The sequence below is a fragment of the Lathyrus oleraceus genome, chromosome 5 (genome assembly GCF_024323335.1).
Source record: "Lathyrus oleraceus cultivar Zhongwan6 chromosome 5, CAAS_Psat_ZW6_1.0, whole genome shotgun sequence".
NCBI classification, from domain to species: Eukaryota; Viridiplantae; Streptophyta; class Magnoliopsida; order Fabales; family Fabaceae; genus Lathyrus; species Lathyrus oleraceus.
Genome location: NC_066583.1, coordinates 466815933 through 466888021, shown reverse-complemented (window position 1 = coordinate 466888021; position 72089 = coordinate 466815933). Strand labels below are relative to the sequence as shown.

Sequence of the window (72089 nt, the reverse complement as noted above, 5' to 3'; positions counted from 1 at the left end):
TGTCAATAATAGCTACAAGAGGAAAGCCATTAATATAACACGTACCTCGGATCAAACGATCATCTGCAGAAGTCTCAGAACCCGATAAAGCAAAGACCTTGCCTCCCGACTGGTTCTCTCTCTTCGGCTTAGGACACTGTGGACTGATATGACCCACCTCTCCACAGTTGAAACAAGTCACAGTCTTCAACCGGCACTCTGCAGCCAAGTGACCACCTTTTCCATACTTGAAACACTTCTTCTCAGTACTGGTACACTCATGGATATGATGTCCAGCCTGACCACATCTGTAACACTTAGCAGGTGCACTGGAGTCTCCCCCACTAGGTCTCCTCATCCCACTCTGTCTCTGGAAACCCTTGCCAGCTGCATACGGTTTTCCACGATCATTCTGATTCTTGCCTTTCCTATCAACCCTCTGCTGATAGCTCTCCGCTCTGGCCTTGGTATCCTGTTCAAAAATCCTGCAACAGTCAACCAAGTCAGAAAACACTCTAATCCGCTGATACCCAATAGCCTGCTTGATCTCGGGACGTAACCCGTTCTCAAACTTCACACATTTTGAAAATTCCCCAGTAGCCTCATTCAAAGCTCTGTGAACTTAGCAGCATACTCAGTAACAGACCGGTTGCCCTGCTTCAATTCTAAGAACTCTATCTCTTTCTTTCCTCTCACATCCTCTGGAAAGTACTTCCTCAGGAATCTCTCTCTGAACACTGCCCAAGTGATCTCAGCACTTCCAGCAGCTTCCAACTCAGTGCGGGTAGCAACCCACCAATCATCTGCTTCCTCTGACAGCATATGCGTACCGAACCTGACCTTCTGGTTATCGGCACACTCAGTCATTCGGAAGATCCTCTCAATCTCCTTCAACCACTTCTGAGCACCATCTGGATCGTATGCTCCCTTGAACATTGGAGGATTATTCTTCTGGAATTCACTCAGTTGACGAGCAGCTCCCAATCCCACAACATTCGGATTCCCTCCAAGTACTCCAGCTAGCATACCCAGAGCCTCAGCAATCGCAGCATCGTCTCTACCTCTTCCAGCCATTCTATTCTGAAAGTCCAACAAGCTAAAACAATAAGTACTGATAGGGTTACACAACACTTATCCCGTACAGGGGAACAGAATAGTTACGACTCGACTCGACCGACTATGCTCTGATACCACTAATGTAACACCCTTCTAAAATACCCCAATATAAATTAAAACATCAAAACATAAATCAGAGTAGATATGCAATTTAAGGGTGTCACACTTGACACTTCACACCGTTTTCCAAAATATCCTGTCATGCTCATTTATTTAATCAAAATAAAACATTTGCATAATTCGCAGCGGATAAAGTCTAACAACAATGCAAAACATGTAACACATTACATGTAAACTTGTTCAACAATCATCAATGAAAAACAAGTAAAACATCCCGTCCCGATGTTACATCTACTAGAGCATGACCCACTAAGGAACTACACTAGACTCCAAGGACTAGCTTCTACTCAATCACTGCTCGTTACCTGAAACATAGTTGTAAGGGTGAGTTCCTCAATCGATATAATAAGCATTATAAATTATCATGTAATGTTAAGTAAGTTAACACATTCAATCACCCTAATCAGATCACACAATCAGTAACGGCAATATCAACTCCAAAATCATACTCAACACAATCACCAAAACAACACGTATAATATTGGAATACATCCATTCATATTATACGCCATACATACATACATTATGCAATGAGACTCCATGCATGCGGTACCGACTATTCGTGAACATATAGTTCAACCTCACCGATCAAATCCAGATACGGCTACCAAGCTCACTAGTCCCACTCATTTGAGACCTAGTGACTCACTCACTAATTCCTCACCATGGGAATTAGCTACCACCCCAAGGGCTATGATATGCACGCTAACCACCTAGCATGCAGACATCAACAACAATCCACAATAACTCACTCACTAATTCCTCACCATGGGAATTAGCTACCACCATAAAGGCCATAATATGCACGCTAAATCAACTAGCATGCAAACATCAACAATCCACAATGGGCATATGCTCACACTCTAAGCCATAAACAGTCCATTCACAATTGCATACATAATAGATACATTCACAACATTATGCATACCATCATACATCATCAACATATTTATCACATAATCATATCATGTCATGCCACATAATCAATCACAGTACTAGCACACTCTACTAATACCTATACTGCTCAAAACAACGGGAAATGATCCCTACTATATCATTCATCAGCTAAATTACATCACCCAGCTGCAACGACCAAAACTGCACAACAACAACTCAGAAAAATCACAATTCTGCCCATATGCGTATTGCCTAGTCCCATACGCGTATGGCCCATTTCTCAGCCAATCCCATACGCGTATCACCTGTCTCATACGCGTATGCTACGCGTACCACTTCCCCATACGCGTACCAACAGAGACCCAACCACGTTCAAAACATCATCTTCCTCATCCATACGCGTATTGCCTAGTGCCATACGCGTACCAGACCATCTCATACGCGTATTGCCTAGTGCCATACGCGTATGACCAGAAACCAGAATTCCAAATCTGCTATGGGTTTTCTCTGCTACGAGATTCCTCAGATCCAACCTTCTATAGTCCAATTTTACACGGTATTCGTTTATATCATCTAACACAATTCATACCCTATTCAATTTCACAAATTCTAACATTATTACATCTAATTCCTACGAATTTCCTTCAATTATAATCCAAATTTCGTTAATCCAATATTTCACAAATTTCAGCATACATCCTTTTAATCAGAGTCAAATCAATGGTTTATCACTATCCATTACATGTTATCCCATAATACTCATTAAACGACGATAAACCCCCCTTACCTGAGTTAATCCGGCAAATCTCTGAGCTTTAAGCTTTTCCTTTCTTCAACCCTTGTTCTCTGGCTCTTTGCCCTTTTTCCACTTTAGAGTCGTTTTCTGTATTCACGTGAAAGCTCTCTTTTACCAACTGGGACCTTTTCTAATTCCAACTTTTATTCCAATAATAATAATAATAATCCAATAATAATAATCCAATTATTTAATTAAATTAATAAATATACTATTAATTTAAATTAAATAATTATCCTTATTTCATCGGGGTGTTACAACTTACCTTCAAAATCTAAAGCGAAAAGCCACTTATAAGATTGAACCTGAGAAAAAAATGATTCAAGAAACAATAATGCTAGAAGAAACACGAATAACGATCTAAATAACGAGAAGAAAAACATGAGATGATGATAACTTCACAAGATATATGGGTGAAAGTGAACACTGATGCTAGCCTCGTTGAAGACGGTGTCTCGGGGCTTGGAATGATTACAAAAGATTCATAAGGAGGATTCATCATTGAGGAATCAACGAAAAGGCAATAAAAATGGGGATGCTTTAAAGGCAGAAGCTATGGTCTTTGTGTCAGACAACCTTACGTTGGTGAAGATTGATGAACAAAATCAAGGACCTCCCTCATACCTGTGTTGGCATGACATGCAGAGCCATGAGAAACATGATGGTGGGGTTTGAAGATGTGAGGTTCAGTCACACTCAAAGAGAACAAAAGGCAAAGGGTTCTCGTTTATAACATTGCAAAACCATGCAGTCCGGGTCTCAAGCCCCAAATATAATTTTTCTTATTATGGAATAAGAAGGTTTAGATTTCAAAAAAAAAGATAAGGGGCTAAACCCCACACAAAGAATTTTTATTTTTACTTAAAAATGTGTTATACTTTCTTATTTAGCCCTCGTAAAAAAGTTATTGCCTATATGAAGTAGCTTATTAAGAGATGAATGTAGAAAAACTAGTAATAAAGAATTCTAATAAAAAAAATAGTAATTATTATTTTAATTTTTATCAATTCTCAAACATATGTTATAATCTAAAATATACTATATTAAAAAAAGAAAAACCTTCCTACATTTTTAAAACTATTTTAAAAGAGTTTTTTTTTTGTAAAATTTTGAATTTTATAAAATTCACAATATTATTTTCATGAATATATAAATATTATTAATTTTTTGTTAAACAATCTAGTAGTTGAAACTCACATTTTAAAGATGAACGAGTAGAATGTCGCAGATTCGAGGTTTTTTTACCGAGATAACCCAGTTTTTCGAAAAAATTCCCAAAATACCCCACGTTTCAAAAAAAATCCCAAACTACCCCACTTTTAGGAGGTGTCGCCAATTGGATTGGCGACTCCTCTTAAAACTTAAAGGGAGGCGCCAATTGGATTGGCTAGGGCAGGTCCCTAGCCAATCCAATTGGCGCCTATGTGTAATTTTTAAGAGGAGGCGCCAATTCAATTGGCGACTCCTTTAACAAAGCCTCAAATGGCAAAACCTCCAACATAGAAATTGTAGATATTTACAAGACAATGAATTTGGACATAAATTTTTCATCATTTGGATTTTTTATGAGAAAGTTATGGATAGTTGAAGTTGGACTACTGAGTTTTTCAACTATTATCTGACCTATAATGTTTTGCATTATCCCATATGTTTCTTTTAGAATTATGAAATTTTGTCCAACATAATATTTTAAGTAGACATCTCAAATTTTGCAATGCAGTTGGTCCCACCTCAAAATAATTAAAAATGAGTGAGTTAGGTCCTTGCGAACTTGACCCAAAATTAGGGTTTCTGTCAAAACATGTGTATGTGAATTTTGCCAAAAGGGACCAACTTCAAGCCCTTCTGTTTGAATGATAAAACCCTCAAATGACAAAACCTTCAACATAAAAGTTGTACATCTTTTCAAGACAATGAATTTGGAATAAAATTTTGCATCATTTGCATTTTTTTTGAGAAAGGTATGAGCACCTGAACTTGGACTCTTTGACATTTCAATTGTTATGTGGCCTATAATGTTTTGTATTATGACATGTGTTTATTTTTGAATTATGAAATTTTGTCCAACATAACAATTTAAGTAGACATCTCAAACTTTCCAATGTACTTTGTCCCACCTCAAAATCATAAAAAATGAGTGGGTTAGGTTCTTGGGTAGTTGACCCAAAATTAGGGTTTCAGTCAAAACATGTGTATGTGAATTTTGCCAAAATGGAGTTTAGACAAAGAAACCTAATGTTTGGAGTTTACACAAAGATAAATTTGATATAATACAACTTGATATTAATAAAATTTGGAGTTTACAGAAAGAATCCTAATGGTGATGACCGGGATCACCTAACCGACCTCCGGTCCCACATCCCCTAGCTACCCTAACCCTTGGCCCTAACCCACGTTGACGATTCTGCACCGATGTTTGTTCATCTGAGGGGCCAGGAGCGTCATTACCTCCTACAGGAGAAGATCCGTTGAGGTATTCAGCCAAGTCAGCATAGTCTTCAGTATTCAATGATGGTGTAGTGGCGTAACTGAGCTCATGACCCATGCCAGAGAAGTTGGGATGTGGTTGACTCATGGATGGGCGACCGAGACGGTTGAAGGGAGACATGGGTGTGAATGATGCGTCTAGGAAAGGTTGGAAAGGTTGTTGGGGGTGTTTGGAAGAGATATGGTTGTGGGATGTTTTGGTTTTGTGATGTTTGGGCTTCTTGGCTACGGTAGGAGGAGGGGCGGTTAGTGTTTTGGCTAAGGCGACTTTGGTAGGGTGATGGTGTGGGGGCGAAGCGATGTTTGGTCTGAGGTTGATGGTCCATTTGTTGGTGGTGGTATGGGGTATGTTCTTGGTATTGGGGTTGGGTGAATGGCATGTTTTGGTTGTATGTTTGTGTGTTTGTGGAACGGAAAGTTTGACGGATAGGTGGTTGTGAGAAACCGGGCTGAGAATGTTGTTGGGGGTTAGATGTTGATCCTTCTTGTGTGTAACTTGTTTGGCGTGGGTCGTAGAGGTACATATCATCGGCGATGAATTGAAAACCAACCGATCTGTACCAAGCCATATAAGTACGACTTGGTTTTACCTCATTTGGCATGACTGCGTCAGTTAAGACATGGTCATGACGGTGCTTCCACTTGCGACACTCTGATCTTGCGAAGGTTTGCCAAGGGTTGAAGTTCCATTGGTCGTTCACTTTACGCATATGCCATTCTCCTAGACTAGCTGGGGGATCTGGGATATTCTGGACCATACCGAACTGCAGCTTCACACGATCGGTGTTGTGCATCTCCACAGTTGTGAACCGTATTATCGGTGTGCATGCTGTCCATACGGCTGCGTCTTCTGCGTTGACCTCATGCTCATGATCCAGATTAAGGTATGGACGCCAAATGAACTGAAATGTTAAAGAAGATAGGATTATAATGAATGTAGAAAAAGCTAACATAATATGACGAAATAATGAAGTTATTTTGCTTACGTCTGTCGGTCGAAGGTGATCCAACAGGTTGCGATACTGAGTAATACAGTGTCTCGGACATCTGCTGTAACTCATACCACGTGCCGACCATCTACACCAAAAAGTTAAACAAAATTAGTTTGAGGTAATAAACTTTAAGGAAGTAAGTAAAGATATAGCAATTTAAACAACTTACTTTTTTGCATATGGAAAAGTGAAAGGGTTGTTATTGACCGGTGCTAGAGACGGTAGTCTTGACCAACCCCATGCTTGTAGTAACACAGCACATCCAGAAAATGTAGATGTGTCTTTGTGGGAATTTTTACACAACGAACTATAGAGATAGGCTAGACAAGCAGATCCCCAACTGTAACTACCTATTCTATCTACATGTCTAAGTAGAGGTAAGTACATAATATGAATGCTAGAATCACTACCTTCGGGAAATAAAAAGGATCCTAATAACAGCATAATGTAACACCTAGTTTTTATTATTCGAGCATCTTCGGTGGAATGCTCATCTAAATATAAACTATTATAATATGACTTTAGGCGTGAGAGTAGTATACCTTGACCTCTAGCATTATCATCTAACAAATCAGTTTCTAAAAGCTCCATGCAAATTGAATTTGCATAGTTGGTCTTACCATTAACAGCATTGCCTTCAATTCGTAGTCCTAAAAGCATGTAGACGTCTTCCAACGTCACGGTACACTCACCGGTTGGAAACCAAAATGTGTGTGTCTCTGGCCTCCATCTTTCGCATAAGGCTAGAATAAACTTGTTATCTATAGACCAAGACATAATCTTGCTAATATGACCAAAACCGGCGAGTTCAACATAAGGTTGAATCATCGGGTCCATTGGGACAAATTCGTGGACTCGAGTTCGAAACCTTGATACATCCTATAATAGAAATAATATAACACTTGACTAAGTTGGTATTTCAAAATAAAATGGGGTTGGTGAAGATGAAAGATAAAAAGTTAACAAAAGAAAAAACTTACATATGTTGCAATGTTTGCAACCGTTCCTCTGTGTGCTTCGCCCATTGTGAGTAAAGACATATTGTTGGGGACTTGGTGTAGATGAAATTGGAAGATGTTGTTGAAGATGAAATTGTAAAAGAAGTATTGTAGAGGAAGTAGTGAGAATGTTGGTGTGGAAGAATTGTTGAAGGAGTGGATGTATTTATAGGCAAATGGAAGAGAGCATAAAAATTTGTGTTTGCATGGTGTCTCCATCTCCTTTGGCGACCATGTACAATCCTAAAGAGGGGTCGCCATTCAAATTGGCGACACCATAGGGCCATGCATGCAAGGCTAGTTCTGAATGCTTGGTTTCGAGGTCTGACTGCATGGGGTCGCCACTTGAATTGGCGACCATGTACAAGCATTAAGTGGAGGCGCCAAACCATTTGGCGACACCATCTGCATGTCTGACACGTGGCATTCTTGTCTCCTGCATGCTGAACAACTCACTTGTGGATGGCTTGCATGATTGACACATCATCTCTGACTATGTTACATGTCTAACACGTAGCTGTCTTGTCTCCTGCATGCTGCTGACTAGCTTCTTGATAGCTTGCATGGTTGACACATCATCTCAGACTGTCTTGCATGACTGACACATCATCTAAGAGCTAGCTTACATGTCAGACACGTGGCTGTCCTGTCTCCTGCATGCTGAAGAGTCACTTGTTGATAGCTTGCATGGTTGACACATCAACTCACACTGTCTTGCATGACAGACACATCATCTCATGACTAGCTAGCATGCTTGACACATCAACTCACACTGTCTTGCATGACAGACACATCATCTCAGAACTGGCTTGCATGCTTGACACATTATCTCAGAGTAGCTTCAATGTCCGACACATCATCTCAGAACTAGCTAGCATGTGAGACACTGATACCATCTATTTAAGTGTCTTACTATCAACATCCAAGACACTTCACTCACATTCATCTGCACTTGCAAAATAGTTTTCATCTCCAAAATGTCATCTTCATCATTATACAGTGTCAACGTTCACTGCAACGGTGAAACTTTTGAGTCTGAGCTTCATGGTTTTTATTTTCGAAACACTGATACCATTAGAATCACGGTCAAGAGAAATGTAACCTTTTTGCATTTGAAAAAAAGAATACAATCCTTTATAGGATCAGGTATTGTGTCAAAGATCACATATCAAAATCCAATATTTTTTTAGAATGGTCAATGCAAGTTTTTCCCCCTTAAGGTACGAGACGATGAAGATGTTGAAAACATGTTTCTTAGTCATGAACATTCAGGAATGGATTGTATCGAGTTGTACATTACTCTACAACTATGTATACCGTCTCAACAGTCTCAACTAACCGATAAGGATGCAGCTGGTGAAGATGCTGCAGATGATGCACAATGGTCAGATGAACTCAACCCAGAAGCAGAAGTAGAAGTCGACGTTGTTGATGAAGAAGAAGAGGAGACCGAGATACAGGTTGATCACATGCTGAACAACGACGATGAAGATGATGCTCAACCACCACCAATACCTCCTAGTCATGCCTACAATCCTCATCGACATATGACAAATATGGATCTTCACGACGATGAAACATCCGACAGTGTCTTCTATAATCCGTATCCGAGACCAGTAGGCGAATTAAAGGTGGGAGACATGTTTCGTACCAAAGAAGAATATGTCTTGGCAATCAAAAAATTCCACATGAACAACTTTGCTGACTTTACAGTGAAACGCACTGATTCTAGAAGGCATGTTATCGAATTTCGTAACATGCTTTGTAAGTTTCGTTTGGCTGCATCTTACAAGAAGAAAAATGACTCTTGGGAGATCGCTTCAATAGACCCACCGCACAGTTGCGTTGCAACTAACGTTGAACAAGATCACCGTAAATTGAGCACAACTTTGATATGTCAAGACATTCTGCCATTGGTAAATAAAGACCCATCAGTGAAGGTGAGTATAATTATATCCCATATCCGAACAACATATAATTATACTCCATCTTACAAGAAAACATGGATTGCGAGGACAAAGGCTGTTGAACAGGTTTTCGGCAACTGGGAGGATTCATTCAAGGAATTACCACGGTTTTTATGGGCACTAAAAACTTATGTCCCAGGAACTGTGGCAATTATGGAGACAGTGCCAGCAATGATGCCAGACGGAACCTGTGCTACAGGTAATAGAATATTTCACCGTCTCTTTTGGGCATTTGACTCGTGCATCAAAGGTTTTGCTTTCTGCAAACCTCTCTTGCAAATTGATGGCACTTGGTTATACGGAAAATACAAGGGTACTTTGCTCATGGTGGTTGCACAAGACGATAACAACAATCTATTTCCCATTGCCTTTGCTCTTGTTGAAGGTGAAACGGCTGGTGGATGGGGTTTCTTTCTTCGACATCTCAGAACGCATGTCGCTCCACAAGCCAATCTATGTTTGATTTCTGATAGACATGCTGCCATTGAGAGTGCCTACAACAACCATGACAACGGATGACATGATCCTCCTTCTACACATGTCTACTATATCAGACACATTGCACAAAACTTCATGCGTTCTATACAAGATAAGAATCTTCGTAAGAAGGTGGTGAATACTGGGTATGCTTTAACTCAACCGTCATTTCAATATTATCGTGATGAAATTCGACTGTCTAATAAAGACGCGGGGAGATGGATAAATAACATACCAGTAGAGCAGTGGACAAGAGCATTTGACGGTGGTTGTAGATGGGGCCACATGACAACAAACATTGTGGAATGCATGAACGGGGTTTTCAAAGGAATTCGAAATCTGCCGATAACCGCCTTGGTAAGATCAACCTATTATAGGTTGGCTTCTATGTTCGCAACCAGAGGTGAAAGATTGAGTGCAGTGTTAATGTCCGGACAAGTATTCAGTGAGTGTTGCATGAAGGTCATGAAAGAGGAGAGCATCAAAGCTACGACACACGCTGTAACAGTGTTTGACCGTCATAGACAAAATTTCAGCGTCCAGGAAACAATGGGCAACAACAAGGGGAGACCAAATTTATTCTACGCTGTTAGACTACACAGAAGTTGGTGCGATTGTGGAAAATTTCAGGCCTTCCGCATACCTTGCTCCCATGTCATTGCAGCATGCGCTTATACTCGTCAAGACGCTTACACCTATTTATCTGACGTGTACAATGCCAACACCATCATGAATGTATATAGTCAAAGCTTTTCAGTACTACCAATGGAGGACTACTGGCCTCCATATGAAGGAGATATTGTTTGGCACAATGAAGAGATGCATAGAAAGAAGAAAGGAAGGCCAAACAGCACACATATCAGAACAGAGATGGATTCCACAGATAAAATGATAAGATTATGTAGTATCCGTCGTCAACCAGGACACAACAAAAACAACTGTCCCAATCTAGGAGCATCATCTAGATCTTAAGCTTTTTGTAACATTGTATCTAGATCTTAAGCTTTTTGTAACATTGTATTTCTGTAACAATCAATCATTATATATCATTAAGTTCTTGTTACAACGAGTTTCATAACAAACATCAGTACAAAACATCTGAAAACATAAATAATTCTAACTGATTACAACAATCAAATTAATGTCGTCTCGACCGAACATCATTTCCCTAGCATCCTTATCAGTTTTCATTCGCACCCAACCAAAGATACTGTCAAGTCTCTCAATACTTCTGATTTTTTCCCCTTCTGGTATTTTCCCGTCTAACCATCGAACCAGCTCCCTCTTCAGTTGATCTAACGTGGTGATGTTCCAAAACAGCATCAGCAATTGAGGTTTATCTCTCGCATAAATCACCTTACCGTATCGGCGACGAAGACCAAACATGATAGCCAAATGATTATATGAGTTGTAGAACAATTGGTCACACAACGCATCTATTTATAAGACAAAAAAGACATTTTATGAGGGAGTCGTCAATTGAGTTGGCGCCTCCTCTTAAAACCTACACATAGGCGCAAATTGGATTGGCTAGGGCACCTGCCCTAGCCAATCCAATTGGCGCCTCCATTCAAGTTTTAACAACAGTCGCCATATGAACAACTTTCATGTTCATCAAAAATCCATTTGAAACTTGGAAGCTCATCATTCATTTCAAAACATTATAGGTCATTTTGACAGAAACCCTAATTTTGGGTCAAGTTCGCAGGGACCTAACTCACTCATTTTTAATTATTTTGAGGTGGGACCAAGTGCATTGCAAAATTTGAGATGTCTACTTCAAATGTTATGTTGGAAAAAATTTCATATTCCTAAAAGAAACACATGCGATAATGCAAGACGTTATAGGTCAGATAACAATTGAAAAACTCAGAAGTCCAACTTCAACTGCCCATAACTTTCTAATAAAATATCTAAATGATACAAATTTTATGTCCAAATTCATTGTCTTGAAAAGATATACAACTTTCATGTTGGAGGTTTTTCCATTTGAGGCTTTTTTAAGGGTGTCGCCAATTGAATTGGCGACTCCTCTTAAAAATTACACATAGGCGCCAATTGGATTGGCTAGGGCACCTGCCCTAGCCAATCCAATTGGCGCCTCCTTGCAATTTTTAAGAGGAGTCGCCAATTCAATTGGTGCCTTCTCCTAAAAGTGGGGTAGATTGGGAATTTTGCTGAAAACAGAGGTATTTTGGGAATTTTTTCGAAAAACAGGGTTATCTCGGTAAAAAAACCCAGATTCGAACTCGCACTCTTGCATCTGATGTTTCTACACAACTTAAATTCAAATAAATTATTAATTTAACTCTACTACCCAAAAAAAAATTAAATATGTCAAAGGTCCTATATTATATACTGTTTTAATCCATTATGCATTTAAAAATATATACCTACTTTTTAATATGAAAAAAAAAATATAAAAGAATTTATAAATATATCTTTAATTGATATTGAAAAGAGAAATTTATTTAATTGTTATTTTACACGAGTCTTTAATATATTGTTTATTTATCACACTAAATCGTTTTTTAAATTCTATTTTAAATAATAATTTTCTTATTTATGCATAAAATATATTTTAAATAAAAGTTAATATTATTGATATATTTATTAATAAAATAATATTATGCACTAGGAATTCACTACTAAAATTGTCATCTGATTCATCGACGTCATCTACATTTGTGTGATTAATTTCATTAATGGATTATGGTAGATGAGAAGAAGATCCAATAAATCTTAAATGATTCATTAAAAATAAAATTTTATTATTTGCTTCGAAATCACTTATTCACTTTTTCTCAATTGCATTATCTAATAATTGTATGGCTATCAGCAAAAACATGGGTACTATCCAATCAAAGATTGTAAAATTTGAAAGGTTCCCAAGCTCTGTTGCAAAATACAATACTTTTCATCATTTTTGAAGATTTCCATCTGTTTCAAAATTGAAATATGGAGAAATTTAAATTCTAAAGTTCATAATTTGACACAAGTTTTCTCACGGTCAAACTTCAAGCCATGCATAAACATTTGAATTAGTTGAATACCATTTTAGTTAGTGAGAATGCCTTGAGAAATAGTATCCATTTTACTCAAACCATGGTATCCATTTCCAGCAGTTCCACATAACATTGTGCTGCTGGAAATTTGGAACTTGAAGAAATAGATGAATTCATCACAACAGAATAATGCATGAGATAAAGAGTAATCATCATTTGAATAATCAATCTCTACAAAGGTATCATATCAATGTGATAAGAACAGAGATTAAGAACATAAGCAGTATAACAGATAGGGTTCAACCTTGCTCTCAACTGATTCAAAATTTACTTTAACCATTCTGCTATTAACAGATTGGAGTTCTGATCCCTCCTAATCTCTTACTCTACCTAACCTATACCATTTTTTTATTAAACGGATTGCTGATAAAGCAAGATTACAGAAATTCCAACACAAGATGCATGCTTTTGATTCTTTAAAACTTAAGAATCACAAACCTCGAACGCAAGTTATCTACGGATGCAGCTGAGAATGTAGGTACTAAATCACAGTCAGTGGCGGAGCCAGATAAAAAAATTTGGGATAACCGCTAACGTAAAATAAAGATTATAAATAAAATGTAAATAATATTTTAAATAAAACATTAAAGTTAAAATAAATACAAACTTAATTACTAAAAAATTAAATTACATGACTTAAAACTATCTTAAAGTAATGCTTTACGCGTTCCGAGTGACTTGAAATCGTCTATAATTGACTCCGAACTAATGCTTGCACTAATCTCCCTTTCAATATATACTGTCATGATATCTCCAAGAAACCCATCATCCATCTTGTTTCTCAACTTAGTCTTAATAATTTTCATTGCTGAAAAAGACCTCTCAGTTGAGGCCGTAGAAACGGGAAGAGTCATGATAAGACGAAGTAGTCTATCAATCAAGAAGTAAGTTTCAGCCTGTCCAGATGCAACCAAACATGAACATAGTTCTTGAATAGTTGATAAATTATTCAAGTTTGATGCTTGACGAGCAACAAATAGAAAATGTTGGAGTTGAAATTGCAAATTATTCTTCTCTTGATCACTAAAATCCATAGGATAATATTATTCTTCTCTTGATCACTAAATTGTAAATTATTAAACAAGTTGCTTCATACATGTTTATCAAGCTAGAAATTGAATCGGAATGTGATCCCCAACGAGTATCTCCAGCTCGTTTCAATGTACCAACTTGATTTGCACCTTTACTAGTTACAATCTTATCAATCTCTAACAAATAAGCAATTTCTTCTATTTGGGCAACTTGTAACTCATCATGACGCTTTGTAGAAGAACAAACAACATTCACAATAAAGATCAGCTTCTCAAAAAATTTATGAACAGGTTTGACTTATCTTGATGATGTAACTAATGCAAGTTGCAATCGATGAGCAAAACAATGAACATAGTATGCATAAGGACAATCCTTCATAAAGAGGGCTTGTAAACCATTCCATTCTCCTCTCATATTGCTAGCACCATCATACCCTTGGCCACGAATGTTAGAAACATCAAGGTTATGTCGAGAAAGTATATCACATATTGCTTCATTAAGAGTTAAAGATGTGGTGTCTTTAAAATGTGCCACATCAAAAAATCTCTCTTATATTAAACCAACTTTATCAATAAATCTTAATACAAGAGCCATTTGTTCCTTTTTTGACTCATCACGAGCTTCATCAACAACGATACAAAACTTGGAATCACCAATTTCCTCACGAATACTCTTTTTCACCCTACTAGAAAGAATTTACAAGAGCTCTTTTTGAATTTGATGTGAAGTATACTTGCAATTTTGTGGAGCATTTTCCAACACAACTTTTGCAACTTCATCATTGTAGGATGCTAAAAGTTTCAATAACTCAAGAAAGTTACATTGATTTCTTGATTTGCTACTTTCGTCGTGACCCCTAAAAGCACAGACTTGTAGTGTTAACCAACGAACAATGTCAATTGAAGTCTTGGGTCGTAATCAATTATTCATTCTTTGACTTGAACTTTGCACTTGAATAACATTTTTAATATGACCATCTTGATTCAACAAGTCTTGACAAGCTTTCATTGCATTGTTATGTGGTGAGCAAGGATCCTTCCCTATGTGTTTAAGAAAGGAACAATGTTTTCCATTCATAACTTTCTTCCAATTTCTAAAACCCATAGAAATAAAGACAAGTGATCTGGGACGTCCACTTAGTTTTTTGCTAAAAAGGTAACATGGTAAGCAATATGCGGCATCTTCAGATGGTGAATATTCTAACCATGATGGAAATATGTTAAACCAAGTATGTTGAAACCTTCTCGGATGATCCTCGTTACCGGACAAAGGATAGTTTTCTAAATGAATTTGATATGGACCCCATTTTAGATAAGATCTTCGTATTGCATCCACTTGATTTGATGGATATTGCCAAATCGGAAGACACTTTCCAGGATCGCGTTCCAAAGAATTTCCAAAACCATGATGCTCTTCAATCGTTGGATTCTCAAGAACTGTTTCAGATTCGGATGTCGGGATTATAATTTCTTCATCTCTCTCTTCTCTTTCAATTTCACATGCTTTCCTTTTGAAAAAAGAATCAATTTTTCTATTATTCATCTTTACTCTTCCTATAATATCATATCAGATCCAAAAATCAATTTAGAGAACATAAAAGTTAAAAGAGAAAAAAACTAATAAACTTAATTAATCAACTTTAATCCGTTTTCAAATACCGGTAACTTCACTATTAGAAATTAACAACAACAATGATTAAATAAACCTTATTACAGTGTATAACTATATTTGTAAATTACAGTGTTATGAATTGGCTTAATAAACTTCATATAGATTATTTTAACACATCAAGAAAGAAGAACCCTAAAAATCTCAAAAACACAAATCAAGCAATCACTTTAATTTGTTACTTTTTATAAAAGAAGAATGAATAAAGTTTTTTACCTATTAGATGCCGATCACTTTAATCTGTTCTGATTCCGGTGCCGGTAGCAAACCCATATGAGAAAGAAAGGAAAGGTAAGAGCTTTTTACCTTACTTGTATTTTAACCTAACTTTGAATGAAAAAGAAAAAATAAAAATTAATTTTACTTTAAAATAAGGATGTTTTAGTAATTTAATATATATGAATTAAAAAAAAATAAAAAATTGAGGGGTGGTCGTGGCCTTCCCACGTCCCCCCTCAGCCTCGAGTGGATCTCAATCAATGCATCAAGACCATGAATCTTCCAAGCCCATGGACCATCAAAACGAATCAGATGAAACTTCAACCCTAACTGTGTACCCCACTGATGATGACACCATAGTCAGAACTTAGGGTTCCCACCCCCTCAAAGTAAACTCCATGATTCACGACTTTCCCAGATCATGACTAGGGCTTTGGTGAGTCCCAAATCCAAAAGTCAATCCAGCAAATGATTTGAACAACAACCATCCCTGATAAGGGTTTTAAACCAAGCATAAGGCTCCATCAACAATATCTCATTGTGGGCCTACGACTAGGATTTAGAAGCCCAATTCATGTACGAAGGTCAACCAACGAGATCCCTCAAGATCCAGCATTAGGGTTGCAACCCACACGATGTACAATACCAAAGTCTGCAGTCCAAACATGCTTCGTTAACCAAAAACCATGAATATATGATGTTTGTTATAAAATGTTAATCATGAATGAATGATGAATACGAGTGAGACATGAATGAGGTTAGAATCGCGGGTTAGGTAAAAGAGCAAAAATTGGGGGATAAATTTTGGGGTATGACACACCCCTACATGCCTGGTGTTTGGATATTGTGTACCAGTATGTCTATAATAGTATAAGCCCACTTAGCATGAATCAACCTCACCCCTCTAAACATAAATCACATTAACATTTTGAAGAGTACTCAAAAAGGGATGGGAAATCTCATTCCCTCTAAACATAGATCTCGAGTAGGACCAACACATCTAACCTTTATGAAAAAGGGGATAGATTGTGCAACCATGAGGTTAGCTTGACCCTGAGCCAAGAGATGAGATCATTCTCATTGACTCGGTCATGACTCATGTAATGGTTCCAATTAAATATTTTATAAGTTTAAGCTAACCCGTTCATTGAAATAATGATATGACAACCACATTCAAATAAAAAGACATGACCATTAATGGTCATAAACAGCCAAAGTCATTATCCATGATTCATGAGACTTAAGGAGAAAAGAAACTAATTTATAATATTGACTAAGTGACTTTAAACACAATAAGGGGTGAATTGTATTATATTGTTTTTGAAACTTTTTTACAAAAAGATTAATTTTAATTTGGTCAATATTTAGTAGAGAGATGAATTAGGAATTTAAGGGCATAAGATAAATGACAATAAAGTAAAAGAGAAGAAATAGAAAAGTCAACACTAAGATTTATAATTGTGTCACCTACTCCAATCCCCAATAATTTTTTCTTCATATTTCACAACCAACTTAAGTTTTTATCACAGAATCAGTCCACAACATTCTTAAGCCAAACTTTTACTCAGATTCAAATTGCATCATTTTTAAAAATTATAATATTACAAGAAAATGAGAATATTGATTTAAAATTATAACACAATCTAATTCAAACAACAATGACATAAATCTTATTATTTAAGTCTTTTTCTCCCTTAATAATAAAATAATATAAAGTGTATAAAGTTGTTTCTAAAAAGTGTGAGTGAGAGATAAGAGTATAATATCATATTTCTTAGGTTGAAAAGTGAACAAAAGTTCTCCTTATATAAGAGAAACAATTTGGCAAAAAAAAAATGAAATAAAAATGGGTTGAATAGGTTCTCTAATAAATTAGGCTATGGATAATCAACTATACCCAGCTATTTTGAAAAGCAAACAACCAAATTTGGAGTCTAATATCAATTAAAAGGGTTCCTAATAGATTAGGTGCTCTCATTAATCGCTTAATATATGTTCAGATGAATTTTTTATTGATACTTTGAGAGCTACGCACACTTATTATACTATATTGATCATAAATAGATAAAAATAAGCTAAGCAACATTATCAAACAAGATTTTTAAAACTTCAATTATTTAATGTTGATTTTAAAACTTGACTTTCATGCATATTATTAATAGTTGGAATAAGACATGTTTTCTCTTAACATTTTCTTACCTATATGCAATTTGAAAGATGCTAAATAAGTTTAAGGTGCTTCTAGCAATAGTGTTACACTTCAATGACATGATGAAATAAGTCGATCATATTTGACTAAACAATCTATTTACACCGACATCTATCCCTAGCGTATTCTTGCAATTATCAACGTACATAGTAGCTATTATGAGTAAAATAAGTTTAAGGTGCTTCTAGAAATTTGATTGTGAAATATGAAAGATGCTAAATAAGTTTACTAATGATGACATCTATCCCTATAACAAACTTTTACTCGGACTCAAATTGCGTCATTTTTAAAAATTATAATATTACAAGAAAATGAGAATATTAATTTAAAATTATAACACAATCTAATTCAAACAACAATGACATCAATATTATTTTAAGTCTTTTTCTCTCTTAAAAATAAAAGAATGTAAAGTGTATAAAGTTGTTTCTAAAAAGTGTCAGTGAAGAGTATAATATCATATTTCTTAGGTTGAAAAGTGAACAAAAAGTTCTCGAAACAATTTGGCCAAAAAATGAAATAAAAATGGGTTGAATAGGCTCTTTAATAAATTAGGCTATGGATAATCAACTATACCTAGCTATTTTGAAAAGCAAACAACCAAATTTGGAGTCTAACCAATTAAAAAGGTTTCTAATAGATTAGGTGACGAGATATCTCCTTAATCGCTTAGACACATGTTCATATGAATTTTCTATTAATACTTTAAAAACTATTCACACTTATTATACTCTATTCATCCTAAACAAATAAATACTCTATTCATCCTAAACAAATAAAAATAAGCTAAAGAATATTATCAAACAAGATTTTAAAAACTTCAATTTATTTAATGTTGAGCTTAAACTTTGACTTTTTTTTTGGCAAATATTGAAACCTTCGCTTTTTTTTTTTACTTCAATATTTTTAAAATTTAAAAATGGCACGTAATTATTTCATTCCAATTTCATGCATATTATTAATAGTTGGAATAAGACATGTTTTCTCTTAACATTTTCTTACCTATATGCGATTTGAAAGATGCTAAATAAGTTAAAGGTGCTTCTAGCAATAGTGTTACACTTCAATGACATGAAATAAGTCAATCATATTTGACTAAACAATCTATTTACACCGACATCTATCCCTAGCGTATTCTTGCAATTATCATCTACGTACATAGTAACTATTATTCTCCTTTTACAAAGAACATCAAATTTCTTCATATGTTCATCATTAGTAAAAACAATGACATAATAATTAACATGAGTGTAACCTTTTATTTGGACGTCCTTGTCCTCTTATGCCTTTTAAGCTTTGGCCTTGAGAAAAATGAAATTTTTGGAGTGAATTAGATGGGATTTTTTAGTTTTTGGAGGTGATTAATATTGGTAAAGATGGAGGTGTATTGTGATGATGAAGTTTTTCCACTCTTATTAGGCCCATTTTCTTCCTTTCCTTTACATTTTTCATTCTTCAAATGATTTCTCGCTCTCCCGAACAATGACACTAAATTGCATGCTAAGATGTGAGTTAGGTTATTTTGGGAGTACATTGGTAGTTCTAGTGATAGAATCGTTACCTCTTGTGGCGATTGAAACCTTTGATGCAGATCTAAGGAGTGATCATGAACGTTGAATGGTCATAACGCCTCTACTCAGTCCACACGAACGGATTCCTTCAATCTCAGTGCTAGCTGCTACAAATGAAGACTTTGAGTGAGTGTATATATGTGTGTGTGTGTGTGTGTGTGAGAGAGAGAGAGAGAGAGAGAAATAAAATTTCAACTAAACAAATGCTTCTGCGCAAGGGTTCTATTTATAGAACCACTTGTGTGGCCTGCAAGCTAAAAAACCCACTTAAGTTTATGTGGCCCATATCTTATGATATACCAAAATCACTTAAGCGCGTGGTACCTTACCATATTTCGTATTCTACTTAAGTACACCGTACCTTACGATGTTCTACAATTCACTTAAGTGCACCGTATCTTACAATGTTCCTTATTTACTCTATCTCTCATCAATCCGTCATTTTGTGTGTGACCCTGTAGGTTTTTGCGATATTGGCAATTATATTAAATCACGTATTTAGCATAATAAACAATGAGCGGTATCTAGAAACACATCACTACTACCCAAGACACGAAAATGTCATGTGATATGACAAATCCTTTTGTGATAATACTTATGTTTACAATTACCCTTTTGCCCTTATGTTTATATTGAACACAAGGCATAGACCGTGTCATCCTTGTCCAGTTCAATATTGGGCCCTTAGACATTTATCCTGTTACGCAGGATGGGAAAATTCCATATAGGTCACTCATGTCCCTCAGCATGCTTCACGGAGTACCCATCAACTGTCTTTATGGTCATCCAGTTACGGACAATGTTTGATCAGCAATAAGGCACTCGACTCTACATCTAGGGTCCATAGTGGTTTCAGGTCGAAGGGTGGTATACACCACTGTCACCATGAGAATAACTTATGACACTTTGCATAACATTCTATATAGTATTCTCATAGCGGGTCAATCCAGTATAAATATTACTCTTAATATTCATACATATGTTTAAGACTTGATAACTCCTTATCCATGATCCATGAGATGCGATCGTCAGTCTATATACATAATGGTCTTAATGCTTTAATGTTATCCCACTTTACAACAAAACTCGACTACAGATACTTTAAGAATAACGTCCTTATGTTTAATGGGATCTCATGATTAAGTCACACTTGATACATTAAACGAACTAGCTATTCTAGGGACTTTATTAAATAAATATAATAAAGAAAAAGCCTTTTATTATTAATAAATAATTCAATACGAATACCAAAAGTATTGGCCTCTAGGGCTTACACCAACAATACATAAGTGAAACAAGGAACACCGTAAGGTACAATGTACTTAAGTAAAATATGGAACATCATAAGATACTATGCACTTAAGTGAAATACAATACACGATAAGGTATATTCTACTTAGTAGACTTGTTTAGCTTGCAACCCATACAAGTGGTTCTATAAATAGAATCTTTGTGCTAAAGTATATGTTGCTTGAACAAATTTAGTTTCTGAAACCCTAGTCACACCTCTCTCTCTCAATGTCTTCATTCATAGCATCTATCACCAAGACTGAAGGAATTATGTCCGTATGGACTAAGTATAAGTGTTGTTATTCGTTCAAGGATCATGATCATTCTAGATTCTTCATCAACTGTTAATCGCCACAAGAGGAAACCTTCATATCATTGTTCATGCTCATAAATAAAGATCAGCTAAAGGGAATTTTTTTCGATGCATATTTTAATCGCGATTTCCCTTCAATAACTACTCATTTGCAAGAATTGCCATATTTTTCCTCTTTGAAAACAATTGAAAAGTGTTGCCAAAACTTTGAATAACGTTGCCTAAATAAATAGGGGACGTTTTCCAGTCGTCCTCTGTGCGAGCGTTGCTTATTCTTTAAGGCGGCGTTTTTTATAGTTCTTTGGCCATACTTTTCTAAAACGTCTTCTAAACTATAGAAAATGAGACATACTTTCCGAGGCATCTTATGTGGCATTTAAAAAATATTGTTATCACTTGCAATGACTACAAAATATTCCCTAAAAGAGGTAAAGTGAGAAACCTATATGGCAACGATTTTCGCATGTTGTCATTTCTTACAACAATTATAAATTGTTCCATAAAAGTGAAACAATAAGAACACTTGGTAAATATATTTATATGTTACCAGGAATATTCTTTACCATATTATTCCTAAAACAAACAATTCAAATAATGATTTCATCAATCCTAAGTTGGAAATACCACAAAAGTTGTATTAATAAAAACTTCATGCATTAACTCATACACAGAGTAGACACAAAATATCTAACATTACGTAATACTATAAGTTTAATACTTAGTAATATAAATTTAGAAAAATGACAAAATATAGATTTTCTTTAAGTTTTATTTTTAATACAAGTCTAAAACAACATCATCTAACTCATTTAAGTTTATCGAACTCACTGTCAACTTTGTCACCCTCTTCATTACAGATATTGTCCTCTTAAAGTTCAACACATAATATTTCCCATCACTTGCATCACACTCTTTAAATCTCTCACTTACGCCACCATTCTCTTCATCATAATCATTGATACCTTGCTGCATAAGAACATGAAAATAAAATACAAGTAAACAAAATCGGTCAAGACAGTTCTTACAAAAATCCAAGACAAACAAAATTAACTATTACCATTTTTTTAACTGCAAATGTAATATTAACAAGATAATGTATAAAGAGGATATCAAATTAATACAAGAGAAAGCACCAGACTAAAGAAACATAAGATCAAAATAAAACCCAACAACTATGTGTTGTAACAATTTTCATATAGTATTGTTCACTGGTTGTCATTTGACAACGGTCATGGGTTTTTCTCTGATTTTAGAATTTTCACATTAATCTCTTATGTTGTTATTGTGTTCCTCTTTTTCTCTATGTTTTGTTTGTTTTTTTCCAACATACTTAAGAGTTTATTATAAAAAATTAAATAATAATGCCTAAGCAAGCCACAAATTGGATTTTTGAACAACTCAAAGACAATAATCTCTACCGTCTACATCATAACAAAATTAGTGATCCAACTTCTTAATAATATATGTGTGGTCGCCAGAAACTGGTAACCAATTGGCTTTGCTGCATATAAATTTAATATAAATGAAATATGTGGCAAGGTTTTGAATGATCAACTTTAACCAATAAAATAATGTTTTTGAGGCGTGAAATAATGCATTGAAATTATTGATGTAATTAGCTTTCTTTAAGCACTAATGATATTGAAGATTATCTTCACATCTCCATTTTCACCAACTATACCCTAACAATTAAAGATAACAAATTGTTAGTTGATAATTAACACTACATTCTAACTCTGCCCAGAAACATACACAATATATAGTGTTGAATGTGAGTAAGTACATGGTAGATGAACATAATGATAATGTATTATGATTCAAGAATGCATGACATGTATATATATGCATTTGTCATATAATCTCTTGTTTCATCCTCCTAAGCTTCCAACAAATAGTATATTAATTTACTTCTTGTTATATAAAAAATTGATTAATGTATCCATGTGGCTAAATGTTATTGCTAGTAAAGCTTAATTTTGAAAAGTTAAAAAATATGTTAAAAGATTAACAATATACCATAACAATAAAGAGAAAGTAAAAACATAAATAATAAACTTACACAAAAGAACATAGGAAGCTAAAACGACACAAGAATACTCAGTAACCAAGACAGGAATTCAAATTCAATTCATTGAGAAAAAAGAAACTAAAAGTTAATGTATGAAATTCAAACTCATTCAATATATTGATATTGAATTGCACCTGCAATGAGTTAATTTTTAGTTTTTCAAAAAAATTATATAATAAATATGTATGAGTTTAATAAGTAGTTTGTGTTTGCCTTGTCATTTATAAGTATATAATCTTAAAATTTTAAATTTCTTTGGTGAATGTTTTTATTTTAATAATTTTATCTTTTGGAGGAATGGTTAAATAAAATGTTGTGATATTTGGAGGAAAGCTGTCATATTTTTTTGTTATTTTAAATTTTTTATGCAACATTTGAAAATGTAATCTTTTATTAAAATAATACAATAATTTAAAATTGTTCCCATAAATATATAAGAGGACATTGATTACTTATTGCCCAAAAAAAGAATATATATGAACGGTTAAAAACCGTGCCCAAAAAGTATTTAAGGGGACATTGATTTGTTATTGTCAAAGATAAATTATAGGAATGATTAAAACTTGCGCCTAAAAGTATTTTAGAGAAATTTTATGTGGCGTTGCGAGAATTGTCTTGGCAACAGATCAAAATTGTTGCCTTATCTTTTTTTAGGAAACAATTTACACTTGTTGCGCAAAAAGTGTTGCAAGAAGAGATAAATGATGTAGTAAAATTCAATAAAATATATCTAGACTTTTATTTTCTCTATTTCCTCCGGTTATGTATTAGGATTCAAATTATAGATTTTAAAATTTCCCTACATCGTATGATTATATATTGTGATGCAAGAATGTATAATTACAAGACTAAAATAAGGATAATCCTAGATTAATCTTATTTCGCTAAATAATAACAAAATTTTACAAATAATTCATATAATATCTATTATCGGAGTACATACTACGAAATACTTGAACATGGTAACAACTATAACAATACATAGATTAAAAGACATGGATAAAGTAAATAATGCAAATAAATATATGTGAATAAAGGAAAGTTTACTATTAGGTTTTCTCACATAATTACTTAACTCTTACAAGTCTCGTGGTTGAGGGGCTCTGTATTTTCATATTTTTTTCACTTAAAACACTTCACCCCTACATGCCTCGCGTTTGGATATTGTGTACCAATATGTCTGTAATAGTATAAGCCCACTTAGCATGAATCAACCTCATCCCTCTAAACATAGATCACATTAACATTTTGAAGAGTACTCAAAAAGGGATGGGAAATCTCATGCCCTCTAAACATAGATCTCGAGTAGGACCAACACATCTAACCTTTATGAAAAAGGGGATAAATTGTGCAACCATGAGGTTAGCTTGACCCTGAGCCAAGAGATGAGATCAGTCTCATTGACTCGGTCATGACTCATGTAATGGTTCCAATTAAATATTTTACACGTTTAAGCTAACCCGTTCATTGAAATAATGATATGACAACCATAGCCAAATAAAAAGACATGACCATTAATGATCATAAACAACCAAAGTCATTATCCATGATTAAAGAGACTTAAGGAGAAAAGAAGCTAATTTATAATGTTGACTAAGTGACTTTAAACACAATAGGGGTGAATTGTATTATATTATTTTTGAAACTTTTTTACAAAAAGATTAATTTTAATTTGGTCAATATTTAGTAGAGAGATGAATTAGGAATTTAAGGGCTTAAGATAAGTGACAATAAAGTAAAAGAGAAGAAATAGAAAAGTGCACACTAAGATTTATAATTGTGCCACCTACTCCAATCCCCAATAATTTTCTCTTCATATTTCACAACCAACTTAAGTTTTTATCACAGGATCAGTCCACAACTTTCTTAAACCAAACTTTTACTCAGACTCAAATTACATAATTTTTAAAAATTATAATATTACAAGAAAATAAGAATATTAATTCAAAGATGCTAAATAAGTTTAAGGTGCTTCTAGCAATAGTGTTACACTTCTTCAATGACATGAAATAAGTCAATCATATTTGACTAAACAATCTATTTACACCGACATCTATCCCTAGCGTATTCTTGCAATTATCATCTACGTACATAGTAACTATTATTCTCCTTTTACAAAGAACATCAAATTTCTTCATATGTTCATCATTAGTAAAAACAATGACATAATAATTAACATGAGTGTAACCATTTATTTGGACGTCCTTGTCCTCTTATGTGCCTTTTAAGCTTTGGCCTTGAGAAAAATGAAATTCTTTAGTTTTTGGAGGTGATTAATATTGGTAAAGATGGAGGTGTATTGTGATGATGAAGTTTTTCCACTCTTATTAGGCCCATTTTCTTTCTTTTCTTTACACTTTTTATTCTTCAAATGATTTCTCGCTGTCCGAAACAGTGACACTAAATTGCATGTTAAGATGTGAGTTAGGTTATTTTGGGAGTACATTGGTAGTTCTAGTGATAGAATTCATTGGCATGTCCATTAAGTCTACCACAGAATCTACTAGCCAAAGAGTCTCATCCAATAATAGTTTAGGAGGTTGCATAAAATTCTTCAACATATTACTTTGGGTATGGTGGTTTAGAATTGGATTCTTGTAAAGAAAATTTAGGTGGTCACTCAACCATGTCTTAAAAGTATTTAAGTAACTAATTCACCCTTGAGGATTGTGAATGTAATTAACATGTTTAATGGTGAGGCCTTCTAATTTTTCACTAAAAAAATTAAATTTAATCGCATGGATTTTTTATAAACCGACAAGAAATGAAGCTCCAGTTTTGAGTTTGACTCACAGCTCCTACAATTTCGTATTTTATTAAGAATCAAAATGACGTTCTTATTTAATTTAATTTATTCAACTGAAAGAAAATGTTGCTCATTTTTTTACTTAATTACAATAGAACTCAGATTTAATATTGATGCTTGGTGTCAACCGAAATATAAATGTAGACATATGACTCCACATACAAGAGGGGGTGAGAGGTTGAATTGTGGATTTTAGAAAAGCTTGAGTTTGAAAAACTTTTTGGATCATTTTCAAAGTTTAAATTCATTTAAAAAGATTTTAGATATAAGCAGCGGACATTAAACATGCAGAAAGTAAAATGCGGAAATTTAAAGAGTTAAGGGATATAAAGAAGACACCAGGAATTATATAGGTTTAGCAAAAAAGACTTAGTCATGTTCCCAAGATTGATCTTGAGAGTGTCCAATAAGCTTATGAGTTTTTAGTAATTTGAACTCTCGAACCTCCTTATACAAGAAAAATGAAGTTTCTGACTTACTTCCAACCAAAAAACGAACAAGAAGAGAAACAGTGAGTCTTCCTTCCAAATGAGGTTAGCTTTAGATCCAAAATGGCGACTTAGTAATTAAATCCCCAAATCAAATATCTTAGAGATTTTAGCTTCGAACTCAAATAAAAAAAATTTAGATGGATAACTTATTGAAACAAGGTCAAAAATGTTTCCGGGTGAATTTACTATTCTACCCTTTCAGAATTACAATGATACCTCACTTGAAAAAGAAATTTATCGAAAGCACTACAACTAAAATTTTTAAGTGAGAGAAAGTAACCAAATATTTTTAGAGAGAGTGGTGAGTGAGATATGAGAGCTCACAATTCTTAATGTTAAAATATGAGAGAAGAATCTTTTATTTGTAGGCTAGAGGGTGACATGAAAAAGGAAATTTTTTTGGCCAACTTTAATGATCCAATCGATTGGCATCTGCACCAATTGATAAGTAGCCATATAAATAATTGTTTAGTAGATTTAAAATAAAATAAAATATATATAGTCATTTTCATCCATTAAGGCACTGTCCTAAATGATTATGTTATATTCGCACTACTTCAATGATTGGGTATAAGTTCCAATTGATTGACCTGTACAAAAAATTGTCCATAACTTTTCTGACAATTCCCAATTCTACTGGAACAACTTCAAAACACTTTTAGAAATATTTCTTTGATAGAAACACATTTTAAAACTTGTTTTAGTGAGTGTGTGATTAGTTGTATAACTTTATGATAAAACTTTTTGCTTTTACAATATTGTCCACTCAGACACGACATGTAGATCTTTCACACACTTTAAGACTTGTAAGGTACTTCATTCATATAGACATTTAATTAAACTTTACTTGCTGATAAGGATTGAGTTATATTCCATTTAGGTGTCATCATTCGAGCATGATTGCAGTGATCCTCAAACTCATCAAACCCTATTTAGTCTGCTTGCATCTTTAACTGCTTTATGCTCAACTTTAGTTGTCATCATCCAAAGCATATTTATATTTCATCATCAAAAGCATGCTCATATTTCTAGGGAACATATTTTGTCTGATTTGATTCAAATCATAATTTGTACATGATTCAAATCAATTTCATTTTTTCAACATGATTCAAATCAAATTGTTTTGTCTAAAAATCATGTCAGTTCTGAGCCGTTTGATTCAAATCACATTTTTTTCTTGATAATAATCAGAAGCCTTGTGATTCGAATCACGTATTCTCTGATCCGAATCAACTGGCATATTTTTCAAAAATTAGGTATTTCTTTTATTTCACCTCATTTTTGTTCATTTGATTCAAATCATATTTTTCTTGATAGCATTTAGATCATTTTTTATCATTTTCTATGCCTCACCTCAAGAACATATAAATCCTTTTATGGCATCATTCAAACACAACATACATCATTCTGTTAAGATTTTCCAGTGTGATTTTGTGTGAAAATCAATTTCCTCTGTTTTGAGTGTTCAAAGTCTTGCTACAAATTTATCACATCTTCAACTTTAATTGAGTTCAGATCTTGATAATGGGAGTTCTGAGATTTATTGAAGGAGGCACGTACTTGAAACTAAGAGTTATTGGAGATCTTGTTGAGTTTTCAGGTTGCTAGCAAGAAAGAGGGATTGTCAATGATGGTGACAAATTCCATTGAAAAGAAGTATGTTCTTCTTCTAGCATTGCCTTAGTAGTAACTGAGTGGAAGGCTAAAGATAAGGCAAAGTTATTCTCAGATTTTTGGATAATATCACCGTATAAGGAATCGGTAGGGTTAAGGGGTTGATAGCTACACACGAAGGCTTGGAGCAGAATTTGGTGTTATTGGAAGGTTTAAGAAACATTTTAGAGAAAATATTATGTAGAAGAGTTTGATAAGTTTCCTAGATACAAGTCAAGATCGAAATTAGGAGATTTGTTTACTTAGCTGTAAATTATGGATTGGTGATTATATAAACTCTTGGAAATATTTTACAAACAACAAGGAACTATGCAGGTTCCAATGAGAAACCATTTAAGAGTGCACATAGGCCAAACGAGGACGAACACCTGAAGCCCTATAAATCTCGGTGTCATCTCTCTAACTCTACTCTTGCATTTATATTCATATTGATTGCATACTAGGTTTTTAAATTCCAGAGTATTATATTGTTTTGTTATTGATAACAATTAATTACCTAAAGCTTATGTTTTGTTGGAATTTGACAACTAGTCAAACTAGTATTGTGACTGATAAATCTGAAAACGAATTGAATTTAGTAATCCATATTGAATTAATTGTGTACACTTCTTGCGACTACACAACTTGAATCAATTCATACCAAATGTTTCATTCTTTATAATCTTGGATATTTGTGAAATGAACTATGTGTTTGCTTGATCATAATTGATTGTATAATTTTCATTTTTGCTTCAAATCTTTCGTGCGCAACTCATTTTGAAAACACTCTGATTTTGGAAAATGGAGGTTGTATTTTTTTTATTTAGATCTATTCACCCCCCCCCCCCCCCCCCCCCCCCCTCTAGACCATTTTTCTACTTCCATATTCACATCCAACACTGGTGTTGTTCTATCAACTTCACTAGGTGAGGGAGTTTTCTAGCTAAGAGAGAGTTTGATTTTCCCTAAAATATTGTTCTATCATGGTCGCTAAGCAAGAGGGATTACTCTCTAAGTGATGGCTTGCTTGGAGCTTGCACTGTCATCACTAAGCGAGGTAGTGGACTTTAGGAAGTTAGGACATTCTGTTTTGTCTCTCTTGAACCTTGTTCGGGCTCCCTAAGCGAGAGCTCGCTTGAAGCCAGATTTAGAGTTTGCCAAGCAAGGGTTCTGGTATTTTGGCATATTGTTTGTTTCCCTGTTTCCACCAATCGTAATAGAGATCGTTCCATGCTCCACCGTTTGGTGAAGAAAAACCACATGTGAATGCCAAATATTACATGATTGATAATGTTATACTATCATGTATGTTTTATGACTTTTACTATGACATGTTTGTATTGAATAAAATTAATTGATCCAACACTATTATGATGAGTGGGATTAAACCTAGGATCCGAGCTAGATGAATAATATTAACAAGATGACTAGGCTATGATTCATAACTTAGGTTGCGATACTCGAACATGAAATGTACGTCGGTGGTACCCATGAATGAGTGGTCATTTAAGATGAATTGTTCCATCTACGAGAATACCTGAAGGCAAGTATGATGAACGATTTATAGTTGCAAGATAATGGGTATTGTATTGAAACATGTTGTGATATAGTGATATATGAGAATAATCACTTTATGATTGATGAGAATAATCATGTTATGATTGATGATAATAATCACGTTATGATTGATGAGAATAATCATGTTATGATTGATGATAATAATCACGTTATGATTGATGAGAATAATCTCGTATTCGAGAATGGCCCCTATTTGTGCTTGTTACGAGTCCGAATTCTTATATAAAGTTGTATTAGGATAAACGAATCATTGAGATAGATACCATGACCCGTGACTTGACCCATGTAAGAGGTGCTTTCCGGGAAAAGTATTTTGGATAATGGATAATATGACCTGTGTCTTGACCCATGTAAGAGGTGTTTGTCGGGGAAAGTATTTTGATTATTATAAGAAGTTCGTGACCCGTGTCTTGACCTAAGAGAGAAGTGCTTGCAAGGGGAAAGGAGTTCCTTATAGAGATGACCTCAGTGACTCGTGTCCCATTTCCTGAATGTAGAATATGTCGAGGAATATTGTCCGACATGACAAAGATCCGTGATCTGCGTCCATAGTCCTAGACATGGGATCAGTCGGGGAAAGACACTATGTGATTGTATTCCCAAATAGTGATTCATTGAGTTATATAATCTAAAGTGCTGGTGTTTCCATACGAGACAAAAATCCCTCGGATACTTAAGTCTCAGTCTACTGTATAAGTGTACACATGTTTTGTAAAGTCGATTGACTTAAGTTAAGGTATCGATTGAGAGTCCTTTTAGAGCCGTGTGGACTCATAAGATAGGGGAATTCACTGAGATTATTATTTCACTCCATTATAATTATTTATTTTTTAGCTAGTGCTGAGTAGGTTAGAGGCAAGGGAAAAATTGCTAGAAGAAGTTTGAAGACTTTGTTGTTTCATGATATTTCCATTGTATACTTTTGTGGATCCTAGATTTTCTTAGGCACCCTTGTATATCATGTGTCATGTATTATATATTATCTTTTTGTGCATGTATATATAATAATACTTATTGGTTCTTGTGTTGGCAACAATTTTGGTAAAACCTTGAGTGTTCACAAGATGTCACATGTGTTGTCTTAACATAAGATATCATGTACCTGCTGGATGTTTAAAATATAATTATGCAGGATTTTTCCAGGATGTCAGATCCGATGTCATGAAATCTGTATACAGAACATTCAGTCTGAATATTATGTATTATGTGATTGCATTTTTAATGCAAATCTATGTATGATTGAAGATCTGATTTACACGCACATTCAATCATTAATTACAACCAGATTTACTTATTTTCCAAAGAGATCTAATCAGCTGTCATGAGAAGATTTGAATGGAAAATAGTTTTAGGGTTTTATGATGTCCAAGTCCAGCCAAATGCTTCTATAAAAAGGACATGGAAAACTTGATTTGTAACATAAGAAATAAGGAACGAAATATTGAGAGAGAATAAGGGTTTAAGTCTTGTGTGGTCATGTGACTTGTAAGCCATTTAATTCATCCGTAGATGATTGAATTGGTCTGATTTTTGAGTTGTAATTTGTCACTCAAAGCTTTTAAGCATGAGTAAATGTCTACTTGATTGAAGCTGTTAAGTAAGATCAAGTGTGTGTCTTTGAAGAGTGTCTTCTTTTCATTGTAATTCTTGTTTATATCACTGGTGTGATTGAGGGGGAGTGAGTGGGATCTCATATCTAAGAGTTCTTAGGTAGAAGTCACACGGGTAGAGATTAGGTGAAAACGACTGTAACTTGTGTTGTTTACTGAGAGTCTTTGAATTGATTCTATTTAGTGGATTTCCTTCCTGGCTTGGTAGCCCCCAGACGTAGGTGAGTTGCACCGAACTAGGTTAACAATTGCTTGTGTCTCTTGCATTATTGTTCTCTATCTTTTATCCTGTTTGTATTATTCAGATATTAGTGTCATGACATTACCTTCGACATCTCATATCTGATACCAGAATTTCAATTGGTATCAGAGCAGGCATCCTGCTCTGGTTCTGGGTGAGATCTAGGGATGATACTTTCTGGTACTATTGAGAGAGATGGAGGATCTGTTCACATGCCACCTATTTTGGATGGATCCAACTATGATTACTGGAAACCTTGAATGATAGCCTTCCTAAAATCTCTGGATAATAAGGCTTGGAAGGCTGTGTTAACAGGCTGGGAACATCCAGTAGTTACTAAGGAAGGAGAAACTACAACTGATAAGAAGCTTGAAGAACAATGGACCAAGGAGGAGGATGATCTAGCCCTTGGAAATTCTAAAGCATTGAATGTTATATTCAATGGAGTAGACAAGAATATCTTCAGATTAGTAAACAAATGTGAGGTGGCTAAAGATGCTTGGGACATTCTCAAAACCACTCATGAAGGCACCTCTAGAGTGAAGATGTCTAGACTGCAGCTGTTCACTACCAAGTTTGAAAATTTAAGGATGAAAGAAGATGAAAATATTCATGAATATCCTTGAAATTGCTAATGCCTCAGGAGCCCTGGGAGAGAAGATGTCAGATGAAAAATTAGTAAGGAAACTACTCAGGTCACTCCCTAAGAGATTTTCTATGAAGGTGACAGCCATAGAAGAGTCTCAAGACATCTCCAATATGAGAGTTGATGAGCTAATTAGATCCCTTCAAACATTTGAGATGGGAATGTGTGATGGATCTGAAAAGAAAGCCAAAAGCATAGCCTTCATGTCAAACACTGAGGAGGAAGAGGAGAAAGGTGGTCAAGATATTGATGAAGATCTGGCAAACGATGTAGCAATGCTGGGAAGACAGTTCAACAAACTTCTGAAAAAGATGGATGTAAGATCTAAGGCTAATGTCAAGAACATCTCATCTGACATCAGTAAATCCAACAATGCTAGAAGAAGAACAAGGTCAGATGAAAAGCCCAAAGAGGGAAAAGGAGTTCAGTGCCATGAATGTGAAGGGTATGGACACATTAGAACTGAATATGGAACCTACCTCAAGAAACAGAAGAGGAGTCTTGCTGCCACTTGGTTTGATGAAAGTGAAACAGAAGAGTCTGCAAATCTTGTGACTGCCTTGACTGGAAGATGGGGTTCTGATGAAGACTCAAGTGATGATGAAGTAACCTTTGAAGAGTTAGCCACTACCTACAGAAAGTTGTGTCACAGAAGTGCAGAAGTTTGTCAACAAGTTGAAAGCCAGAAGAAAGTGATAGCACAACTGGAGAATGAGAAGGCAGAACATGTGGAAACCATCTCCAAGTTGAAGACTGAAGTTGTATTCTTGAATTCTAAACTGGATGAGATGACCAAGTATGTAAGAATGCTAAACAATGGATCTGACACCTTAGACAAAATTCTCCATACTGGAAAAATAACAGGAGACAAATCTGGCATTGGATTCAATGAATCTAAGCCCTGAGTGCAGTTACACTGGTGGCAAACCTAAATCCAAACCTAAATGTAGCCATATTAACAGCAAACCTGAGATGTCACATCATATTGTTGGTGTAAGCCCTAGAGGCCAATACTTTTGGTACTTGTATCGAATTATTTATTAATAATAAAAGGCTTTTTCTTTATTATGTTTGTTTAATAAAGTCCCTAGAATAGCTAGTCCGTTTAATGTATCAAGTATGACTTAATCATGAGATCACATTAAACATAAGGACACTATTCTTAAAGTATCCGTAGTCGAGCTTTATTATGAAGTGGGATAACATTAAAGCATGAAGACTATTATGTTTATAGACCGATGATCACATCTCATGGATCATGGATAAGGAGTTATCAAGTCTTAAACATATGTATGAATATTAAGAGTAATATTTATATTGGATTGACCTGCTATGAGAATACTATATAGAATGTTATGCAAAGTGTCATAAGTTTTTCTCATGGTGATAGTGGTGTATACCACCCTTCGACCTGAAACCACTATGGACCCTAGATGTAGAGTCGAGTGCCTTATTGCTGATCAAACGTTGTCCGTAATTGGATGGCTATATGTAGGTGTTTAATTGGCTGCATTGTATGGTAAAACACTAGCTGGATTCTAATGTCTTGATTGATGTCATGACATGCTGTGGAGGTGTTTGTGTGACTACATTGTATGTTAGAATATCTAGCTGTACTCTGATGTCTTGGCTGATGTCATGACATACTTGAGTAGTATACCGCAGGATTAGCTAATACAGGATTTATTGAATGTCAAACTGGATGTTATGACATTCATCCCTGTCAGCAAATACTGAGGAATAGAACAGGATGTGTTCTGTTAGAACTCAGTATTTATTTTCAGTCTGGTTATCAAGGAAATACCAGACCTGGCATAAGGCCTACTGTCTGAATGTCAAACTGGATGTTATGACATTCATCATTGACAGCATATACTGAACAATAGGCAGAGTGGTTTTCTGCTACACATCAGTATGTATCTCAGTCTGTTCTTCAGGAGGATAACAGACCTGGCATAACGCAAATTGTGTAAATGTCAAATTGGATGTCTTGACATTTATTATTGTACGTTGATACTAAAGTATGGACAGATTGGTTCTGTACAGTACAACAATTTTGTACAGTCTATTTTCAGGAAAAACAGACTTAGCATATGGTCCTTGATTTGGATGTCAAACTGAATGTTGTGACATTCATTCCTGACAGCGTATGCTATATTGTAGGTTGTTTAGTTTTTCTGTTTCAGCATTTTTCTCAGGCTATTCTTCAGGGATTCAACAGCTAAGAGAAAATCCAGGAAACCAACAACCAAGCTACATTTAATGAACCTAACAAATAGCCTATTTGTTAGTAACCTAGATGTGGAATTTAGGGGAACTCGCGTGACCTTAAATTCAGAAGAATACAAGTACAAGGCCCAAGTGCTGCAATATAAAAGGATGGCAATCCTTCATTCAGAACTGGGGATTTTTAGGCGTGAAGATTTAGTGTGTCCATCATACTTCACTGCTGTATTTTTGTGAGTCTTGTATTAGACATATCTTGTAAGCCAAGCTATTATCACGTAGATGATTTCATTGGTATAGGGTGTTCATTGAGTTGTAAGTGTTGTGTCACTCTAAGCTTTTAAGCGTGAGTGCTGTGTATCTTGATTAAAGCTGTTAAGCACAATCAAGAGTTGTTTGAAGTGTGACTTCATAATTGTCTTTAATATTGATTAAAGGTAGTAATCACTGAGGTGATTGAGGGGGAGTGAGTAGGAACTCTGATCTTAGTGTAAGATTGAAATTGCATTGGGTATGTATTAAGTGATAGGGTTATACAGTTGGTTTAAGGTCTGAATTAATACTACTAATAGTGGATTTCCTCCCTGGCTTGGTACCCCCCAGACGTAGGTCATGTTGGACTGAACTGGGTAAACAATTACTTGTGTTATTTACTGCACTTACTTTTAAGTTCTGCATAATTCTTGTCTGCGCAGAATCGGATGTCATAACAACCCGTGTGACATCGAAAGTCTGATAACTAGAATTTCAATTGGCATCAAAGCAGGCACCCTGCCTGTTAATATCTGGGTGAGATCTAGGGAAGTTACTTTCTAGTACCATGGACAAGGATATAGGACACTCAAATAGACCACCCATGCTGGATGGTTCTAACTATGATGACTGGAAGCCTCGTATGATAGCCTTCTTAAGGTCTCTAGATAGAAAAATCTGGAGAGCTGTCAACAAAGGATGGGAACATCCAACGAAGACAGGTGAAGATGGAGTCAGTGTGCAGATTCCTGAAGAAGAGTGGGACAAGGAGCAAGAGGCATTAGCCCTTGGAAATTCTAAGGCCTTGAATGTATTGTTCAATGGAATCAGTAAGAACATCTTCAGACTGGTGCACCACTGTGAGCTGGCTAAGGAAGTTTGGGATACCCTCAAGATAACTCATGAAGGTACCTCCAAGGTGAAGATGTCCAAACTTCAGATGCTGACCACCAAGTTTGAAAATATGAGGATGAAAGAGGATGAGACTATTCATGACTTTCACATGAATATTCTTGAGATTGCAAACACCTCTGGTGGCTTAGGTGAGAAAATGGCTGAAGAGAAACTTGTAAGAAAGATTCTCAGGTCATTACCTAAGAGATTTTCCATGAAGGTCACTGCAATAGAAGAGGCTCAAGATATCTGCAACATGAAGGTGGATGAGCTCATTGGTTCTCTCCAAACCTTTGAAATGGGCATGTGTGAGAATGTTGAAAAGAAGAACAAAAGCGTAGCTTTTGTATCAAATACTGAAGAGGAGTCAGAAGCAGGATATACTGGAGGTGATGAAAGCATATCAAAAGCCATAGCCATGCTTGGGAGACAGTTCAACAAGTTCGTGAAGAAGATTGATCAAAGAGGTAGACCAAATGTCAAGAACGTATCGTCTGACATCAGGAAAAGATCAACTTCTGAAGAAAATTTCAACCAAGGCAAGGGAATCCAATGTCATGGATGTGAAGGCTATGGACACATTAGAGCTGAATGCCCTATTTACCTCAAGATGCAAAAGAAGGGGCTAGCTGTCTCATGGTCTGAGGGAGACTCTGAAAGTGAATCTGCTAAACATGTCACTGCACTAACGAGTGTTTGTGCCACTGATGATGACTCAAGTGCAGATGAACTGACCGTTGATGAACTTGCTGCAACTTATAAGAAGCTATGTGTCACCAGTGCAGAAGTGCGTGTACAAGGAGAAAAGCAGAAGAAGCTCATCAAGGAGCTGGAAGATGAGAGACAGCAGCATCTGACAGTCATAGAGGGTCTAAATGGTGAGATAACCTTGCTGACCTCCAAGCTGGATCAAATGACTAAATCCATCAGAATGTTGAATAAAGGAACTGACACCTTGGAAGAGATCCTAAAGGTGGGACAGAAGTCTGGAACCATATCTGGTTTAGGCTTTGTGAAAAAATCCTCAGCTGAACTCAAACGCCCAAAGGCTAAAGTTCAGAAATTCAAGCGGAGGACACACCCAATGTCTCAACATCAGGGAACCAGGATGAATAATCATCAGAAGAGGAAATTCCAGAAATGGAGATGTCACCACTGTGGTAGGCTTGGCCATATAAAAGCCTTCTGCTACAGGCTTCATGGTTACCCTAACCAAGCCCCTCATGTCAGACCTAAGCATAAGACATATAGGCACTATGTCCCCATCATGAAGCGAGAATGGTATGCTAGGTTAGCTCACACAGCTCTGAGGGCATCTACCAGAGAAGACTGGTACTTTGACAGTGGCTGCTCAAGACATATGACTGGTATGGAGAATATATTGGTGGATATACAACCTCACACTACCAGTTATGTGACCTTTGGTGATGGTGCTAAAGGAAAAATAAAAGGTGTGGGTAAGCTGGACTGCTCTGGAGTCCCAGAACTGAATAATGTACTGTTAGTAAAAGGACTGACGGCCAACCTCATCAGCATAAGCCAACTATGTGATCAAGGATACTATGTTCAGTTCACTAAGGAGCTATGTGTTGTGACAAATGGAGATAATCAAGAAGTTATGAGAGGATCCAGATCCAAAGATAACTGTTATCTGTGGGAACCTAAGCTCTCAAACTTTTCCACAATGTGCTCCTCTGCCAAGGAAGAACAGGAGGTGAAGCTGTGGCATAGACGCCTTGGTCATCTACACTTAAGGGGAATGAAAAAGATCATATCCAAGGAAGCAGTTAGAGGAATCCCAAAGCTGCTTATTGATGAAGGAAGAGTCTGTGGAGAATGCCAGGTGGGCAAGCAAACCAAGATGTCACATCCGAAGCTGGGACATCCTACAACTTCCAGAGTTCTGGAACTGTTGCACATGGACATAATGGGACCTATGCAGGTTGAAAGTCTGGGTGGAAAGAGATATGCATATGTGGTGGTTGATGATCATTCCAGATACACGTGGATAAGCTTCATCAGAGAGAAGTCAAATACATTTGATGTCTTCAAAGACCTGTGCATCAGACTTCAAAGGGAAAAGGACAGTTGTGTTGTCCGAATTAGGAGGGATCATGGTACGGAGTTCAAAAATTCCAAGTTTGATGAGTTTTGCTCGTCTGAAGGAATAAGTCATGAGTTCTCCTCTCCTATAACTCCTCAGCAAAATGGGATAGTTGAAAGAAAAAATAGAACTATTCAAGAATCTGCCAGAGCTATGATTCATGCAAAGAAGCTCCCTATGCACTTTTGGGCTGAAGCTATGAATATCGCTTGCTATGTTCACAATAGAGTCACCTTGAGAAAAGGAACCTCCTCCACTCTGTATGAAATATGGAAAGGCAGAAAACCCACTGTGAAGTACTATTATATCTTTGGAAGTAAATGCTACATTCTCACAGATCGTGAACAGAGAAGGAAAATGGATCCCAAAAGTGATGAGGGTATATTCCTAAGATACTCAACTAACAGCAGAGCGTACAGAGTGTTCAACTATAGGACCAATGTCCTGATGGAATCCATAAATGTTATTGTGGATGATAAAGAGGAAGGAATCGATGTCATAGAGGATGTTGGAACATTCCTTGATACTACAACAGACATACCAGTCAAGTCTGAAGAAGTACAGGAGACTCCTACTGAATGTGAGGTATATGCACCCACCAAAATGCCATCTATCAGAATTCAGAAAGACCACCCTAAGGATCTTATCATAGGAGATCCCAATAGTGGTGTGACTACCCGATCAAGGGAAATTAGTTCAAATTCTTGTTTTGTATCCAAGGTTGAACCAAAAAATGTGAAAGAAGCCCTGACTGATGAATATTGGATCAATGCCATGCAAGATGAACTAGAGCAGTTTAAAAGGAATGAAGTATGGGAGCTAGTTCCACGACCTGAAGGGACTAACATAATTGGTACCAAGTGGATCTACAAAAACAAGTCTGATGAGAAAGGAGTAATTACTAGGAATAAAGCAAGACTAGTAGCTCAAGGATACACTCAAGTTGAAGGGGTTGATTTTGATGAGACGTTTGCACCCGTTGCTAGGCTTGAGTCAATCAGATTGTTGTTAGGTGTAGCATGCATTATGAAGTTCAAATTGTTACAAATGGATGTGAAGAGTGCATTCTTAAACGGCTACTTAAATGAAGAAGTCTATGTGGAACAACCGAAAGGGTTCTGTGATCCTAACCAACCTAAACATGTGTACAAGTTGAGGAAAGCCTTGTATGGGTTGAAGCAAGCACCTAGAGCTTGGTATGAAAGGTTGACTGAATTTCTGACCTCAAATGGATACAGAAAGGGTGGGATAAATAAGACCTTGTTTGTGAAGGATGAAGATGGCAAAATCATGATTGCTCAAATCTATGTGGATGATATAGTTTTTGGTGGAATGTCAGAGCAAATGGTAAAACATTTTGTTCACCAAATGCAATCTGAGTTTGAAATGAGTCTGGTTGGGGAACTGACTTATTTTCTTGGAATGCAAGTCAACCAAATGGAGGATTCTATGTTTCTCTCCTAAAGCAAGTATGCCAAAAACATAGTTAAGAAGTTTGGTATGGATAATGCTAGGCACAAGAGAACTCCTGCACCTACTCATCTAAAGCTAACCAAAGATGATGGAGGGCCCAGTGTTGATCAATGTTTGTATAGAAGCATGATAGATAGTCTTCTATACCTAACTACAAGTAGACCTGACATTTCCTATGCAGTTGGAGTGTGTGCTAGATACCAAGCAGAGCCCAAAGTGATCCACTTGAATCAAGTCAAGAGGATTCTCAAGTACATCAATGGGACTTGTGATTATGGGATGTTGTACTCACATGGTTCTGAGCCTGTCCTATCTGGGTACTGTGATGCTGACTGGGCTGGGAGTGCTGATGACAGAAAAAGCACATCAGGAGGATGTTTCTTTTTGGGAAACAATCTCATATCATGGTTCAGCAAGAAGCAGAATTGTGTATCTCTGTCCACTGCAGAGGCTGAATACATAGCAGTTGGAAGCAGTTGTTCCCAACTGGTTTGGATGAAACAGATGCTCACTGAGTACAATGTCTCTCAAAATGTCATGACATTGTTCTGTGATAATCTCAGTGCCATCAATATTTCCAAGAATCCCATCCAACACAGCAGGACCAAACATATTGACATTAGACATCACTTCATCAGAGATCTGGTGGAAGACAAAGTGATTACCTTGGAACATGTAGCCACTGAACTCCAACTGGCTGACATATTCACAAAGGCTCTGGATGCTACTCAGTTTGAAAACTTAAGGGGCAAACTGGGAATATGTCTCTCTAAGAACTTATAGCAACCAATGATGTTTGGGATGTATTGTTTAATATCTCTGCCTATTAAACAATTGGAAGTGTGCTCCGATTGGTCAACAGATCATAGTTATGTCACTTGCAACAAGTGTGGCAACAAGAGGTTAAGGAGATATCCTAACTTGAGGCAGCCTATGCACCTGCAGGAGTTCAAGGATAATGTTCATGCAGGAGTGGTTCTGGATGTCAGACACAAAGTCATGGCATCTGATATGGTGGTACCTACTGTAAAGCAAGAGTGTGTGACTACTTGATCAAAGCTGTGAAGCAAGATCAAGTGGGTGTTGACTTGGTTGAAACTGTGAAGTAAAACCAAGACTGTAATTCTGTCATTTAGGTGTAATTCTGTTTATGTGGATCTGTAATTTAAAGTGTTGCTTTGGCAACATTTTTGAAAAAAAGGGGGAGTAACAGGTGATACCCCAGGACAACAGATTGTTTTGCTAAACAGCTATTCAGGACAGATATTAAAGATCCTCTAATCCAGAGGTTATACTGCAGCTGATGTTCCACTTCTATGAGTGTGAGTATGTATGTGTGTGCTGCAATTAGAGGTTTGTATTTAACTTCTGTATGTATGATGTTCTGTGAAGTTTTTATTTAACTTCCATGTGTGTGAGCGTGCTGCAACTCTGAGTGTATTAGCTAGGTTAATTTCCTGCTAGATGTATGGTTTCCGCTGTTGTGGACTCTGTTGTGAGACCAAAGTGTTTTAGCCAAAAATTTGCCAAAGGGGGAGTTTGTAGGTGTTTAATTGGATGCATTGTATGGTAAAACACTAGCTGGATTCTAATGTCTTGACTGATGTCATGACATGTTGTGGAGGTGTTTGTGTGACTGCATTGTATGTTAGAATATCTAGCTGTACTCTGATGTCTTGGCTGATGTCATGACATACTTGAGTAGTATACTGCAGGATTAGCTAATACAGGATTTATTGAATGTCAAACTGGATGTTATGACATTCATCCCTGTCAGCAGATACTGAGGAATAGAACAGGGTGTGTTCTGTTAGAACTCAGTATTTATTTTCAGTCTGGTTATCAAGGAAATACCAGACCTGGCATAAGGCCTACTGTCTGAATGTCAAACTGGATGTTATGACATTCATCATTGACAGCATATACTGAACAATAGGCAGAGTGGTTTTCTGCTACACATCAGTATGTATCTCAGTCTGTTCTTTAGGAGGATAACAGACCTGGCATAAGGCTAATTGTGTAAATGTCAAATTGGATGTCTTGACATTTATTATTGTACGCTGATACTGAAGTATGGACAGATTGGTTCTGTACAGTACAACAATTTTGTACAGTCTGTTTTCAGGAAAAACAGACTTAGCATATGGTCCTTGATTTGGATGTCAAACTGAATGTTGTGACATTCATTCCTGACAGCGTATGCTATATTGTAGGTTGTTTAGTTTTTCTGTTTCAGCATTTTTCTCAGGCTATTCTTCAGGGATTCAACAGCTAAGAGAAAATCCAGGAAACCAACAACCAAGATACATTTAATGAACCTAACAAATAACCTATTTGTTAGTAACCTAGATGTGGAATTTAGGGGAACTCGCGTGACCTTAAATTCAGGAGAATACAAGTACAAGGCCCAAGTGCTACAATATAAAAGGATGGCAATCCTTCATTCAGAACTAGGGATTTTTAGGCGTGAAGATTTAGTGTGTCCATCATACTTCACTGCTGTATTTTTGTGAGTCTTGTATTAGACATATCTTATAAGCCAAGCTATTATCACGTAGATGATTGCATTGTTATAGGGTTTTCATTGAGTTGTAAGTGTTGTGTCACTCTAAGCTTTTAAGCGTGAGTGTTGTGTATCTTGATTAAAGCTGTTAAGCACAATCAAGAGTTGTTTGAAGTGTGACTTCATAATTGTCTTTAATATTGATTAAAGGTAGTAATCACTGAGGTGATTGAGGGGGAGTGAGTAGGAACTCTGATCTTAGTGTAAGATTGAAATTGCATTGGGTAGGTATTAAGTGATAGGGTTAAACAGTTGGTTTAAGGTCTGAATTAATACTACTAATAGTGGATTTCCTCCCTGGCTTGGTAGCCCCCAGACGTAGGTCATGTTGGACTGAACTGGGTAAACAATTACTTGTGTTATTTACTGCACTTACTTTTAAGTTCTGCATAATTCTTGTCTGCGCAGAATCGGATGTCATAACAACCCGTGTGACATCGAAAGTCTGATAACTAGAATTTCACTATAAAGACAGTTGATGGGTACTCCACGAAGCATGCTAAGGGACATGAGTGACCTGGATGGAATTTGCCCATCCTGCGTAACAGGATAAATGTCTATGGGCCCAATATTGAACTGGACAAGGATGACACGGTCTATGCCTTGTGTTCAATATAGACATAAGGGCAAAAGGGTAATTGTGCACATTAGTATTATCACGAAAGGATTTGTCAAATCACATGACATTTTCGTGTCTCGGGTAGCAGTGATGTGTTGCTAGATACCGCTCACTGTTTATTATGTTAAATACGTGATTTAATATAATTGCCAATGCCGCGAAAACCTACAGGGTCACACACAAAGGATGGATTGATGAGAGATAGAGTAACTAAGGAACACCGTAAGGTACGGTGCACTTAAGTGAATTGTAGAACATCGTAAGGTATGGTGTACTTAAGTAGAATACGAAATATGGTAAGGTACCACGCGCTTAAGTGAATTTGGCATATTATAAGATATGGGCCACATACACTTAAGTGGGCTTTTTAGCTTGAAGCCCACATAAGTGGTTCTATAAATAGAACCCTTGTGTAGAAGCATTTAGCAGTTGCAATTTCGTTTCTCTCTCACTCAAAGCCTTCATTCGTAGCAGCTAGCACTGAGATTGAAGGAATCCGTTCGTGTGGACTGAGTAGAGGCGTTGTCATCGTTCAACGTTCGTGATCGCTCCGTAGATATGCATCAAAGGTTACAATCACCACAAGAGGTAACGATTCTATCACTGATCATGCTCATTCGTAAGGATCATTAAAGGAGAAATTTTAAATTCCGCTGCGTTTTGGATCGCCCTTCTCCTTCACATATGTCACAACATCATAAAGGAAGACAACAGAAAGGGAAACACCAAAGATGGAGATGTCATTACTGTGTAAAATTTGGCCACATAAAGCCTTTTTGTTATAAGTTGTATGGTTATCCTAGTCCTGCTCATCATCAACCTAGACCCAAACATCATAGACCTGTCAACAAAAAGCAATGGGTTCTTATGACTAATGTTACAAGTTTGATAACTCACACTTCCTTCAGAGTTTCAGCCAAAGAAGATTGGTATTTTGACAGTGGGTGCTCCAGACACATGCTGGAAACAAAAACCTGCTAACTGGCCTTCATCCTCATGCCACAAGCTATGTAACCTTTGGTGATGGAGCAAAGGGTGAAATTAAGGGGATTGGTAAGCTTGATTTCCCTGGAGTTCCTGACCTTGACAATGTCCTACTTGCTAAGGGATTGACTGCAAATCTAATAAGCATCAGTCAACTGTGTGACTAAGGTCTAAATGTAAACTTCACTAAAACTGAATGTCTGATTACTAACAAAGAAAATGAAGTAATCATGAAAGGAGTCAGGTCTAAAGACAATTGTTACATGTGGAGTTCACAAGAAACTGGTTATTCTTTAATGTATACTTTAGCCAAAGAAGAAGTGAAGATATGGCATCAAAGATTAGGCCATCTGCATCTCAAAGGTATGAAGAGGATTATATCGGTTGAAGCTGTTAGAGGAATTCCCAACTTGAAGATTGATGAAGGAAAAGTCTTTGGAGAATGTCAGATTGGAAAACAGACAAGGATGTCACACCAGAAGCTCAGACATGACACCACTTCCAAAATTCTGGAACTCCTCCATATGGATTTGATGGGACCCATCCAGGTGGAAAGCCTTGGTGAGAAGAAGTATGCATATGCAGTGGTGGATGACTTCTCCAGATACACCTGGATCAATTTTATAAGAGAAAAATCTGATGTTTTTGAAGTCTTCAAAGATCTTTGTCTTCAAAGAGAAAAGGAAAGTCCAGTTATCAAAATTAGAAGTGATCATGGGAAGGAATTTGAGAACAACAAATTTGCTGAATTCTGTTCTTCAGAAGGAATTCATCATGAGTTCTCATCTCCCATTACTCCCTAGCAAAATGGTGTGGTGGAAAGGAAAAATAGAACCCTTCAAGAATCAGCCAGAGCTATGATTCATGCTAAGAGATTGCCTTACCACTTTTGGGCTGAAGCTATGAACACATCCTGCTATGTTCACAACAGAGTGACCTTGAAGAAAGGGACTCCTACAACCCTATATGAAGTCTGGAAAGGGAGAAGACCTACAGTCAAATACTTTCATGTGTTTGGTAGTAAATGTTATATATTGACTGATCGTGAACAAAGAAGGAAGATGGATCCCAAAAGTGATGAAGGAATTTTTCTGGGCTACTCAACAAACAACAGAGCATACAGAGTCTTTAATTCCAGAACAAAAGTAATGATGGAATCTATCAATGCTGTGGATGATGATCAACAGACTGATATCACAGACGATGTTAAGACATCTCCAAATGATCCCCCAGCTGAATTCTCAGACAAAAATAATGAGAGTAAACCTCCTCAAGCTGAACCTGAAGATGACAAAATCAACAAGGGAGGTATTGACAAAACCCTATTTGTTAAGAATGAAGGAGGAAAACTCATGGTGGCTCAAATATATGTGGATGATATTGTGTTTGGTGGGATGTCAGATCAGATGGTCAAACATTTTGTTAGACAAATGCAGTCTGAGTTTAAGATGAGCCTTGTTGGAGAGCTGACCTATTTCCTTGGGCTACAAGTCAAGCAGATGGAATATTCTATCTTTCTATCTCAAAGCAAATATGCCAAGAACATTGTTAAGAAGTTTGGCATGGAGAATGAAAGTCATAAAAGGACACCTGCTCCTACACATTTGAAAGTCTCCAAAGATGAAAATGGTGTTAGTGTAGATCAAAGTTTGTACAGAAGCATGATAGGAAGTCTGCTATATCTCACAGCAAGTAGACCTGACATTGCAATTGCTGTAGGTGTTTGTGCTAGATATCAAGTTGAACCAAAAGTCAGTCACATAAACCAAGTGAAGAGGATACTGAAATATGTCAATGGCACCAGTGACTATGGGATGTTATACACTCATGGATCTGGATCTATGCTGACTGGTTACTGTGATGCTGACTGGGCTGGAAGTGCTAATGATAGGAAAAGCACATAAGGAGGATGTTTCTTCTTGGGGAACAACTTGATATCATGTTTTAGCAAGAAACAAAATTGTGTGTCCCTATCCACTGCTGAAGCTGAACACATAGTAGCTGGAAGTGGTTGTTCTCAACTGGTTTGGGTGAAACAAATGTTGACTGAATATAATGTCACACAAGATGTCATGACGTTGTACTATGACAACCTGAGTGCTATAAATAAGAATCCTATTCAGCACAGCAGGACAAAGCACATTGATATTCGTCATCACTTCATTAGAGAACTTATGGAAGAGAAAATCATAGCACTGGAGCATGTCACCACTGAAATGCAATTAGCTGACATATTTACAAAGGCTTTGGATGCTAATCAGTTTGAATGTTTAAGAGGGAAATTGGGGATTTGAATTCATGAGAACTTATAGCAATTAAAGTGGAGTGGAAAAGGTAATAAAAATATTGTCTGCCCATTTAAAAGAAAGTGCCCCATTTATGGTAAATCATTACCTAGTATTGGAACTACCATCTATACCATTTTCACACTCAACCTCAGCACAACCACTTCCATCTTCATCAAACTGTATCAACCATCTCTTCTAGGGAAACAAAAATATTTTCACAAGTTCAACAAAATGTCACAACATCCGTCTTCTTCTGGTTCAAAACCCACTCACAAAGCAAGGACTCCCTCCATGGATTTTCTGGATGAAGATGTTTTGGAAGTTATTCCTCTCTCAGTAATCCCAGGAGACGCCCCTGGTCCATCTTCCACGGTAGGAAACACTCAAGGTAACAATTCTGACAACCCTCCTCGTATGGATGACATGCATTATATAGATCGTGTCATTAGGAATCTGGTCACAAGGATCCTAAATGAATGACACTCAGTCAAGGGAGTTTCGACTCCTCTGTCTAGACGGGACCCCTCACCTGAGGTGAAACCTCAAAATGAGAAAGATGATGATTCATCTAGGTCAGAGAAAGACATTGCTGCTGAGGGACTGTGTTCTCTAGGAAAAACCTTGCCTAGTAAGAAACCTGTAGATGCTTCTCAATCTAAGAAGCATGACTTTGCTGAAAAGGTGATTGATTTGGAGGAAGAGTGTTCAGATAGTGAAGATGACACCTTGCTTCATCACTTGGAGCCAAATGTTGCAAAAAGAATGAAGACCAGGAAATGGAGGTCTGTGGCTGATATGATGACAGCCAGAACAAGTAAGAAGGCTGCTGCTGTAGGTCCTTCAAAATCATGGAGTAAAGTGGAAGTCAAGAAGAGAAAGGTCAGAGAAAGTTCTGACTCTAAAGATGATGTCGAAGACGATGTCCCAAACATCTCTCCTGTTAAAAAGCAAACTGCTAGAAAATCTCCAGCTAAGGTTGCTGCTGCGCATCTGGATAATATTTCCTTTCATTTGGAAGATGGTGCAGCCAAGTGGAAATTTTTTATACAGAGGAGAGTTACTGTGGAAAGGGAGCTAGGGAAGGAGGTTGTGGAAGTGAAGGAGGTTATGGAATTGATCAAGTCTGCTGGTTTGATGAAAACAGTTAGTGCATTGCCCCAATGTTTTGAAGGTCTGGTGAAGGAGTTTGTAGTGAACGTCCCAGAGGATATTTCTGACAATAATAGCAAAGAATTTTGCAAGGTGTTTGTGAGAGGAAGGTGTGTAAGGTTCTCCCCAACTGTAATCAATAAATTTCTAGGAAGAGGAACTGAAGGAGCTGTTGAGTTAGAGGCCACAGACAATGAAGTCTGTAGGACAATCACTGTTGGCCAAGTGAAGGAATGGCCAAGCAAAAAGCATCTATCTGCTGGCAAATTAACTGTAAAATATGCTATCTTGCATAAGATAGGTTCAGCCAACTGGGTGCCAACAAACCATATCTCAATAATATCTAATGCTCTTGGAAGGATTATATATGCTATTGGAACCAAGCTCAACTTTGATTATGGAAGGTTCATGTTTGAACAAATTGTTAGACATGCTTCCACTAATGCAGTAAAGCTGCCAATTTCCTTTCCTTCAATTATTTGTGGAATAATTTTAAGCCAGCAACCTGGTATTTTAAGCACAAGTGATATCCCTAGTAGAATGAAGCATCCATTGTCCATTCATTACAAGTTATTTGAGGGCAATCATGTCAATGACATTGTCATAACATCTGCAAGGAAGAAGCCAGTCTCTCAAGGTGGCCTAATTGCTGAATTGAAATAAACATGTAAGGAGTTGGAATCTGGGATTAGGGTGGCTAAGGCTAGGAAAGAGGCTTTAGAGGTTCTCATTAGTAGCTTGGAGGAAGAAGAGGTGGATAATGTTGGTGAAGCCAAGGAGACAGATGCCCATACCTCAAGTGAGAGGTCTGATTCTCAAGACAATTCTAGTGGCAGTTCTGGATCTGAAGGTGAAGAAGATGCTACCTCTTCAGACTAAGTTGTGGTGTTGATGGTCCCCCTGTGTTAATGATGTGTGTTCTGGATGCTTGGATGCTTGGATGATTTGATGTTTTTCTGTTTGATGTTTGTAGTTTTTTTTTGCAGTCCTTTTTGATGCCATGGTGTAATTTTTGGGCTCTTTATGAGTTCCCTGGATTTCTGATTATCTCAGCTAATGCAGCTGTGTATAATTATGATTCGTACCACCTAACATTTATGTTTAACATTTTATATGTTATAACATCCTTTGTGACATTCTCTGTTGGACTAATTGACATTTATAGCTAGTAATTGTGTGTTTATTGATTCTGCTGCTGCTTAACTGCTGATATGCGTTTACTCTTGTGAACAAATGGACTGATATATGTTTTAGCCAAAATTTGCCAAAGGGGGAGTTTGTTGGTTCTTGTGTTGGCAGCAATTTTGGTAAAACCTAGAGTGTTCACAAGATGTCACATGTGTTGTCTTAACATAAGATATCATGTACTTGCTGGATGTTTAAAATATAATTATGCAGGATTTTTCCAGGATGTCAGACCCGATGTCATGACATCTGTATACAGAACATTTAGTCTGAATGTTATGTATTATGTGATTGCGTTTTTAATGCAAATCTATGTATGATTGAAGATCTGATTTACACGCACATTCAATCATTAATTACAACCAGATTTACTTATTTTCCAAAGAGATCTAATCAGCTGTCATGAGAAGATTTGAATGGAAAATAGTTTTAGGGTTTTATGATGTCCAAGCCCAGCCAAATGCTTCTATAAAAAGGACATGGAAAACTTGATTTGTAACATAAGAAATAAGGAACGGAATATTGAGAGAGAATAAGAGTTTAAGTCTTGTGTGGTCGTGTGACTTGTAAGTCATTCAATTCATCCGTAGATGATTGAATTGGTCTGATTTTTGAGTTGTAATTTGTCACTCAAAGTTTTTAAGCATGAGTGTGTGTCTGTTTGATTGAAGCTGTTAAGTAAGATCAAGTGTGTGTCTTTGAAGAGTGTCTTCTTTTCATTGTAATTCTTGTTTATATCACTGGTGTGATTGAGGGGGAGTGAGTGGGATCTCATATCTAAGAGTTCTTAGGTAGAAGTCACACGGGTAGAGATTAGGTGAAAAAGACTGTAACTTGTGTTGTTTACTGAGAGTCTTTGAATTGATTCTATTTAGTGGATTTCCTTCCTGGCTTGGTAGCCCCCAGACGTAGGTGAGTTGCACCGAACTAGGTTAACAATTGCTTGTGTCTCTTGTATTATTGTTCTCTATCTTTTATCCTGTTTGTATTATTCAGATATTAGTGTCGTGACATTACCTTCGACATCTCATATCTGATACCAGAATTTCAATACTGATAGACACTTAAGATCTCTCTCTCTCTCTCTCTCTCTCTCTCTCTCTCTCTCTCTCTCTCTCTCTCTCTCTTCTCTCTCTCTCTCTCTCTCTCTCTCTCTCTCTCTCTCTCTCTCTCTCTCTCTCTCGCTCTCTCTCTCTCTCTCTCTCTCTCTCTCTCTCTCTCTCTCTCTCTCTCTCTCTCTCTCTCTCTCTCGCTCTCTATATATATATATATATATATATATATATATCTATATATATATATATATATATATATATATATATATATATATATATATATATATATATATATATATATATATATAATATATATATATATATATATATATATATATATATAAAAGTATTAAACCCATCAAATTTATTAGAATCTATCTATATATTCTTTACATTTTTTTAAAGTTTTCACAACAAAAAATGAATGACAAATCCCTTTGAGAAGGTTGATCAAATCAAAGATTGTTTTGATTTTGGGTTCATTTTTAAGAATAGTAAAAGTAAAAAGTTAGCAGTTTTATATTCGTGGTCAAATCCAATTGTTGAATTCTTGTAAGTTGAATATTGATTCAGAATGGTTTTTAGACATTGGGTTAATTTCATCGTTATGGATTTAAAAATTGTAAGAATAAATAAGAACTTGATAGCATATAACTCCTTGTATTTTATTCTTTTTGAATGAAAGTTTCATCCATAATAATTATCATTATACAATCAACATGAAAATCTGAACAAAATTCATGCCAAAATTATACTTAAATTCTTTCACACCTTTAAAATAAACAACTCATTTAACAACACTAGTAAAGTGCCACAACCAATACATTACCATTACAACACTTACCTCATAGTTGAGCCAAACGATTGATATCGATAGGATAAGCATCTGATCCAGATTCAGCATTATAAGCTCTCTTACCAATTACAGTATTGCCAACTTCAGTTGGATGAAATGCATCCCAAAATAGATGCTCATTCCTATTACTGCATGGAGTTTGAAAGGGCAGACATGTAATTTGACCATTGTTTCTTCCTACACCACAACATCCTGCATTTGTAACAGTTATACCTGCAAAATTAGGGAGAAATAAAATGAGGAAAAAAAATTGTTCAATACACCTGAATCTCATTCCGTTAAGTCAGCTCACTAGATAGTTTTGCAGAATCGGAACATGAGTTTATTGCAAACATATTTATACATAATGTTTTAAGCAGAGAAAAATTACCATATGATGATGGATTGCTTATGATGTCTTGAAAGATACCATAAACATTTACATAAATGAATCTTGCATCATTAAGTTCATTGTTGAGTTGATTAACAAGAGATTTTAATCCATTGTTGAATAATTGATTTGCAGAATTGATTCTTTCAACACATGTTGTACCATCTGGGCTGTTTTGGGCTAACTCATTAGGGCTGCAACCTATTTGTCCAACTCCAAATAAAGCCATTTTCCTTGCTCCATAATTGTACAAAATCTAAATCAAAAAACACAAAAACAATTAAATTTCTTATACAATACTATCGATTATTTGACTATATGATTTCAAATTTGACAGAGTTAAATTGTAACTAAAAATATTTCATAAAATATTTGTCATTTTTAAATCATGACAAAATAAATCTCTTTATTTTTTTTGTTGTCATAAATAGATCATGTCTAACCTAAGCAAAAATTTTGAAAATTTAGGACGACTCTGACAAGTGTAACTTGTGTTTTGTTAAAATTTAAAAGTCAAATTCTTACAACTGATCTAATATATATCGGTAGATGTGGCAAACGGTCATGCCATACTGTTTAAGTCCACCTTGCAAAAACCGCAAAAAAAAAAAATATAATAGACATAATTAAGGATGCGGGTCTAAAACATTGATCTATTCTAGAAAAAAAATGAGAGGGTGGTCTAAAATATTGATCCGCCCCACTAAAAATGAAGGTATGGTCGGGCCTTTGGAAATGCATCTCTAAAATATAAAATTTGCAAAAAATTAAGTTAATGTCAACGTCCGCAAAAGCCTATAAAAAATAGGGTGGAATAGACAGACATATTAGAGAAAGTAAATCTTAAATTTTGATTTATCCTGCCAAAAAAGTGCGGACAAAATAGATATATTTACCTGATCGGATTCGTTTTACCATTCCTACCTCTCGAAAAATCGAATTATATTATAATAAAAACTAATTGAATAAGAAAAAAAAATTAAACAAACAGTCTAATTAATTACCCTAAGTTGTTGAGCATATGCTTGAATAAGAACATCAGCATATTGTTGAGGTGTGAACTGTCTCCCACTAGGGTAAGCAGGCATGAAATAGTTATTAAGATAATCGTTACTGCCCAATCCAATTGAATAAATGCACTTGCTAAGATAATTTGCAGCTGTGTCCTCATCTCCAAGCAAATTCACCACTTGAGACACTGTCTTTTGGTAATTTTGTACTTGCCCACTAAAACTAATTCGATCTCCCTACAAAGTATAGAAATAAATAAACAATTTTAGAAATAAAATTTAATTTTAATTTAATGTTTTTAAGTCTTGCAAAAAAAAAGTTTAGTATTGAGAAAATATATACCAGTTGTTGTCCAGTTTCTTCTCTAATTCCAGCAGCTGCAGAAGCATAATTGACTCCTTTGAGAATTTCTTGGTCTCTGGCAGTTGAATAGGGAGATATGTATCCATCAAATCCCAAGAGCTCAGCTGTTAAATATCAACACTAAATTCTGAATGTCTATTCAAATTTTTCTCTGCCTTTGTTTTAAAATTTTTTTTAAAATTATTTGACATCAATAAATATTAATTCACATATAACTTATAAAAATTTAAGTTATGGATATAGTTTTTAAAATCAATTAAAATCGGCTGATTCAACCAATACAAATTGACTATTAAATCGACTATGTAATTAAACTAGTGAAAACTCGTGCGAATAGGTAAAAAATATTGATGAACAATTTTTTTATTAATCGCTTAATTTTTTTCTTTCTTAAAAGTAAAAATAGCGGACTTTTGTAATTATTATTTTTTTAAAAAGAAACTAACAATTCTTTAAAATAAAAAATAAATTTCAAAAATAAAAATAAAAATAATAAAAAATAATAGAAATATCACCCGTCATATCTTTATATCCCTATATTTGTTATTAAAAAAAATGATTTTTGAAGATATAAAAAAATTAATTTGATCAATAAATTTTTAATTCGACCACCAACTTCTTAATCTAATAACTTTGTCGAGTTGATAGTCAAGTATTTTAGATAAGAAATAAACTACATACATTTAATTTATTGGCGTTGAATAAATTAGCGACAATTTTTCCGACACAAAATAAATAAATGTCACATTAAAAGAAAGACATACCATATGAGTGTCTTAAATTAAAATAAATGTCTAATTGAAAGAAGGACATAAACCATATGAGTGTCTTAAATTGCATACTAAATGAAGTAACTAACTCCATGTGCTTGAAACAAAGCTAGAGTGGAGTATTAATTGAAAAAGAAATGGAGACAAAATGCATAGTCCTTAAACTTTTATACTAAATGAAGGAAGTAACTCTATGTACTTATTAGGCATTCGGTACTGATTGATGTTGAATTTAGTAGGAAGAATTATACTTCAATCCCTCACAATTACGGTCAGGAGAGGATTAGTACTATCCAACAAAAGAGCAGACTCCCGAACCAGATTAATCGATTCAATAAATTGGAAATTGGTGATGATTTCACTAACTTATACGGGCATTACTTTATTTTATTTATAAAAAAAAACTTAAATGAAGATAAATTAATTTTGCTTAAATTAAACATACCAATAACATCAACAGTGGTTTTTCCATTGGAGAACCTTCCTGTTGGACCTCCTTCAAAGTCAATCCCATAAGGAAGATAATTAGCTTTTGCCAAAGAATTGAGGTTATTATTGTTTCCATCATCCACCAAAGAGTCACCAAATATGAAGTAACAAGGTACTTGAGGATCAGCTTCAACCTCTCTAGTACACCACAAACCTAAAACCAATAGCAATAGACCTATATTCATAGTAAAGTGTTTTATGGATGGCATTGAAGCAAGAAATGAGACAACAAACTATAATGTGAGTATTATAGTGTTTGGTGTGTGTTTAAGTGAATAAGTTTATGAAACTCATGAAACGAGGAAAACAATTATATAGTTGTGTAAAGGAAGCAAATAATGGCAAGCTTTTTAGCTTGTACAGGTGGGGATACATATATTTGTTAGGAACATTAAATTCACGTAGACATAGTGAGGAAATGAGTGGCATTATCGGTGATTATGCAAAACTTTTTATTTTTACTTAAATATTTTGTTAAATTGCATTTTCTATCCTTTAAGGTTCATAAGAAAAATAAATTTGTATTTTAAGCTTGTTTTTAGTGGAATACAATAATCAAGGTTTTTCTTAAAAATTACGTTTGTTATCGTAGGAGATAACATTGTTATTCATAAATTTTTGAATTCTCTGTAAAAGATCTACTGTTTTAGATTTTAGAAAATCAAAAATGTCCAAGACAAATAGTAGAAAAATATGTTGACTGTCAGAACACGCTTTCTCATTTTTAACCACTTTACTTGAAACAACTTTTAGGGTTTGATGTCCCATCGTAAAATCTTCCGCCCTCAAGTCCACTAGTGGATAAAGTAATGTCAAGTCCAAACGTGCATGTTTCCTTCCTACAAACATGTACACCAAAACATCTGTTGGCCTACTTGTCAATCTCCCATTGTGTTTGTCAATAAAGAAATTTGTGGGCGCCTATTTCTTCACAAAAACTTTGGCTCGCCGAAATATGTCATGACATCCCTAAAAAGGTCATGTCGATATTGACGCATGGAAGCTTATTAAAATGAATCGTGTCTTTCTCAAATGTATCTAAACATGCTTTGCGACAAATATGTCAAACCTCGTCATTAGGAAATAAGAGAATCATAAGGCAATATCTCAAGATAGTACGGTACGCCCCCAGTCCATCAATAAGAATAACAAGGAGAAAATTTTGAACATGTACAACTTACAAACAACCAAAAATTACTTTATATCTTGTGGTCATGTCAAACTTTATACACATGTTATGGACACTTTTACTAAAAAGGACACTGACCAAAACTTGTTGTGTTTTAGAAGGGACGATGCCCTTGCTAGTTAATGTGTCGAGGTCAAAATCTAGAATCGCAACACTAAGACCATATAAAGCTCTATTGAAATCAGAGTCCATACCATATATCATACTGTCTCTCAATATATGATCATGTAACCACCAAGATTGGGTCCAAGAAGTCACAAAAGCATAAGAGATGACATCCAAAGAAATGACATCCACCAACCACGATGTCTTCAACCACCCTTCACAACTCTTTATCAAATTAAATATATGATTCCTCCATATGATTAGGTTGGCACGTTCTTAGGCCAAAAAATAATTTGCAATACCCAAGTAGGATCAAAGTAAAAGAAGCCCGCTCTGATGATTTCTTAGTTGTGGTAGAAGAGGCATTAACTCAACCCTAGAAGATCTCTTCATGGATAACCCATTGATAAAGATTTTATCTTAACTAACAGCCTCTCCAAGTAACGTCATCCCCATTATCGGCCTCCCAATATCCGACGGGAACAAATCTCACAAAGTTTACTACAATCACATGAAATCCAAAAGATATTAGTCTTATGAATATTCAATTCATGACTTAAACCTTGATATGTCTCTCAAATGATGTCAAGAGATTTAGCCACATCCTGTGAATCACCTATAATGGTCTCGTCATCCAGATACTAAACATGAAGAGAAAGCTTACACTTGTCTCTAACTCGATGAATGCGTAAGAGCAAAAAGGAGTTCCCCTATCGGGTCACCGTGTTGCACTCTGGTGGCTTACATAATATCTTTATTCCTAAGGTACAACCTCGTTGTCTGGCCATAAAGAAACTCAACCCATAAATAAATAGATGGGAATCTCACACTCACATCCCGCAATAGGGCCGAGTCGATATATCATGTCGAAAGAACTCGAGAAATCTATTGTGAGCATAATCAAAGAACCATATTTGTATCGTTTTCTTAATGCCTTATTGGCACAGTGAAAAATGGGCTCAACACAACCCGATACCCCAACCCCAAATTGAAAGTCATTGAGATAATGGGTCAGGTCTTTAGTGACCTATTTCATAACAACCTTGAATACCAATCGCCTCCAAATAGAGCCCACAAATATTGGTTGTATCCCACCATCATGCTTTAATAACGGAGTCAAGGGTGCAGAGGCAACAAACTCTGCCAAAACCATAGGACATCTTCCTCCTACCCACAAGTTAATACCTTGAGTAATTGTATATAAAAAAGCTCTTGACATAACACAAACTTCTCCTCAAAGTGTATCTAATATATGTTAGGCTCGTAAAACATCTATACCATATGACGTCCCTTTGGGAAATAATTTAATGTACTTGAAGATAATATCAACTTCAATCACTAGAGGAGCTTCGAAGAATAAAGTGGTCAACATGGAAGGAGGTGGTCTATACGGGTGCTTATCCTCCAAAATCTTCATTGTATGCCTATTATATGGGGACACTCCAAATGACTGTAACACGTTTGCAACTGCAGTAAAGTGGCCATATGCAACCTTGCAGAGGTATTGCTTGATGTTAGAGCTCGTCTTTTTATCTTTCTCCTCTAAATAAACTCCCCCATGACACATGTTTTCTTGCTCAGAGCTGCATAACTCATTATCAACTAACTTGGCAAGATCTTTTGCGTCTATCCAAGTTGATAAGCACTCCAAAATGTGATGTTGTTATAAGGACTTTCGATTTCTAAACATATGGTCCCTCATATTCTGAGGATTAACCACTTGTAAAGTACAATGAGAAAAGAGTAACAACCGAACCCAACGACCTATTGATCTCGCCTTAGAAACCATCTTATCAAGAGCCTCTTTCAATGGTAGAGAGAAAACAAGACAACACCTAAGAAGTATTCTCTTCATGGTGAAAATATGTATTGTAAGACCTCTCTCTAACAACCTTTATCCAAAACAAGCTCGTCGTTTGTTTCTAGGTTATTCAAATATGTTTCAGATTGGTTTTACAATGGGTATTTTTTATATTGTGTTTACCTTGTATTAGATTTTGATTATATCTTATTAATATATTTGTTTTCATTTATGGTGATTTCTCTTTACTTATAAAATTTTAAAATTATAGTGCCTTTCTTCTTTATCTTCTCTAGCTTATGCATCTTTTTATTTTTAAACTCTTTAACTTGTTAGTTTGTTTGAAGAATCCATTCAGTGATGTGTTCATCTTGCGTGGAATCAACTTTCTCCATATCATGAAAAGTTTTCTTCCTCCATATCATGAAAACACCTGTCATCAACATTTATGCTTATAATATGGATTCAAAATCATTCACCTACGACCCCGAACAAAGGGGCATCAATAACTAACTATGGCTCTTCGAAGGGAAACATATGTTTTTTAGTTACACTTCAAAATAGGACTTATATCAACTACATACGAAGTTTGGGAATTTTTTTTAGGATTGGACTTAGGTTTACCTAAGGTTAATATAACTCATCTTTTTAGACTATATAAGTATCACTTCACTACGCTCTCATGGTATCCTAACAACAAATTGTAGATTTGTAACAAAAATTTATCTTGGTTAACAAATCAATCGAGGTAAATTTTATTCTATAACATACCCTTATTTTATCTCAATCTTTAAATAAAAAATATATATCGTATTCTCTCGTAATTTAAAAATCAAGGGAAAAAATCTCTCAGACACAAGTTTCAATTGCTAGCACCTGTAATTTTGTGTTTTTATTATAATAAAATTGGTTCATTCCTTTTTTTTAGTTAAAAATATATTATTTTTCCCTTAACTGACAATATTGAGAAACTATTCATAATCATATTGAGAATATGATGCAACCCAAAATGAAAATGATTAATTGTAATAAGTTGTAAATGATATTTCTTACCATTCATCATTTTTATCAGTCTATAATAGAAATCATCTATTCCCTCGGGTGTGATGACAACCGAGGGGAAATGTCCCCTAGGGACACACTTTGAATCCTAACAACTTTTGTTTATGATTTTATTTCTTTTAAAATGACGCCCTTATTTTATTTTATTTTTTAATTAAAATATATATCATTGATTACCTCGATTGTACTACCTAATCAAGAGGAAAACTCTCACATATTCCTTCGGTTTTACTCCACAACCAATAGGAAAACTCCCATCAATATTATTTTCCAAAACACAATGTTTGCTCTTATTCACTTTTGCATTTCAAAAAAAATGATTGAGCCGTGCCGAACAAAACACCTTTTTCATCTTCTCCACCTAACAAATCAAACACTGTCTTCCATAAACTCGAAAACACCATTATTCACTAAACCAAACTCAAAAACACAATTTTTTCACTAAATAAAATTAAACTTATTCTATTCTTCTCCAAGTAAAACAACGTAATGAAGGAAACTCGAAAAAAAATTAAAGAAGGAAACTCAAATAAGGAAACTAGAAACTCAAACCAAACTCATTTCTTTGACTCTCTCATCATGTTTTTGGTACATTAACACTTTCTCCATGCAAGTACAAGAAAATTTGTTTTTGTTGTTGAGATGTTTAACTTTTATTGTTATTGTTGTTGTTGAGATTGAGGGTTTAATGTTCTTTTTGTTGTTCTTGTTGTTGAGATTGAAGGCTTAATATTATTGTTATTGTTGAGATCAAAGGTTCAATGTTGTTGTTGTTAAGTTAACTTACCAACATCTTGACATCTCTCTTAAAGGTGAAAATACATTTTTGTTGAAGTTTGGTAGTTAAAATGTGTAGTTTTTTAAATGTAACTTAACAATGTGTGTCTAATTTAATATAGGTGTAAATTGATTACAATGTGACTTAGAAAAGTTTTGAACTTAACAAAGTTTTCATTCAAAACACATGATTAATTTGTGTAAGATTTTGATTTTATTTTTAGAAAGTACATAGTTATGGATCATATTGGATGAAAACTAATAGATTAAGTGCTGAGTATGAGAATATAGTGGTTGAATTTCTTGGTGTTGTCGAAACAAAACTTTCCAATAATAAATGATTTTATTTTATTGTTCTTGTGTTTTAGGCAGGAATACAAAAAAACGTGAAAAGGAAGAAAAGTTCAATTATCTATATTGTGATGGAATTTGTTAATATTATATGAAATATGTGTGGAATGGTGAAGTAAAAAAACTACGTCACATAGAGATGAAGTTGATGAAGATATGGATGATCATATAGTAGATATGGTTTGTGATATTAAAGAAGATTCTTTTAAGAGAGTACATGTGTATGATACTTTACAAAGTGACAAGGAAGGTCCGTTATATTTGGGGTTCAAAAATTTTACATGATTGTCAGTGGTGTTAAGATTTTTTAATCTGAAGGCAAAAAATAGGTGGACGAATAAAAGCTTCCCTAAATTTCTTGAATTGTTAAAAGACATGCTTTTAGAAGGTAACATGTTGTTGAACCATAATTATAAGTCCAAAAGGTTATTGTGTCCAATGAGTTTAGATTATACCAAAATACATGAATATTGTAATGATTACATATTATACAAGAAAGAGTATAAAAAAATGAATAGGTTCCCGATGTGTGGGGAGTCACACAACAAGCTAAAGGACAATGGTGTTGTTGATGATGATGGTGTAAGCATAAAGGGTCCACCTACCAATGTGATGTGGTACCTACTGTTGGGTGTGAATATGGAAGTAGAAAAATGGTTTAGAGGGGGGTGAATAAACCCAAATTAAAAAATTCAACCGCCATTTTCCAAAAATCAAAGTGTTTTCAAAAATGAGTTGCGAGTGGAAGGTTTGATGAGAAAATGAAAATTATATAGTTTAATATTGATCATGTTAACACTATTCATTTCACAAATATTAAAGATTATGATGATGAAACGATTGGTATGAATTGATTCAGTTGTGTAATCACATGAGCAGTGTATACACAATGATTCAATTGATGGAGTTCTAAATTCAAATTGTTTTCAAATTATCAATCAGGAATCATGCTTAACAAGTTATCGAATTCCAATAAAACATAATGCTTGTATAATAAATCGCTATCAATGAACAAACGATATAATATGTTGGAATTGAAAAATCTAAGCATGCAATCACTACAAAATTAAATGCAAGAGTAAGAGAGAGATGACACCAAGATTTTTAGTGCTTCGGAATTCGTCCTCGCTTTGCATACGTGCACTCTTCAATGGTTTCCCATTGGAACCTGCATAGTTCCTTGTTATTTGACAAATATTTCCAAGAGTTCATACAATCACCAACCCACAATATAGCTGAGAAAATAAATCTTCTAATTTGGATCTTGACTTGTATACAACAAACTTGCCAAATCTTACTCGAATATGTTTCTTGAATCTTCCAATAACACCAATTATGTTACAAGCCTTCACGTGTAGCTATAAACCCATTGATCCTATCAATTCCTTGAGCGGTGAAGTTGTCAGAAGATCTGAGAAGAACTCTGCCTTATCTCTAGCCTTCCACGCAGTTATTAATAAGGCAATTCTGAAGAGAAGAACATGTAATTTTTCACCACCATTGACAATCCCTCAATGTTGCTAACAACTTGAAAAACTCAACAAGATCTCCAAGAATGATTAGTTTCAAGTATGTACCTCCTTCAATCAATCGCAGAACTCTCGTTATCAAGATTCGCACTCAATTGAAGTTGAAGATGCAAGAATTTCGTTGCAAGACTTTGAACACTCAAAATAGAGGAAATTGATTTTCACTAAAATCATATTGAAAAATATGATCATAATGATATATGTCATGTGAGAGATGATGACAAAAAGGTTTTATGTGTGCTTGAGATTAAGCATAGAAAATGGTTGAAAAAGTTAGTTAAATTCAAATCAAAAGAAAAATATGATTTGAATCAAATGAGCAAATGAAGTGGAATAAGAAAAATAACAGATTTTTAAAAAACTGTCAGTTGATTTAAATCAGGCAAATGGTGATTCAAATCAAATGTCACGTGATTCGAATCATGTGTAAATATTGATTCGAACCAAATGCCACAACCTTGAAAAAGAATTTTTGAAAAAGAGATTGATTCAATCATGTACAAATCTTTATTCTAATAAAACTAAACATAACCTGTCACCAAGAAAAGGACTCGGATCAAGTGAAAATATTGATTCGAATTAAATGACTAGGTTTCACTCCTATCCAATTTGATTAGAATCATGAATTCAATGTAAAACGGAATGATTCGAATCAATCTTGTAAAATTTCAAAATTTCAAAAGGAATTTGAGATTTTACTTTGAATCAAATTTGAACCAAAAACACAAAATGATTTCATTCCACGATCATATGCAATTGATCAAAGGACATCACGATCATGATCAAATCCAACCAACGTTTTTTACAAGCTAAAAACAAGTCTTTTCAAACTCGATTCTTAGAAATGAAATCATGAAGGAGACTCAATAAATCGAAATAAAATCAAAGATGAAAATGATAAGACAAACAACAAAATAACCAGATATAGAAGCTCCTCCATAGTGAATTAGGGACATGCAACTACACCTACCAATAAACCTAAGTTTTGAGAGATTGTTTTCTAATGTAAATGACATAAAAATTTTAGATGTGGTGCATATGAAAGAAAGTTTGATGGAAATATTTGCCATGTAGCCGATTCTTTGAAGTGGAAGAAAATTGATTCGTTTTTTCTCTCTCCGAATTTTGGTAGTCTAAGTAATCATTATACTTCATAGAATTCTCTTCTCATAATTTACAACCTATCTTTGTGGTTATGGATGAAGCACAAATATATGATGTTATCGATGACAGTTTCAGGTCCAAAACAACCAATAAACGACATAATTGTTTAGCTAAGTCCATTGATTATAGCTTTAAGAGCTTTGTGGGAGGGTGGTGTTAATGTTGATGATGCACATATGACAAATACCAAATTTACATAAAATATGTAGGCACTTATTAACTTATTTTACAAGCAATCAATACTAAAACACCCCAAATTATCTATAAAAAGGGAGAAAACACTTGTTTGAACTTTTCTAGTATGTATTAACTAAGAACGCGTAAAACGGACTAGAAAACCATGATTCAGAACAAAGACCAAGCAAGAGAAAAAACCTAAGAAGAAAGGCTCTCTAGTCCTAGACATGAACGCGTTTAGCGCAAAAAAAAAAGGCCATATGTCACGTCCATGTTCAATTACTTCATGGTGAAGTAATGTTTTATGCGTTAAGCACATAGGAGATGCACTTAGCACGACAATGTCATTAGACAAATAACATGGCTTAATGGAGAAGAAAATATGCCTATTACATACAATGGTGGTACGCCTAGCGAGAGGTTCAAATTCTTGGCTATAAATAAAGGCTTACAGTTCATTGCAAAAGGAGTTTTGGTGGAGTGAGGTAGTGCAGAATTTGAGTAGGTTCACCTTGGTCTACAACAAGATAATAAGCGAGGGAGCTTGAAGGCAAAAGCATTTCTCAAGTGACATGATAGATAAACTTTCAAGCTCAACGCTGTGGGATTACCGACGTATACAATGAGTAAGTATAATTAAAAATCTCTTCGTAGGGGGTTAGATGTAGTCATTATATTCATGTATTAAAAAGGTCATGGTGTTTTATATAAGTATACTCAAGCATTATTATTGATGACTGTTTAATCTTAATGCTAGTTTTAGGTTTGCTACCTAAAACTTATTTTCATGGTGTGGTTTGGCATTTGAAAGATGCTTGTCCTCTTTCAGATCCAAGAGCATGCTCACTAGGTGCAAGGGAGGTGCGCCTAGCGAGAGGCCTAAATTCTTGCATATAAATAAAGGCTTCTAGTTTATTGCAAAAGGAGTTTTATGGAAGTAAAGTAGTACATGATTTAGTATGTTCACATTAATCTACAACATAAGAATAAGAGAGAGAGCTTTAAGGCAAAAGCGGTGCTCAAGTGACTAGGCAGATAAGCTTCCAAGCTCAACTTCGTGTGATTACCGGTGGCTATAATGATTAATCGCAGCTAAAAATATCATTTTTTTGGGGGGTGGATATAGTCATTAAATTCATGTATTAAATAGGTTATGACGTTTTATGCAAGTCGACTCAAACTTTAATATTGATGACTCTTTAATATTAATGCATGTTTTAGATTTTCTACCTAAACTATGCTTTCATGTTGGCTTAACATTTAAGACGTGTTTGTCATTATTAGATCCTAGATAATCATCTATTGAATACTAATTCCTAGATATAAGGAATTATCGACGTGGAGTCTTGAGTTGGTTAATAGATTGAGATATCCACTATTAGGTAATGCACTGATCTCACGATGTTGAGACCGATAAGAGATACAAATGAGAGCAACAAATGATAATATCAATAGCTAAGTAGACGAGCATATTACTGATATATGGTTATGCATGACAAATACGTAATGAAAAAATCTACCCCTAGAAAGTTTTCTCATTGCTAACACCGAAATCTCCATTTTACATTCTGTCATTTATTGTTAATCATTTATTTTCACGAATGGGATTGGATTGGACTGAAAATGTCAAGAAGGATTAAGTGAGAATCTTGTATGAAGAACCAACAATTAAAGTCGCAAGAGAAGTTCGACATGAAGAAGTCAGAGGTTAATAAGGCATAAGCAGACCTCAAAGAATAAGACACATGTCTGCAAGGTTGCAAGAATGTGTAATTACATCAGATGATGTGGTCGGTGATGAAGGAGAGCTGATACACTATGAATTATATGCAGATGTTGACCCAGACAATGCAACTGAGGCATTGAAGGATTGAAGTGGGTAAAAGCAACGAATGAGGAACTGAAGTCCATGGAATACAACAACACATGTGAAAAAAATTGATGTGAATTGGGTATACAAGGTGAATTTGAATCCCAAAGGTGAGGTAACTCGACACAAGGCAAGACTTGTTGCGAAAGGATTGCTTCAGAAGGAAGGAATCGACTTCGACGATGTTTTTGCACCTGTTGCTAGGATCAAAACAATCAGGTTGATTGTTGGTCTAGCAAACATGAACAACTGCCACACATGTCAGATGGATGTGAAATGTACGTTCCTGAAGGACCCCTTAGATGAAGAAGTGTATGTTGCACGACAGTTGGGTTTGTGAAACAAGGTGAAGAAAGAAATGTATACATGATGCATAAAGCCATGTATGGACTTAAGCAAGCTCCAAGAGCTTAAAATAAGAAGATAGACAGTTTCCTAAGGGAGAGGGAATTTATGAAGTGCACAACTGAGCATGGAGTATATGTAAGAAAAATCAATAATGAATTGTGTCTCTATGCCGATGACCTATTGATAAAAGAAAGTTGCAAGAATGAGATCAAAGATTTAAAACATGACCTAAGTGAGGAGTTTGAAATGTCAGACTTGAGAAATATCTCATATTTCATTGGCATTGAATTCTGTAAGAGTAATAGAGGTTTGATGATGCACCAAAGAAGATATGCAGGCAAAATACTCAAGATGTTTGAGATGCAAGAATGCAACCCAACTTCGACTCCAGCTGAGCTCAGAATGCAACTGTCGAAAGACACAAATGAAGATGATGTCAATCCAACGCAGTACAAAAGACTCGTTGTATGACTTCGATACCTTTGTCACACAAGGCCTGATCTAGCATACATTGTAGGTATGGTGAGTAGATTCATGCAGAAGCTAAAGGTATCACACCTAGCAGCGACGAAGAGGATACTAAGGTATCTCAAAGGAACTCTCGACTATGGCATTTTGTTTCCTGCAGCTGATGAAGGAAAATAATGCAAACTGGTGGGATACACCGACTCAAGTTGGTGTAGTGATGTCGAGGATAGAAAATCCACAACTGGATATGTGTTTATGGTAGGTGGTGCATCAGTTGCTTGGAGTTCGAGAAAGGAACTAGTAGTAGCATTGTCGTCGTGTGAAGTAGAGTACATATCTTATTCTCTTTGTGCATGTCAAGAAACTTGGATGATGAATTTGGTCAAAGAGATTATAGGGAAGAATCATGGAGCGATTACCACGAGGATCGATAACGTCTCAGCTATCAATTTGGAGAAGAATCCGATAACGTATGGACGAAGCAAGCACATCTAAATGAGGTTCCATTATCTTCGGGAGCAAGCGGCAGAAGCGAAGTTGAACTTGGAACACTGCAGAACTGAGAATCAGATTGCAGATATCATGACGAAGGTAGTGTAGGTCAAAGTGTTTAAGAAGTTAAGGTCTTTGATGAATGTAGATAGCTTAGACACAATGATTAGATGGTGTGTTTAATTGTAATTCCTTGTGTCGAAGCAGGTTGCTCGACAGAAGCAAGGAAGTGTCGAATCACCTAGGTGTCAAAATGTCGAAGAGTATCTCGACAGTGATGTTAAACTTAGTTTTATTTGTTTGTTTAGCTGAGTTAGTTAGATTAGTTTTGGACCTTGCTTGAGAAGCAAGCAAGCCCAAAATCTATAAGTAGGGAGTAATCCCTATTATTGTATATACTTGAATTTCGCAGTTGCAAAAGAAAAAAAGAATCACATTTTGTGAGCAGAGAGAAACTCTGCATAATCAATTCATCATCTTCTTCTTCTCTCTCTCTCTCTCTCTCTCTCTCTCTCTAAACCCTAACTATTTTCTTTCCCCAATTTAATTTTTGTTTTCTTGTTTTCATCACCATTGTGCAGCGATACAGTCTTGCAACGAGGGTTGGTTGATTCACTTGAGTGAAGAGTGGAGAACAAGAGAGAATTCAACCGATTGATTAAATCTTGTTCATCAAGATTGACTCAAAATTACTCAAAAATTTGAGTTTAATTCCAACATTAATGACCGAACACTATTCATAGAAGAAGATTTAAGAACGTCCGTTCGTATCGGACCACTTTGATTTTTGACTTTGTTGATTAATCATTTGTATATATTTTAGTTTTATTTTAAAAAACGAATGTGTATCAATTTGGCTGTGATGAAAACAATATATAAGTTTGTATAAAATATGTGTCATTTTTATACCTAAGATATATAATTTTGTTTCACAAAATTTACAATTTAGATTATATTCATAAAAATATAGGTTAAAACGAAAACATTCAAAAACAAGAAATTTTCCCTGGAATCATCCAACTAAGTTGAAAATCCTATCCCCTAACGTCGATCATCACACGATTAGCATAAATAACCGAGAGAAAAAGTTAGTATTTTCATCTCTATCCGAAGTTCAACCTAGTGTACAAATGGTGTATTTTTCTAATTTTAAAAATACAAAATAATAAATCGAACTTATTATAAATACCATTTTTTTTCTTGGGTTGGTATTTATAATCCATAACAAAAATTGCACGCTTTCCAATTTTTGAAAAGTGATGCACCTTTATTATTCCAATAATTACTCCACCTCCATCTTTCAATTAAAATAATATTTTTATAGAAGTGTATGCATTATTCTAAATCTTAAGCCCGCCTCAGGTTTATACTAACCTAGCATCATAATATTTATGTACACCTCCATCATCTCACATCATGTTCGACGTGGATTTCAACCTAAATATTACTATCCCATAAGCTTTTCTTTACACCGATCCACCGTTACCACAGTGAGTCTCGGTGTTCGGTTCAGAACATATACAACCTTATTTAAACATTAAGGAATTATTAATACTCTATATATATAGAGAGATGTTTCATAGCATTGTCGGTGGTATCGATGATTCAAATATTGGTAGATAGTAAAATTTATTATTACACTAATTTCAGCAGTACTAATAGTAGTATGATACATTTAACAAACCTGTATTTTCAGTAGTTCATCATTGTGTAGTGAAAACGAAATTCCAGTTTGTTCTAGGGCCAAGTTATATAAACTATGCGCGTAGCTATGAGGAAATTGTCGTTGACGTTTGCGGCTAAGCCTTATCCAAGTCAATATAGAAAAGGCATTTGTAGAAATTGTTTGTACTTAACAGCTAATGCCTTTATGTCATTCACGCAATATTTATGATAGTGGTGACATTGTTATCAATAGTTATCAATCACATGGAGTACATATATGAAAATCTTTTACAAAATCAATGAAATACTCACTTCCAACTCATTTAGTATTAATGCTGTCAATGAATAACTGGGTCAGGGTGGACCATTGTGTATAAATATAATGGATTGGACTGTCCTACTTGTTATATAAATGGAGTGAAACTTAAATATAAAGGGAAATTCTTTCTTCACCTCAAATATATCATAGACTTTCTAAAATAATATTTTTGTAAGGGTTGTTCTAGATGGCTTTTTCTATTGAGTGAATCATTTTGGACTTAATGTGCTGTAAGAATAAAAAAAAACTTGGTGAAATGGGGGAATAGAGTTTCAATGTAGTGGGACGACCCTAACATACGCGTGGGCGCGGGAGTGGACCTAAAGTGTTAGCATTTCAACGCCCCAATCATTAAGAGAATGAAGAGTAGAGTGTGTTGGTCCTTTTGAGATTAGTTGCATTATGCAAAATAATATGGAGTTTGTTCAAGATGGTTTTGGTGTAGAAGAGACACATGTTGAACAAGATGTTCCAACTTATGAGCTACAACATCTGGTCTCTTGAAAACAGACAAATGAAAATTGCAGTTGGTTCATATTTCGTCTATCAAAGATTCTCTCCACAATAGAAGATCTGAAACGCATGGAGAGGAGTGATTTGGATGTTATAGTGCAACATGTTGAACTCGATGTTCTAGCATGTGCTGTTCCACAAGGAGAAAAAGCCCAAAAGACATTTCTATATAAGGAAACTCAATTCTCATTGTTTGACAAGAGTTTTGGTGCACAAGAATTAGGTTCTTTATGTTAGGGTTTGAGTCTTTTGTTTCTTATATTCCAACTAATGTCATAACTGGATTAGTGTGAAATCTACTATTGTGGACCTCTATGTTTCAGTAACTTGGCATATTAGGTTTGTCTTAGTTGAGTTGTAACATTAAACATTGTTATTGAGTTGTAAACACCAATCACAGGTTGTGTGATTGAGAAGAAACTGAATAGGTTCTCATATTTAGAGGGATTCCTTAAATAGAAAGTCGCTAGGATTAGGAAGAGGCTTTGAACAACCTAGGGTTTGTTGGTTCTTGTAAGACTAAGTGTACTAATTCAAAGTAGTGCATTTTCTTTCTTGGGTAGAATGCCCCTCAAATGTAGGTGTGGTTTCACTAAACTACATTACCAATCTCTTATGTTATTTTACTGCCTTATTTACTATTTTATTATTGTCTATTTACTGTCATTCTGGTTTAAGAAGTTGGATAGGTTGTCTCAACATCAGGTCTAACATATGTCCCATAAGGAACACAATTTCAATTGGTATTAGAGCAGGCACTCTGTTATGTTTGGGTGAGCTGGAGATGGAGATTCAATCAACAGACCGCTTGTGTAGGATGGCACAAATTATCACTATTGGAAATTAAAGATTTCTGATTTTACTAAATCCATTAACAACAAAACATGGAAGGTTTTGGTTAAAGGTTAGAAACATCATGAGATCAATTCTGAAGATGGCTTAACAAGCTTAAAGCCTGAAGCTGATTGATCCAAAGATGAAGATGATGAAGCTCTTGGAAATGATAAAGCCTTGATTCCTATTTTCAATGGTGTGAACAAGAATATGTTTGGACTCATCAACACTCGCACTATAGCTAAAGAAGTTTGGGAGATCCTCAAGACTTCTCATGAAAATCAAGGTGTAACCTTGATTGCTATAAATGGTAGATCTGAAAAGAAGAACAAAAGTATAGATTTTGTTTCTAACTCTTAAGAAGATGAAAATCAAGGTGATAAGGATACTGAAGAGAACATACCAGATGCTATAGCTTATGTTGGAATAAACTTCAATAAAATCGTGAAGAACCTGGATAGAAAATGGAGGAAAAATTCTCAGTACATCAGGTTCGACATTGATCCCCAAATAAATAGCATAGAATAAGACAAAGGCAAGGGAGCTAGGTATTTTGAGTGTGAATGTTTTAGTCATATCAAAGTTGAATGCCCTACATTTCTAAAGAAGCAGAAAAAGGGTTTATCTTCTACTTGCCTTGACTCTAATTCTAATTTTTAAAGGGAAACTACTAATTTTGTTATGGCATTCACTAGAAAATTTGAATCTAAGAGTGTGACTAGTGATGAAGACTTGACTGATGAAGAGCTAGCTGCTACATACATGCTATTGTACACCAAATAGGAGGAAGCTGGCCTAACTATGAAGAATCAACAGGAAACCATAAGTGTGTTTCAGAAAGAAAATAAAGAGCTTGTCTCAACCATCACTAATTTGGAAGAAGAAGTATCTTTTATAAATTCCAAAATTAATAATATGACAAAATATGTACACATGTTGAATAATGGTTTTGGCTATAATCTGGAGGGAGATGGATCACATGTCTCAACATCATGTTTAACATGTGTACCCTAACACAGAGGCTATAAGAAAGCTTCCAAGAGATGTCATCACTATGGTAGATATGGTCATATAAGACCCTTTTTCTATAAATTATATGGTTATCCTCAATTTAATAGTCAGTTCCGGCCTAAAAGAAAGAAAGGGAATAAATTGAAAGCTTAGGAGGTATGGAAACCAAAATAAAAAGTCACATGTTTAATATCTCACACTTCTCTCGGAGTTTCTTCAAGAGAAGACTGGCATTTTTATAGTGGATGTTCCAAGCATATGACTAGAGAAAAGACATATCTTGAGGGAGTTGAAACATTACTCCAACAATTATGTAACTTTTGGTGATGGATCTAAGGGAAGAATAAAAGTAATAGGCATAATGGTTAACCTTAGTCTTCCTTTTCTTACCAATGTATTGCCGGTAGAAGGCTTAACTTCCAAATTGATCAGCATTAGTCAGCTTTGTGATCAATGGTTGAATGTAAACTTTAGCAAATCTTAATGTATTGTCACCAACAAAGATCAATAATTTCTCATGAAGGGGTTAAGGTCCAAAGATACTTGTTATATGTGGATTTCTCAGTCCTCATTCTGCATGTTATCCAAAGTTGACGAGACTAAATTATGGCAACAAATACTTGGTCAATGCATGAAATGATTTTGTGCAACATACATGTTTAATATTCATGATTGAAGGCCAGATGAAATATACCCAAACACATCGCGCGATTGAACACACAACAGAGTCGCCGTCGAACTTTATTTATCCCAAAATAGGGAAGGGAAAATATCGATAAAACCCAATGGGGAACAAAGAAATGAGTAAGGAAGTTGGTTATGCAAGTGGAAGGTATTAGCACCCCTCACATCCATGGTACTCCATGGGAACTGTTTTGAATGCTCTTGCTTGAATGAATGTGTTGTCTTTATGTACTTGCAAAACAGAAAATGGGTTAGAAAAAGAGTGCTCGAGGAGGATTGAGGCCCTCGTGCCTACGTATTCTCATGGTGCAATAATAAAGTCATAAGCTCGTAGTTCAGAGAACCAGAGAGAGAAATTGGGTAAAGAAAGAAAAGTGTTCACCAAGGATTCACATCCTCGTGCCTACGTATCCTTATAGTACAATAAAGAAGTCAAAGCTCCTTTGTTCGGAGGGCAAAGACTGAAAGAAAAAGAGGATTGAAGGTGATGTTTAAACCAAAAGGAAAGACTTACCAAAGCACTATGACTGACATGGTAAGGAAAGAAAGCAGGAACTTGTCAAAGCACATGGAGTGATATGACAAGGATCTTACCAAAGCACCGTAATTGATATGGTAAGGGAATGATGTTTAAACCGAGAGACGAAATGGGTTAACCATAAAGGTGTGTCCCAAAAGAGAGGTATATAACCAATGTAGGTGTCAACCTGAACTGTGGTGTCAAAACCAATAAGAGAAGGGGTTAACCGTAGAGATGTGTCCCAAAAATAAAGGAGAGGGGGTTAAACATAAATGTGTGTCCCTGAATTGTGATGTCATAACCAAGGAAATATGGGGGTTAACCATAAAGGTGTGTCCCAAAAGAGAAGGAAAAGGGGTTAACCATAAAGGTGTGTCCCTGAATTATGGTGTCAAAACCAAGAAAAAAGGGGGTTAACTCTAAAGATGTGTCCTAAAAGAGAAATTGAAATGGTTTTTAAACCAAAAAGAGTAGAAAAGAGGAGCCACGGGGCTAGTTGCAAACTTGACAATGAATTGACTGGAATTACACTAAAGTCTATGAATAAAGATGAATACTCTAAGCAACTGGGTCATTCGTCCCGTACCCAAAATATTCATAATGAGGATATGAATTCTCCCTTTCACCCCTTCTATATTGCTTAAGGCTCATGGCATGCAATCCTTGTCAATATCTGACAAGTTGTTGAAGTAGGTTCACAAGGATGATATGTGGGGATGAGGCAGATGACTGGTGCCTGACTGGTGCTTGAGGTCTTGTACTTGTTGAGGGGTTGAATCTCGAAAGTAACATAGACTAGTATCATCAAGTGACAATGGGGGATTATGGTCACTTGGCAAAGACAAAGGGAAAATATGAAAAGTTGTACGATCCAGACACAATCAATTAACCACTAACTCTCACCATTAACAATTGACTTTACTTTTTTATCATTTAGTTATTGTCACATTTATTTGTATGCCTTTACTTTATGCAATTTACTTTTATATCCCATTCATCATCTTCTTTCATTCATTGCTTATATTATATTGACCATCTTGCCTTATTCATCTTGTATTTCTCATATTATGTTTGATTTGCTTGACACTATCTTCAATGAATCAAAACATGATAAAATGTAGGATCAAACAAATCAAACAGATATGCTTATGTAGAAGCCATACCTATCTGAGGCTGGTTAATAACAATTTATGTGTCAGACATGTTAGAGAATTAACACAAGTTAACCTCCTAAAACATGTAACACAATGGCTCAAAGTAAAAGAAGGAGGTAGATGAATAAAATCAAACAGAGAACCAACTTAAGTGTTTGACCTAGTATCTAATATCAAGCAATTTAAGGGACCCAAATATATGGCTCAACGAGGGATAACCTATCATTGATTCAAAGTGTAAAAAATGATCCAATGATCATTTATCAACATGTCTAAAACAAAAAAGATTAATCAACCTCAAGTCCATCTATGAATGACTTGAAATGAAGAAGCATTGATCAATCAAGTAAATAACTCAAGTCAAAATCATCAAGTGTATCAAAAGTCAAACAAAAATTAATTTAAAAATGATAAAAATGGAAATTAAAGAGAAAATCCAAAATAATGATCAAAATAATTCAAAAATGGTTGCAAAACCTACACAAAGTCCTAAGTATTATGCATGAATAGATCTCAAAGGTTGAATGCAAAAATGTTTTGAAATGATTAAAAAATAAATTGGAAAAGGAAATTAAAAAGAAAATGAAATTAAAATAAAAATAAATGAAAAAATGATTTTAAAAATTAGGTGACAAATGTATGTCATGCAAAATATTTTTAAAGTCTTTGTGTAAAAAAACTTGGATCAAAATGAATTAAAATGAGTGAGAAATTAACTTGAAAAGAAATGGAATAAAAGAAAAAGAAAATAAAAATACATAGGTGCCAACGGCTACCAAGTTCAAAAAAATGTGCTGGCAGGATCTGATTGGATGGAATTTGAACTTTGGAACCAAAACGCACGCAAGTTCACATCATCTTCAACATTGGATCCGATTTCTACAATTCAAGAACTCGTGTTTTTAGCAACACCCAAGCATGGAATTAGATTTGCAACACTTCATCGTTCATGTCTCCCTGTATCATAACTATTGATTGACTCAGAGCAGGGAGACTTTTGTTAAGCACACAAAGAAACCTGGTTATTTAAAGTAATACCAAATGATGAATACACAGAGAGGTGTAAACAACACAATCATGGGCCAAAAAGCCCAAAGAAATAAACAAGCAATGCTG

At 35.3% G+C, this 72089-nt stretch overlaps 2 protein-coding genes across 3 annotated transcripts; both read right to left on the bottom strand.

The window, feature by feature from the left end:
• Positions 1-5273: 5273 nt before the first annotated feature.
• On the bottom strand, positions 5274-6580 carry LOC127082750 (uncharacterized). The gene is made up of 2 exons (XM_051022983.1): positions 6382-6580; positions 5274-6297 (listed from the first exon to the last, which is right to left on the bottom strand). Exons 1-2 carry the CDS (start codon positions 6454-6456, stop codon positions 5443-5445), a joined length of 930 nt encoding a protein of 309 aa, XP_050878940.1. The 5' UTR covers positions 6457-6580; the 3' UTR covers positions 5274-5442.
• A 15143-nt stretch (positions 6581-21723) lies between these two features.
• On the bottom strand, positions 21724-53282 carry LOC127085488 (GDSL esterase/lipase At1g29670). Of its 2 annotated transcripts, XM_051026004.1 has the most exons (6): positions 52897-53282; positions 51661-51785; positions 51312-51554; positions 50308-50563; positions 49926-50150; positions 21724-22162 (listed from the first exon to the last, which is right to left on the bottom strand). In XM_051026004.1, the coding sequence occupies exons 1-5, from the start codon at positions 53147-53149 to the stop codon at positions 49927-49929; spliced, it is 1101 nt and encodes a 366-aa protein (XP_050881961.1). In that variant the 5' UTR covers positions 53150-53282; the 3' UTR covers positions 21724-22162; position 49926. The 2 variants fall into 2 exon arrangements, with proteins under 2 accessions (XP_050881961.1, XP_050881962.1); XM_051026005.1 differs by lacking the exon at positions 21724-22162 and having other exon boundaries at positions 49726-50150.
• Positions 53283-72089: the final 18807 nt, after the last annotated feature.

What these genes read in the sequence shown, in the direction of transcription:
- LOC127082750 (XM_051022983.1), bottom strand. Translation starts at nt 6,456, where the DNA reads ATGAGTTACAGCAGATGTCCGAGACACTGTATTACTCAGTATCGCAAC. An exon ending in ATCACCTTCGACCGACAGAC is followed by an intron (nt 6,298 to 6,381) that starts GTAAGCAAAATA and finishes TTAACATTTCAG; the next exon opens with TTCATTTGGCGTCCATACCT.
- LOC127085488 (XM_051026004.1), bottom strand. Translation starts at nt 53,149, where the DNA reads ATGCCATCCATAAAACACTTTACTATGAATATAGGTCTATTGCTATTG. An exon ending in AAGAAACTGGACAACAACTG is followed by an intron (nt 51,555 to 51,660) that starts GTATATATTTTC and finishes TATACTTTGTAG; the next exon opens with GGAGATCGAATTAGTTTTAG. An exon ending in CATATGCTCAACAACTTAGG is followed by an intron (nt 50,564 to 51,311) that starts GTAATTAATTAG and finishes TTTTTGATTTAG; the next exon opens with ATTTTGTACAATTATGGAGC.